Consider the following 60,948-nt stretch of genomic DNA (forward strand, 5'->3'; position numbering starts at 1 on the left):
AAACATGTTCATATTATCACATTAATAGAAATAAACTGGTCCTTCCACTAGAGACATGTAAGGAAGTTTTAATCTCTCTCGCTCTCGGTCGGGAGAAGGGGGGGGGGGACATGAGTGTGTCATTGTATACCATTTTTACTTGAACATTACCTCAAACAGTCCACCTTGAACAAGGGCAAAGAAAATCCCAGATGTCAAAGCATTGGGTACTGGATTTGGACCACCCATGCCACTAACTAGTGAAAACAGTGCTCCAGAACCAAAGGCAGCTGCCATACTGCAAAAAGTAATTATTAATCTCCAACAGCTACAGGAAGCAAAAAATGTAAACTCAAAGAGCTTGTGAAAGAGTGGATGGAAGAGAAAGTGGATTAATTAGGAAAAATGAAAGTTTAAGGTTAAAAAGGAAAACAGAATATCCAGTTGGGATATTTGTGATCATTGAGGTGATAATCCAGGACATCCGCTCTGCTAACTGTTTTTAAATGAAGAAGTTATAAAGATAAAGGTGTATGAGACAGCAAAGAACTTTGTAGGTTCCAGTGAAAGGCGTAAATTGAAACCTGGTTCGTTTTACCCAGTCTAGAAGGAAAGCTAAACATGCGACCGGAAATGGATGCAAGAGCTTTAACAAGTGTAAGGTTACTGTGATACTTAAGTGAGAGCCAAATAGGAAAAGCATGTCCTCTTTCTGGGGTGGCAAAGACAGTATCCCTATTCTTAACCATAGTTATACTACTATAGCAGTGTGAGTGGATTGGCTTCTGAATATCTTATCTATAGAGGATGCAAAAATGTGTAGTCAAGAATATGCCTCAATCCCAAACAAATTGGAAACGTCGATCTGTATAAACAAAAACTTAAACAAAATCAATGATTTCCCTGAGAAATCAACTTAAGATCGAAAGAGTCAACTAACTACTTAAGAGGTTTTACGTAGTAAATACGTCTGATTCTAAAACTGACTGGCAAATTTTGTCTACCAGGAATCCAGTAAAAACAGGACTACCTGGACTGCACATCCTCCTTGCCTCTAATTCTTTTCAAGACACAAGATATGCCAGCATTAGCACCAGTCATAACAGCAAAATTACGAGCCTGAACTAACGGACCTCCTGCAAGAGCCTGAAACCAAAATTTCAAATACGCTGCTTATCCATCATAAATTAGCTCTGTCAAATCTTAAGATTCCAACTTGGAGCACTAAATATTTGACTTTCAGGCTTAACAACATGCATTTACAAGTGAAAAAAAATAGATAAAAAGATGTAAGCTTTATGATCTATTCTGATAAGTGAATTACTTAACTTGGAAAACAACTAGTAGGTAAATAGCTCAGAAATTATATACATGACTGCAGAGAATGCTAGCGAATCTGAGACAAACACAATAAATGAGCATATGATATACTCCTAAATCCTAAATAAAAAAACTACTACAGCGAACATAGAGATCAAATCTCAAAAAATAATTTTGACCAATACGTTAGAATAGATAAAACTAATACTAATAAGAAAAGGACCTGAGCTTGTTGAAAAGAGGCCATAGCTTGGGGATTGAGATTAGCAGCAGGGGGAGGAGTAGGCATAGAGGAAGACACATCTTGTGTAAGCGTTCCCATAAATCCACCAATAGCAGCACCCTGTAGTCCACTGGTTGCTGTAACCACAGCAGCTTCAACTGGAAGTGACTGCTTCGACAACCACCCTTTGAAGCCAATCTCCAATTCCTTGAACTTGTTCTGCAATTGAGCTATTGGATTCTGATTGCTGCTATTCAACATTTCAACCACCATAGCTCCTTGTTTTCCTTCACCCATTGGAATTGAGAAATTTTTAGCCGCACGCAGCCCTTTTTCTCTCCGTTTCAACTGAAATTTTTGCTATGCAAATGGAGAAAAGGGGTTTTTCGGGGGGAGTTGGGTGGATAACGTAACAAGGTGGGCTTTCTCTTTTGTTCCTATTTTCTCCCTTAAACCCTTATCTTAGCAAAATGACAAAACTCTTCACTCTTCTATCCTCACTTCACCCCACGAATTTGTTTCTTTTTTACCTTTTTCTCCCAAGACAATTTTGCTTTCTCGTTTTTGCTCCATTAATACTTTCTCTTTCAACGCTCCAATAGTATTTATTTTAATACTAGATGGGCAACGTTTTATATTTTTAATGGTTGATCTTTACACTGTCATTTGGAGGCACAAGATAGGAGTTAAATTAAAAGAAAAATAGCCCATGAAAAAACATAAAGCTAATATTACATAATTTTGTATGATGCAGTTACAACAACACAATTATAATCCTCTAAAGATATATTGATGTACACATATGCCAAATAAATGCATAAAAGTTTGCCCTTAAGAATACATTCATTGGAACAAAATAACCCAAAAAATGAGTAATAAAATTGTCCATCCGACCTTGAAGGATCTCAGATGCAGCTTGTAAAATTATCCCCCCTTGCGGTTCATAGGCCAGCGATAGAGTTGAAATCAATCATTGTATAGGAGTCATGATACAATGTAAACTTACAAAACTGTTGTTTTAACAATTTGCAAAAAAGTAGATCAAATTTTCTGAAGTTTTAAAGACTCAACTTTCAACCTGTTGAAGCATAACACCCTGGAAAATGAAAAATTAAGAAGATTAAAAGAACGACTCCATTAACAAAATCTAAAAGTTCTCCTGCATGAAATATGGACAAATAGTCCTCAAGCACCACTGCTCAACAAAGGGCAACGATCACCTGTGGGAGGTCACCTGGGATTAAAAGTCCGGGGGCGTAAGAAGATTAGATACTATCCAAACAAAAAAATTGAATACTACCAAAAAGTAAACATAATTATGTGAAATCACGTCCACAAATTTTATAAAACCATCTTCACCAACTCTAATTCATCTACAAAATTACAAATTATCTTTCTTTGATCAAATAGCTGATTTGGCTCATTTACCTTTTGTTCTTTTCTATCCTCCTCCTACCAACAACACTTATAATTATACAACTCATGATCAAGATCAACAACTTGAGCAATACTTTTAGCCCGTGTTTACCCTATCGTTGACAGATTTACCGAGGAGGAGTTGATATCCTACCAGGACCAAGGGGTCAAAATTTGTAAAAGCAAATGTAAATAGTCAACTCAATGAATTTCTTGAGAAAACACACAAGGATGTCAACCTTGCATTGCTTTGTTGGCTTCAAGATATGTGGAATGCAACTGAATCCAACTTGTTCACCAGACCAACTGTCATTGTCCAAATCACAGAATTTGAGCGTGGTGACTTGGCTGTATCTATGAGCCATGCACACCCTGCAATGGATGGTTAATCAACTTTTAATATTGTTAACGAGTGGTCCAAAATGTGCAGAATGGAGATTCCTATAAAGAAGATTGATTTCATGAGCTTTAATTTGGCTCATGTTTTCCCATCAAGAGATTTATCGACACTTCTCTTGCCTCGTGTTCCTACGGAAGATCGTATGGATACTAAATTAGTAGCCAAAAGGCTACACATCAACGAAGATTCCATTTCAAGGCTTAAAGAAGAAGTTGGGGATTACTTATGCTTTAAGCCTCAAGAGTTGAAATGACCATAGCCCTCTTATGGAGGGCTCTGATCCGTGTTTCAGGAAAGAAATACGGACATCTAAGACGTTCCATAATGGGCGTCCCATTAAACTTGTGAACTAGGTTAATTTCTTTACCTCAAATAGAAAAATATCTTAGGAATCTTATAGATGACGCCCCTGTAAAATTTGTACTTGGGGATTACAACAAGATGCCATAGTTGCACGAATTTGTGACATTAATTTGCGACACGGTGAAGGAAACTATTATTGCTTGTGATAAGAGTTTACCAGAGGATGTAATGTCTGTCGTGGCAAATATATATAATGGAAGTTTCCTAGCACAAGAATGGGGAGGAAGTGATGAATTTGAAAAGTACACAAGTTCAAGTTTGTGTAAATTTCATATACAAGAAGCTAATTTTGGTTAGGGAAAACCATGTTTGATGCATTTTGGGTCAATACATGATCAGGTTTCCTGGTTGTATGATGCAGAATGTGGAAATGGGATTTGTGTGCAAATGGATTTGAAGGAAATTAATTTGCATTTATTTGAATGTGACACTAATATTAAGGATTTCTTTGAGTTTTAGGTCCTTAAGAGTTAGTCTTTTTGTGTTATTTTCATAATAAGCTTGTGGAGATTGAGGTTCCACAAGTGGTACTTTTCAGATACTATATTTGAGACCGTTATTTGAATTCCCTATGATATGCTCCTCGAGTATCCTTCTTGTTTTAATCAAATGACCTTCTCGTGATTTCTAACTAGATCAGCTACTCCTTCTGTTCATTTTTATTTGTCACATTTTGCTTTTTGTTAGCGGAAACGTGAAAATATAAAGAAAAAGAAAGGATAACAATATTTAACATGATTCAGATCAGAATAATCCTACGTCCACCAGAGAACAACTGTCTTTATATTAACAAAGAATGGGGAGAGATCCCAAATACAACTAAGAGAATTGCTCTATCAATTCGCTACTCTTCTAATGTGTTTTGCAAATGCCTTAGAATATGAGAAGATAAGAGAGAAATATTTTTGAGGTGTGTTTCAAATGAATCAAGAACTACCTATTTATAGGAATACATTCTTGCTCTTGATGTCATTCATGACATCACATTTTGTCAAGATGTCAAAGTTTCACCTACAAAGTTTACCAAACTTTCACCTACTAAGTTGCTACATTAAGACTATCTAGAATCTTGTCAATTTTAACAAATCTCCACATTGGCAAGATTCTCCATTTTCAACTTTCTTTCAATAACTTTTGATTGTGTCTTCAACCTCAACTCTTTTAATCTCCACCATGGTTTGCGTTCCGAGCATGCCTATGAACAACTCTGGCCAAAATTTCTAAGCTTACTGGGAAATCTCGTTGTAAGAAACAAGAAGAATCAAATCTTTGTTGAACACACTAGCTCCACCTAGCAGTTGTTCTCCCACAATTTGCATTAGTTGATGCATACTCCTGTCAAGTCCTTGTAGAGTACAAACTTGACAAGTGGGACTATCTTGATCAGCATGTCTGTAGCGTTATCGTCTTTGATAACCTTATCGACCTTGATAGCTCCCTCTTCAACGATATCTCGAATAAAATAGAATCTGACATCAATATCTTTGGTGCGCGCATGAAATCTTTGATTTTAAATCAAATAAATAGCACTTTAACTATCACATCTTAAAGTTGATTCCAGCTAAACCAAACTCAATTCTGCCACCAAACCTTCCAACTAGATAGCTTCTTTCACTGCCTCTATTGCTGCCATATATTCTGCCTCTGTTATTGACAAAGTGATAATCAATTTTAAAGTTTATTTTCAACTAATGGCACTGCCAACGAGAGGAAAGGTGTATCCAGTTGTGGACCTTTTTCTATCTAGATCCCCTACAAAGTTAGAATCCACATAACCGAGAACTAAAATACCTTTACTTTTTTGAAAGGTTAGGCCAACATCATAAATTCTTTTGAGATATCTCAATATCTATTTGACAGTTTCCCAATGTCTTTTTCTTGGATTGGCTGTGTACCTACTTATCACACTTACAGATTGAGCAATATCTGGATATGTGCACACCATAGCATACATAATGTTACCAACAGCGCTAACACAGGAAACTTTTGACATATGCTCCACCTCATCCCCAGACTGAGGCGTTTGTAACTCTGAAAGATTAAAATGAGAAGCTAAGGGTACACTTACAGGCTTGCTCATCTGCATATTGAATCTCTCAAAAAACTTTTTGATGTAACTCTTCTCATAAAGATGTACAACATCATCTTCTTTTGAAATCTCCTTTCCAAGAATTTTCTTTGCATCTCCCAAATCCGCTATGTCAAATTCCTTGCTCAGCAGTTTCTTCAAAATATTTATCTCTGTGATACTATTAGCAATAATAAGTATATCATCAACATATAACAGTAAATAAATCGTAGAGTTACTAGACATTTTCTTGTGATACACACAGCTATCAAATACACTCATCAAGAATCCATGTATAGTCATGAATGCATCAAACCTTTTGTACCACTATCTAGTGGACTGCTTCAAATCATACAAAGACTTCTTCACGTGATCTTTTTTTCCTTCTGCTAGAAAACCTTCAGACTGTTCCATATAGATTGTCTCTTCTAGATAAACGTGTAAGAAAATAGTTTTGACATTAAGTTATTGAAGATCCAAATCAAATTGTGCAACCAATGCTAGTAGCACGCGAATTAAGCTATGTTTCACGACTAGAGAAAAGATCTCATTATAGTCAATTCCCACCTTCTGACTGAAACCCTTTGCAACCAACCTCGCCTTGAACCTAGTATCTTCCATTTCTCGAATACCTTCTTTTTTTCTATGGATCTATTTGCATCCAACTGTAATCTTTTCCTTTGGCTTTTCAACTAAGACTCATATCTCATTTTTGTGAAGAGACTCCATCTCTTCTATCATGGCTAATCGCCATTGTAAAACATCTTTGCAAGAAGCTGCTTTAACATACGAAGAGGGATAGAGGACTTTAATCTCTTCTTCTGCAGCTATGAACACGTATGTAATTAGATTTGCTTGCTCTATAAGAAGTTTTGGTTTCTGTATCTACCTTTTGTCCCTTTCCTTCGCAATTGTGTATGATTCATTGACAGCATGTCATTCAGGATCTATATCATTTGACTCATTAACTTGAGTCTCTTGATCCTTTTCCTTGGTATGCTCAATCGGTAGCTCCACCTGCTCGTTGTTCTTGTTTCTTGATAACTCCACAGAAACTTTAGAAGGATCAAGTATAGTGGATTTATCAAATATAACATCTCTACTAACTACAAGTTTGAGTAAAAATAAACACCAAAGTTTGTACCATTTTACTCCATCTACATACCCTATAAATATAGCCTTTTTAGCACTTGGTTCAAGCTTTTCTTCATTAACATAATAATAAGTCGGACACCTAAATATTCACAAGTATAAATAGTTAGAGGGTTCACTTGATCATACCTCATTTAGAGTCTTAAAGTCAATCGCTGATGCTGGAGATCGATTGACAATATGAGAATCAGTGTGAACTGCTTCAGCCCAAAACACGTTGGAGATTTTAGCTCATAAAACATACAATGAGCCTTCTCAAGAAGAGTTATGTTCATTCTCTCGGCAACTCCATTCTGTTGTGGTGAGTGCCTGACCGTCTTATGTGTTACGATCCCATGAACCTTGCAGAAATTATTGAACTCTTCACTGCAAAACTCCAAGCCATTATCTGTAAGAAGATACTTAATTTTTCTCTCAATTTGATTCTCAACCAAAATCTTCCATTTTTTAAATGCTTCAAAAGCATCACTTTTTGCCTTCAAGAAACGCATACAAACCTTTTGTGAAAAATCATCAATAAATGTGAAAAAATACCTTTTTTCTCCCTTCGATGGAAATTAAGAGGGACCTCATAAATCTGAATGGATGTAGTCTAGCACTCCTCTCGTTTTGTGCTTACTAATGCTGAAACTGACCTTCTTTTGCTTCCCTAGAACGCAATGCTTAGAAAATTCAAGTGTGTTGATCTTCTCACTATTCAACAAGTTGTGTTTGCTCAACATCTCCAGTCCTCATGCGCTCATATGGCTAGTCTCATGTGCCATAATCTTGCCTTGTAATCATTAGATAACTGCTGCACTGTAAATGCATTAACATAGCCAACAATGTTACTTCCTGACTAGTGTGTAGAGGCTATCCTCCAGCTTGGCCTTCAACATGACCAAAGAATCTTTAGACACCTTCATTGTACCTCCCTCATTTATATACTTGTAGCCTCAATTATCTAAAGTATCTAGGAATATCAAATTCTTTTTCAGATCAGGAACATGATGGACTTCTGTAATAGTCCTCACGATTCCATCATGGCAGCGAACCCGAATTGAACCAATACCAACTATTTTACAAGTTGCATTATTTTCCATTACTACAGTTCCTCCACTTTTCGCATAGTTGCTAAACCAATCTCTTTGAAATGTCATATGCAGAGTACAACCAAAGTCTAACACCCATTTATTTTCATAGACTCAACTATTGCATGATATTGTTAGTACATATTCACCACCAGAATTATGTACCTGCTCAACAATGAATGCACTCTCCTTTTCTTTAGACTTTGACATAGGACAATCTCATTCAAAGTGTCCCTTCTTGTGACAACCCCAACACTCCGCATTCTTCTTGTTCACACGAGATTTTGATCTATGCTTTGATTTTCTCCTTTCTTGTTGGCTAGTACGACTTCTTACAAAGAGCCCACTAGCTTCATCATCTTTGTCTCCTTCAAAATGTCTCTGCACATCACAAGAGTTAAGTTTTTGCCGCACTTTCTCAAGAGTGATAGGCGCCTTGATATACATCATTGAATTCTCAATATCATGATATTTTAAAGTCAATGAAAATAGCAAAGCACATGCAAACGTCTCCTCTTCCTTCTTAATTCCAGTAATCCATAAGTCTAATATAAGTTTATTGAATGTATCTAGATGATCTTGCAACAAAGTACCTGACTCCATCTTAAATGTGTGAAGGAGTCGTTGTAATAACATCCTTGTTGTAATCGACCGGGTCTGGTAAAGCCCTTCCAACCTATCCCATAACTGTTTGGCCGTTCCTCATTGTACTCACTTCACATAGCATATTAGGTGCAAGGGATAGTTGGATTACACTCAATGCATCTCCTTCAATCTTTGCCTTTTCAGAAACTGATGTGTTATCGGGGTACTTTCTATCAATAGCGTGGATTGAACCTTCCCTCTGCAGTAATGCCATCATCTGAATTTTTTAGATATTAAAGTTGTTGCGCCCACTAAATCTATCAATTTCAAACTTCATGAAACTCATTTTTACTTGTTCTTTCTCTTGTACTACGAAGTATCTGGAAATACAGAAAATCAAAGTAATTCTTTTCTAATGTGGAAGTTTAGACTGTGCTGCAACCATAGAGCATACTCAGAAAGAACCTTGGCTATGATATCAATTGTTAGAGAAAGCATGAAAATATAAAGAACAAGGAAGGACAACAATATTTAACATGGTTCGGATCAGAATGATCTTATGTCCACCAGAGAACAACTGTCTTTATATTAACAAAGAAAGGTGAGATCTCAAATACAACTAAGAGAATTGTTCTATCAATTCTCTACTCTTCTATTGTATTTTGCAAATGTCTTAGAATATGAGAAGACAAGATAGAAATATTTTTGAGGTGTTTTTCAAATGAATCAATAGTTACCTATTTATAAGAAGAAAGGTAAAGCAAAGGCAATGGAAGGTTCGCCACTGCTACCGTGAAGGCAACGAAGTGGCAGATGTGCTAGTCAAGCATGCCTTCACTCTTCAAAGTCCCAAGACCTACTTTCGAGAAAGAGATCTTCCCAAGGATGCTCTCGGCCCCTTGAGAATGAATAGGTTACAACTGCCTTCTTTTCGTAGAAGGACAAAAAAATGCTCTGGATGTTGTTATGAGCCTCCATGAACTTATCATATTTAGGTTCTATGTAATAACTTAAAACTATTTTTTTGGTGTTCGGCCTAGGTAAATTCTCTCAACTGAAAGGTTTTGGCTTGATGTCCCCCTTCATATTTGTATTTCTCTCTTGATCAATGCACATGGTAGGGTTCATGCCAAATCCTCCACCACCTCAAGAAGTTACCTTAGGTGGTTGGATTATAATTTTTTTTAAAAAAAAAAAGTGAACAAAGAGAATACATAGTTACAGCAGGTGTGCAATTTTGTGGAATTGTATTTAGAAGTTGGTCGCTTTTTAAAATTTAGTCCCATGCTCTGAATTATAGTTTCGAAGTTCATATTTGAATTCATACTACTAATCTAAAATGTCGGGAAATTGGTACAAATTGGCTTTTTTTTAAAATTCAGTCTGTCTCTTATGGCAAAATGCTTGAGCATAATGTTTTTCTCTTTGGGAAAATTGGCTATATTATAGAAGAAAATTGGAGAAGCTTATGGTCAGTCGGTCATTTGACCGATTTGTCCTTCTCCTTTAATTTCTTTTATTTTTATATTTAATATTTTTTTATATTAATTTATTTATATTATATTATGTATTTAAAATTTACGAAAAAACCGTATTATAATATGTTATTTAAAAATTATGATAAGAGTAATATAAATAACAATAACTAACAACTTAAAATATTTAAAAATAAATTAAAAATTTGATTACCTCTCAAATTTTACATGTGTCACATAAATTGGGACATATGGAGTAATATATATTATTTTAAAAGTACATTTTGATTAACTTTCAGAATTTCACCTGTGCCACATAAATTGGGACAGGAAAAAAATATATATTATTTAAAAATTACGTTAAGAGTATTATAAATCATAATAATCAACAACTTTAAAAAATAAAAATAAAAAATTAGATTTGGTTAACTCTCAAATTTTTCAGATGTGCCACATAAATTGCACGCGCGAGAGAGATGAACATATATTATTTGAAAAATTATGTTTATTAAGAGTATTAAAGATGACATTAATTAACAACTTAAAATATTTAAAAAGCATATGAAAATTTGCTTGACTCTCAAAATTTTATGTGCCACATAAATTGGGACAAAGTGAGTAATATATATTATTTAAAAATTACATTAGAAGTATTGTAAATCACAATAATTAACAAATTAAAATATTTAAAAATTATATAAAAATTTGATTAACTCTCCTAATTATATTCGGGCCCATATAAAATAAGATAAATAAAATAATATATATTGGGAAGCACAGGCCCACGTAATTACATTAAATTTAACTATATTATAGAAGCGAATTTGAGGAGCTTAGAATGTCATGACCCTGACCTGCCGTGATTGACATTCACACTAACCCTCTGGTGGAAACCGATAGCACACCTCAAGTCAACAATCTCAATGAATAAAAGCATTCAAAGGCACAAAGCAGGTTTAAATATAGAAATGGTGTTGAGTTCCCATAAACTCAATCAATTCAATTAGAATATGCGAAAATTTAACACGTAGGACCTGAAGGTCATTGTACCAAAACTCTAAATAAAATATCAACTCTAAAGAAAAGGGGGTGCAACCGCAAAAAACATAAAACAACAATGTCTGAAAGTCTAAGTCCGGGAAGGATGGACTAAGATATAAAAAGAACTCATGGTAGCCTGAAAGACATGGCTCACCCTTAAATTCTATAAAGTAACGATCATCTACTCGAAGTCTCTCAACAGCCACCTGAAGATGCCTTGTACTTAACAAAGAAAGACCAAGTGAAATATCAATACACAAAACAACGGTGTACTGATAGAATTACGCAGCTAGCCAGTAAGTGAGATATGAACAAGAACTTACAATACCAGTAAACACGCATATGCATAGAATACACAAATTAACAATCTTAATTTCATAACACATTTAGGAATGGTCCTCTCATGGAACCCACACTTCACCTATTGGTGTGTCGGAACGCGACACTCGGTCCAAATATGTGTCGCAATGTGACACCCGATCCAAGTAAACAAAGCACAACCACAATACAGTGAATCAACAGTCATAATTACCAAGAACATGTTCATTTTAAGCCATAGACAATAAACAATCATTTCACACGTTTCATTTCAAATTTCCCTATTCATATACATATATGCATACAGATGAAGCAACTATCAAGCACATATAACACATACGGAAAGACAAAATCATCACCTATCTCGAAATCAAGTTTTGGGAAACTCTAAAATGCTGGAGCTTTTTCTTTCCGAGTTCGTTCGTCTTGTTCTTGGTCTAAAAACATTTACACATATGCAAATGATCAATAAAATGACCTAGTTTATCTGACTTATAACAAAATTCCAACCCTTAGCCAAACCCATGATCCTAATTGTTGACACCCAATTTTTACCCTCAACAATGTAATTTTTACAAAAAAATAAAAATAAAAATAATAATAATAATAAATAATAATAATACAATAATAATAAAATATATATATATAATTAAATAATAATAATAATAATAATAATAAAACGAAATATACATATATGGTATCTCTTAGTAATATTTAAATTTGACTTATAAAAACAAAATTATTATTTACCATAATTAATTATTTCGTAAATTAATAATTAGTTACAATGAGGTTAATCATTTTACTTTTGTTAAAATTAAGAAAATCGTAAATTAATTCGTCTAATTTGATAACCAATTTCACTAATTAATTTTACGTTTTCATTACTTCTCCTAAATAACAAATAATTAATATTGAATTAACAATTTTTTTTTTTTTTATTCTTCCATTAATGCTACAACACGCAAATAATATATATGTCATCTCCTCGTCAAAAAATAAAAATAAATAAATCAATAAATAAATAATAATAATAATAATAATAAATAAAGAAATTAAAAAATATATATATTATTTATTCATCCGAAAATAAAAATAATAAAAAATAAAATAATAATATTCTGCACACCTTTTTGTCCCTCTTTTAAAATAATAATAAATAAATAAATAATTAAATAATTTAATCTTTCGTAAAATAAAAAATAAATAAATAAAAATATATAATAATAATAAAAAATAATTTACTACCCACACTTTGTCCCCTCCCCGTTTCCCTATACTAATAAAAAACTAACGTGTGCCCCCGCCCATACCCCTTTGTCTCTAAACTATATATATATTTATATTCATCCGAAATAAATAAAATAAACAAATAATTTTGCCTGTCCAAATATATCTATATCTATATATATATTTATATTCATTCGAAGTAAATAAAATAAACAAATAATTTTGCCTATCCAAATATATATATATATATATATATATATATATTATATTCATCCAATTTTTACCCTCAATAATGTAATTTTTTCAAAAAATATACAAATAAAAAATAAAAATAAAATAAAAATAAATAAATAATAATAAAAACAATATATATATATATTATTATTTTTAAATAATTTCGGTATATATATATATTAAATAATTTTTGAATATAATATATTTTTATCATTTATTCGAATATTGTCTCAAAAAGATTTTTATCTTTTTTTAAATAAATATTTTTTTTTTCCAATTAGTTTGACTTAGTTAACAAACTCATATTTCAAGTTAATTTGTTTAAAATTTAAGCTAAATATTTTACTTGTCAAAAGCAAGAGCTTGTTAATTAATTGACATTTACCCATTTTATTTTAATTCTAGCCTTCTTCAAATAAATTGAAATAATTAGATTTTATAAAAAACTTGAAATATTTTTAGTTATTTTAAAATCATCTTTATTTGTTTTAAGATAATGTATATAGTTTGTATAATTATTACCATTTAAGAATATTCAAAATTGATCTAAAAGGGGGATTTTTATTTTGTAAATTATTCCATAAATTAGTAGCTTTTATTTTTGAATTAATCAGTTTATAATTAAGTTAACTATTTTATCTTATTTTTGTTAGAATCAATTTTTGTAGTCATTTCTTATAACCATTTTTTAATATATCTAACTACCCCTTAGATTATTATATTACCTATCCATACTACTAAATACATCCTCCCATACCCCTTTTGAGAATATATATATATACATACTAATCTCATTTCCTTTTTCAAAAAACTTCCTACACGCGTGGCCCCCTCACCCTATATAATAATAATAAAAAAATATATAATATATTAACATGCCATCTTTTTTGTCTCCTCCATATATATATATATATATATTAAAATGTCATCATTCCTTGTCCCCTTCATTTTCAAAATAACCGTGCCCCTTTTTCCCCATACCCTATATATATAATAAAATATATATATTCATCCTAATAAAAAATAAAAGCAAATAAATAATAATAAATAAATATATAAATAAATCCCTGCCCATACCTTATTAAAATAAAAAGTATAATAATAAAAAATATATAAATCCCATACCCTTTTTTTTCAGAAAACATATTTTTAATTAACTAACCACGCGTGCCCCCTCCCCATACCCTATATTAATACTATATATATATATATATATATATATATATATATATATATATATTTCTTTCAGCTATTTTATATTTCTATTCATCCCGCATTATTTTAATATTTTGCCCATTCCGCATTATTTTAATATTTTGCCACATTCCGTATTATTTTAATATTTTGCCACATTCCGCATTATTTTATTATTTTTTCACCGTTCCGTATTATTTTAATAATCCGCCCATTCCGCATTATTTAAATATTCCACCCATTTCGTATTAATTATTATTTTTCCACCATTCCGCATTATTTTATATTTTCGCCCACTCCACATTATTTTAATCATCCGTTATTATTTTTATTTTATATTTAATTTCTATCTCCCTATAAATAGAGGGATTAGACAGAACAAGGGGGGCGGACACGAACAAAGACAGAATAGGGAAGAATTTTTGAATTTTCTCTCAATTTGAACTCGATTTTACTTGAAAAACAAGGGTATATTCGTGACCAAAGCATTTCCGTTCACTGCCCAGCAACAGGTAATATTTATTCCGTTCTTCTTTTATTTCTCATTGTTATTATCATAAAAGGTTATCCTAAATTATTATCTTGCTAATTTCGTCATTATTTTCTTGTTTTGCATGAACACCCCTGGAGCAAAAATGGAGTCTTGATCTGAGACTCGATATAATCATCCTACCCTCACATGGAGTCGATGTCCTAGATCTTTTAAAAATAGTAAACGAATAAGATCGCCATATTCAGTGTCAATCCGGGCTGTTTATATTTTTAGCATTTATCATTATTGTTATTATTATTCTTATTATCAGTGTCTGTTTATTTGATGTCGTTATTATTGTTATTTTAATTATTATTGCTATTATTATTATTAGTATATTTTATTTTCTGTTATTACTATTATTATTATTATTTTCGCTGTCAATATTATTAATAGAAGTAGTAGTATGTTTTTTTTTTTCCGTTAGTATTACTATTATTATTATTATTATTATTACTATTTTCGTTATTCATATTAATATTATTATTTTCATTATTAATATTATTAAGAGAAGCAGTAGAATGTTTATTTTTCTGTTAGTATTACTATTATTATTATTATTATTATTATTATTATTATTGTTATTATTATTTTCGTTATTATTATTATTAGTAGTAGTATATATTTTTATTATTACCGTTTTTATTATTATTATTAGTAGTAGTAGTAGTATCTTATTTAGTGTTAGCATTATTATTATTATTATTATTATTATTAGTTTATTAATATTTTCGTAATTATTATTATCATTATTATTAGTACATTTTGTTTACTGCTATTATTATTAATGTTACCATTATTATTATTATGTTATTATATGTATTATTATTTTCGTTATTAATATTATTAGTAGTACTATTATTATTATTATTATCATTTTCGTTATTATTATTATTATTATTATTATTTGCATTATTATTATTATCATTTTCGTCATTATTATTAATAGCTATTTTTTTACTATTATTATTACTTCGTTAATATTACTATCATCATTTCATTACTATTATTATTATTATTATTTTCGTCATTATTATTATTAATAGTAGCAATGTTTTTTTATTCACTATTATTACTATCATTGTTAGTATTTTTGTTATTATTATTGTTATTACTATTATCATTACTAGTATAGTTATCATTATTAATATCATCATCATTATCATTATTATTATTATCATTATTTATTGTTATTATCATTATTATATTTATCGATATTTTATTTATGATTATTATTATTATTATTATTATTATTATTATACTATTATTGTTATTATTTTATTATTATTATATGTTATTGTTATTTGTTATTAACGTTATTATTTATTATGCTTATTGTTATTATTCTTATTATTATTATTGCTATTGTTATTATTATCTATTTATTATTATTCGTATTATTGCTATTATATTTACCGTTATCATATTATTATTATTATTATTGCAATTATTATTATTGTTGTTGTTATCACTATTTATCATTATTATTATTATTATTATTATTTACTTATTATTATTATTATTATTATCATTATTATACTAGTATAGTTTATTTACTATTATTATTACTACTATTATTGTTGTTGTTGCTGTTGTTATGAGTTGTAGTTATATTTTATTTTACTGTTAGTATTATTATTATTATTATTATTATTGTCATTAGTATTAGTAGTATTTCTATCTACTATTATTATTATTATTATTATTTTCTTCATCATTATTATTATTATCGTTACTATTATTATTCATAGTATTTTATTTTACTATTATTATTATTAATATTATTATCGTTATCTTTATTAGTATTATTAGTATTAAATTCGTTATCATTATTATCCTTAGTATTTTTTAGTGTTACTATCATTATTATTATTATTATTATTATTATTTACTGCCGTTATTAATATTATTATTTCTATTATTATTATTATTGTTATTATTATTATTTATCATATTATTATTATTATTATTGTCGTTGTGTTCTCACTAATGCAATAGCTAACATTATATGGATATTTAGATTTGTGAAACTTTAATTAAAATGGTTCATCATAATAAAAGAAATCAATATTTTTCTTTAAGGCTTAGTTATTAAAATACATATATATCGCATTTAAACACTCACTTAGTTACTAAGCTTTGTTTTCAAAACTTTTGAGCAACCTTTTTATAATTTTAATCATTTAACCTAAGTTTGGCCGGTAATCGTTTTTTAACGAATCTTGAAGGATGCCTAACCCCTTCCCTTTAGGATAACTAGAACCCTTATCTAGAATCTCATAAGCTAAGTAGACCACTAATCGGAGATCATTTTTTTAGCATTGAATAAGTTAATTATTTAGGTATCCTAATTTACCTTAGAAATAATTAGGTGGCGACTCCTTAGAATTAAATAATTTAGGAATCATCAATATGTTGTACACCGTTTGACATCGAGTTAAAATGGGGTATAACAGCTTGGCGACTCCGCTGGGGAAATAAAGGTTCTAAACCATAACAGACTTAGGTTAATAATTTGAATTTCTTTATATTTTTAGTTTTTCTTTTTTTTAATTGTTTGATGATTTATGTTATGATTATTTATTTGCTATTGCTTGATATTAATGTATGTTTGCAATTATTTTGTTGCTTTATATATTTGAATATTTGTTACTGTTTATATAAACTGTCATTCCGTTCATACTTCCTCCAATTCTGGAAAATTGACACTATCACACGTACACGTGAGGTGTGTTTTGCGCACCCACAAAGTTTTTTTCAAAAATCCCAAAATTTAGGAGAGTTGGCGTATGCGCGGGGTGTCCGGATCTTTTTCCGTGTGGCCGCGCAGCCTTTTCACTCGAGTTGTCCACTCGGGAACCTTTTGTCTAGTAAGCCAAATCTTAGAAAAAACATAAGATAGAGTTGTGCTTCCCTTCGAACTAATCATGCATGCATACGCCTTAGGTGGATTGACCCAAGGTGTCAATTCCACATTTAAGAAACCACCCATACGTCGACGGGTTTCATGACCCAACGACCAATAAGCATATTTTATGGAACGTGATAATGATAGACTGATCCAAGCCAATTTTGACATAATGAGTTTGGAAAATGTGTCCTCATTTTATTAATTTGTATTGTAGGATGGATTCAACTCCCCAAATACCCAAAATTAGGATGGTCGAGGGTGTCCCGTACAAATTGAAGAAATGGTGGGAAAATTTTAGCCTCATCGAGAAATCAGCAATTACGAAAAAATTGGGCTTCCTCCCTATGCTATTCAAGGTCTCCCCGGATAATCATGTGGTTAGCGCATTACTTCCATTTTGGGATCCAGATCGTGTTGTGTTCGCATTCAAAGACTTTGAGTTAACACCCACATTGGAGGAAATCTACTATTTCACTAGTTTGAAGTATCGAGGAAGAAGTCAAATTATCCCACACGGTCAATCAGGGAAGAAATTTCTTCGATACTTAGGATTGAAAAACACTAGGAAACTAGGGTGTTTCAAACACAATTGGGTTTTCTTGGATTACTTATATGGGCGGTATGGATGTTCGGACAGTTACAAATTATTCAGAAAAGAATTCTCTTGCACCTCTACCCATTGGCAAGCTAACCGTCCTATTGCATTTGCTGTGGCTTTACTAAGAACCTTGGTATTTCCACAAGAACATGGGAAGATTAGCACTTGTATATGTTATGTGGCTAAAGCACTTTTCAAAGGAGTCGACGGAAAAGAAATCACTTTGGTTCCTATGTTTTGGCTGAAATACTTCGAGCCCTTGGAAAGTGTAAAAGAGGAGAAACAAGTTTCTTTGAAGGTTGCAATCTTCTTTTGCAAATGTGGGCGATGGAACATTTTTACCAACGTGATGACATGGTAGACATATGTTTTAGTAATACAAGTCATATTAATAGTTTTTATGATAGGATGAAAAAGTTTGTGTCTCCAGTTGGTACTAATGATTGGTACAAATTCTTGATTTCTCGCACTAGTGACCAAATTCAATGGAAATACCCACTACTCTCATGTCCTATTGCATTCATAAGGTGTAGAGGATTTTACTACATCGAGCTCATTGGATTGGAAGGTCTCCAACCATATGCCCCAATATGCGTGCTTCAACAGTTCGGTCAAGCACAAATGATTCCTCTACAAGCAAATATGAAATCTTCTGAAATTTCCTTCGGATCAGACTTTAAAGTCCTTAGAGTTGATAAGATTCTTCATGAATGGGATAATATCATCACGTTTGAGATAGGAGATGGACCAGCAAGAAGAACTCCAGAATATCAGGCATGGCTTCGAGAAGATCGCAATAGCATAAGCCCGGAAGGTGAACAGGGCTTTGAGGATATTAGGACGACGATTTGGATACGACACTGTCATCTTGGAACCAAAATAGTTACACCAGAAATGTGGGCTCAAATGGTGAATATAATACAGATTCTGGATAATACGAGAGTAGGATCTAACAGTGTTGGAGCATCATCTTCGTCCACTTCACCATTTTGATTAAGAGCAAGAATTAGGCTAAGTCTTTGTTTCCATTTTTTCATCTTTCCATGTATTTTGTTGATTATTGCACCCTTTTATTGTTGTTTAATGAAAATTGGATTTTTTTTTGTCTTCCAAACTCAAATTATCTCAAGTTAATAGCTTGGATCAACCTATCATAAATCTCGTTATTTGGCATTTAGGCCCACCTTTGGCATAAAAGAGGTCCCGTGCATATTAGGTCGCATTTGTACTATTAATTTCTCTTCTTACTATGTAATTTATTTGCTATGTGGTACATGTTCCCTTATTTGCCAACATTATTTGCCTAATTGATTATTCGATTTATACTAATATATTTCTTTTCTTTTTGTTTTACAGAGGTTTCTTTTTCCTTTCTAATTTATTTCCCCAAAGGTTGATTCGTGTTGACTGCGAACTAGCGGATCATCCATACTTCACTAGATCAAAAGGCCGATCACCCGCTGATATGACTGGTTCAAGTGCATCCGATCAAGATGGTTTAGGACTTGTCACTATCCCAAGAGATGAACCTGAGGCTTCAGAAGGAAGGGATCCTATTTCTTATAATGAACATATTGCTAACCTGATGCAACAAATGGCCAATATGCAAAGAGAGATCGATCGACTTCGAAACCTTACCAATTTGTCCATTAGCCTAAATACACCACTTCCCGAACATGGGGCAGATGCAACTATTCCACCTGTTGACTCTCCCTCGCCTCAAGACTTCCTTCCAAATCCTTCCCCTTTCAAAACCAATATGACTGCTCCTAAACAACCCGTCAACCAACCACAAGTCAATTTCGCAAACATCAACTCACAACAAACCAATCCACTACTTTTCACTACCCCTTATGTTTCCCAAACTCCAGTCTTCCAAACTACACTTACCCAAGCTCCACTCACTAAAACTAACCCACTTACCCAAAAAGCCCCACTCACCCAAACCAACCCGCTCATCCAAAAATACCAAACGATCCAACATATACCTGTGACACATACTACAACTCCTAACATGCAATATATGCCACAAGTATACGTAACAGAAGCTTAACTTTTCGTTACTCCAATACCAACCATGCCAGAAGTCGATCCATATGAGGAGATAGAGAGAAAGGCCAGATCAAAAACAGATGAAAGTGTAGCTAGGAAGATTCGTAATTTGAAGGAAACGTTCAAAAGTATCCAACTTCACAAGGAGTGCGAAGGGTTTGAGTATGAGGATTTATGTGTTCATCCTGATATCGAGTTGCCTGTAGGATATAAAGTACCAAAATTTGATGTGTTTGATGGGAAAGGAAATCCACGAGCTCATTTAAGATCGTATTGTGACAAGCTAGTTGGAGTGGGGAAAGATGAGGCGATTAGAATGAAATTATTCATAAGGAGTTTGACAGGAGAAGCACTGGATTGGTATACAAGTCAAGATCCGAAGAAATGGCATAGTTGGAGTATCATGGCACAGGATTTCATGGATAGGTTCAAGTTCAACACTGAGGCCATACCAGATAGATTTTATTTGATGAAATTAGAAAAAAAGTCGACGGAGTCTTTTAGAGAATATGCCATGAGATGGAGAGCAGATGCTGCAAAGGTTCAACCTGCGATGACAGAAAGTGAGATGACCTCCCTTTTTATACAATCTCAAAAAGATGCAACGTATTATGAAAAGATGATAAGCGTGGTAGGACAAAAGTTCTTTGAAGTTGTAAGGATGGGAGAATTCATTGAAGAAGGTATTAAAACTGGGAGAATCACTAATTTGGCAGTCTTACAAGCAACAACTAAAGCAATTCAGTCAGATTCAATTGGAGGAGCCTTTAAGAAGAAGAAGGATGGAGTGTCCGCTGTCATGACCATCCAGGAACGTAGGCCAAACCAAATGTTAACATACCAAAACCCTTTACCCCAACCTTCATACCATAGTCAGTATACCCAAGTCCCTCAACCATATTACCAGCCTTCTGTCGCCCCTTATCCAGTTTACACTACTCAGCCAATATATTATCCATCCAGAGCGCCCACTTATCCAAATCCCTCACAATACCGACCTACATACCCACCTCAATCCCATTATCAAACACAAATTTGCCTATCAAATCCACCAAGGCCCCGCCCAAACTTTGAAAGAAGACCACCCAAAACCTATACACCTTTAGCCGAACCTTTATCCCAACTATATGAAAGGTTGAGAACCGCAGGGATACTCCAACCAATCCAAGCACGAATTCCCAACCCCCTTCCTGGATGGTATGATGACACTAAGCATTGTGTCTATCACTCTGGAGCTGCTGGACATGACACCGAAAACTGTCTTACTCTCAAGGACAAGATTGAGGCATTAATCAAAGAAGGAGTTATTCAACTCAGAGGTGCTGCCCCCAATGTAAATAACAATCCTCTTCCAAATCATGAGAATGTGAACATGATCACCATTGATGAAGAATGCAATTTGGAAGGGACTATTTTGCCAATCAAAGAAGAGAAGAATGTTATGTCATCTGCCTTTATTGCTCCCATTATCACAATCCAGGCGCGAGCGCCATTTGAAGTGGAAGTTTTGGTTCCTAAACCTAAAATTACGGTTTTAGTTGCTCAATCAACTCATTTTGATACTAAAGCAGTTCCCTGGAGTTACTCAACTGACACAAAGGACAAAGGGAAAGGAAAGGTAGTTGTAGAAGTTGCTGCTGCCGGAATGATAAGATCGGGGCGATGTTATGCCCCTGAAGGTGTTGCACGAATCGTACCGAATAAGGAAGTTAACCAAAAGAAAGTTGTGACAGAAGCTGAAATAGAGGATTTTTGGAGGAAAATGCCAATAAAAGAATATTCTGTTGTTGAACAGTTGAAGAAGACTCCCGCCCAAATTTCCTTGATGTCATTATTGATGAGTTCTGAAACTCACAGGAGCGCTTTGGTGAAAGTTCTAAGTGAAGCTTATGTTCCGGCCAATATCACAAGTGAGAATCTTTCAGCCATGGTAGGGCAGGTTTTGGAAGCAAACAAAGTCTGTTTTCACGAAGAGGAATTACCATATGAAGGTTTGGGACATAACAAAGCATTGAACATCACTGTCAGGTGTAGGGACAAGTTTGTTTCTAGAGTTCTGATTGACAATGGTTCAGCTGTTAACATATGTCCTTTCAATACCCTTCGAGCTTTGGGAATTAATATTGGGAAAATTCGTGAAAGTCATGTGAGGGTTAGAGGTTTTGATGGAACACAAAGGGGAGTCATTGGCGAAATTGATTTGCCACTGCAAATTGGACCCGAGGAGTTCGTGGTAGAATTCCAAGTATTGGACATACCTGCTAGTTACAATTTATTGCTTGGGAGGCCTTGGATCCATATGGCTGGTGCGGTCCCTTCTACCCTGCACCAAAATTTGAAATTTGTTTGGAACCACCACGAGATTATTGTTCATGGAGAAGGTAGTAATTCCATGTATCCTGAGAATTCAATCCCTGTTGTTGAAAGTATGGAAGAACTGGATGGGTCTGTGTTCCATACTAAAGAGATTGTGTGTGTCCATCAAACCGAAAGGGTAAAGTTACCACGTGTGCTTGTGATGGTGGCTTGGGAAATGTTGAAGAATGGTTTCATGCCTGGTCGATGTCTTGGAGTGAACTTAGGTGGAATAGTGGAATCAATTCAATTGTCGGGCCAGAAATACACCTTTGGTTTGGGATACAAGCCTACTCCTGAAGAAGTCTCATTGGCCGATCTCAAAAGGAAAAGTGACATTTCATTGCCCCATCCCATTCCGCACTTGAATCAGTCATTTTCCAAGGCATATATTATAAAGGAATCAGAGGAAGACGCTGAAAACACCCTCGTGGAAGGACTCAAAAACTTATTTATAGAAGAAGTGGAATGCAACATGATCTTGGAGGATTGTACCGAGATTCCGACCATATGGGATGTGGAGCCTGGAGATGCTTTGAACAATTGGACTTATAACCCATCCCCGTTTCCTCAAAAATCTTGGTAGATGTTTGTACTAGAATTAATGAAATAACATGATTCAAAATTGAGGCCTGAATCATGTTTAAGAATCTTTAAATGTTTTGCCTCCACTTTTGAAATCTTAAATGCCACATCTAAGCCATATTTTCTGCTTTAAAATTCAAAATTTTGTACTTAATTATAAATTTTATTTATTTTTTTACTCCCTTTCAACGAGCAAATTAATGAATCTTCCAATACCGAGAATGTGACATGTAATGAAATGAGCAAACAAATCTCAAATACCGAGCAATCTTTTGCGGAATATGAAGAAGAGGTGCAACCTGAAAAGTTGACTGAAGATTTTGAACATTTTGAGAATAAAATAAAGCCAAATTTGGATGAAACTGAGATGGTAAATTTGGGAGATTCAGAACTAATGAAAGAAACAAGAATTAGCATCCATTTGACTCCGTCTCAAATAAAGGAACTTATTGATCTTTTGGGATAATATATGGATGTATTTGCATGGTCTTATGATGATATGCCGGGTCTAAGCACAAACATTGTTTCACATAAGTTGCCAACTAATCCATCTTGTCCCCCAGTGAAGCAAAAGCCAAGGAAGATCAAGCCTGATCTGAGTTTAAAAGTTAAGGAAGAAGTTTCTAAGTAAATCGACGCCAACGTCATCCGAGTCACAAAGTATCCTACATGGTTAGCTAATATAGTGCCAGTGCCAAAGAAAGATGGAAAAATCAGAGTATGTGTAGACTATCGAGACCTCAACAAGGCCAGTCCGAAAGATGATTTTCCACTTCCAAACATTCACATACTTATTGATAATTGTGCAAAGCATGAGTTGCAGTCATTTGTTGATTGCTTTGCAGGCTACCATCAGATTCTAATGGATGAAGAAGACGCTGATAAAACGGCATTCATCACACCTTGGGGAGTGTATTGTTATCGAGTAATGCCTTTCGGACTCAAGAATGCAGGAGCAACATACATGAGAGCTATGACTACCATTTTTCATGACATGATCCATAAGGAGATTGAAGTCTATGTAGATGATGTCATTATCAAGTCACAAAAGAGCTCCAATCACCTCACAGATTTAAAGAAGTTCTTTGATAGGTTGAGGCGGTATAATCTGAAATTAAATCCTGCAAAGTGTGCATTTGGTGTCCCTGCTGGAAAGTTGTTGGGTTTCATTATGAGTAGGAAGGGCATAGAATTGGATCCTTCAAAAATAAAGGCTATTCAAGACTTGCCCCCTCCAAAGAGTCGAAAGGATGTAATGAGTTTTCTTGGTCGACTAAATTACATTAGTCGATTCATTGCACAGTCGACTATAATTTGTGAACCAATCTTCAAGTTGTTAAGGAAAGACGCTGCCATTAAATGGACTGAAGATTGTCAACAAGCTTTTGACAGAATCAAGGAGTACTTGTCTAGTCCGCCCGTCTTGGTGCCTCCAAAATCGGGGAGACCATTGCTACTATATATGTCAGTATCGGACAATGCATTTGGATGTGTGTTAGGACAACATGATGAAACTGGGAGGAAAGAACAGGCTATATACTACTTGAGCAAGAAATTCACGCCTTATGAAGCCCGGTATACTTTATTGGAACGCACTTGTTGTGCCTTGACTTGGGTTGCACAAAAGTTAAGACATTACTTATGCGCGTATACCACTTTTCTCATCTCAAGGATGGATCCACTCAAATACATATTTCAGAAGCCTATGCCAACGGGGAAGTTGGCAAAATGGCAAATTTTACTAAGTGAATTCGATATTATTTATGTCACTCAGAAGGCCATCAAGGGACAGGCGCTTGCTGATCATCTTGCTGAAAACCCTGTGGATGAAGAGTACGAACCTCTTAAAACTTATTTCCCTGATGAAGAGGTGTTATTTATTGGAGAGGATATTTTAGAAGAATATCATGGGTGGAGGATGTTCTTTGATGGTGCTGCAAATTCTAAAGGAGTCGGTGCTGGGGCAGAGCTTGTCTCAGAATCAGGTCAACATTATCCAGTCTCAGCGAAATTCAAGTTTCTATGCACTAACAATATGGCGGAGTATGAAGCTTGTATTCTTGGACTTAGAATGGCTGTTGATATGAATATACAAGAATTGTTGGTTATAGGTGACTCAGACTTATTGATTCACCAGGTACAAGGCGAATGGAGCACCAAGAATGTGAAGATACTCCCCTATTTGCAATGTGTGAAGGAAATATGCAAGAAATTTATCAAGATAGAGTTCAGGCATATTCCTAGAGCTCAAAATGAATTCGCAGATGCCTTGGCAACCATGTCTTCTATGATTCAACATCCAGACAAGAATTACATAGATCCAATCAAAATCAATGTGCAGGATCAACCGGCCTATTATTTCCATGTGGATGAAGAAATGGATGGAGAACCATGGTACTATGATATTGTGAGGTATCTCAAAGAAGGAGATTATCCAGAAGGCATAAGCAATATTCAAAAGAGAACACTGCGGAGGCTTGCAAATCACTTTTTCTTAAGTGGAGAAATCCTTTATAGGAGGACTCCAGATTTAGGTTTATTAAGGTGTGTTGACTCCCAAGAGGCGAACAAGTTGATTGAAGAAATACATGGGGGTACTTGCGGGCCACACATGAATGGTTTTACTTTGGCAAAGAAGATTGTGCGGGCCGGATATTTCTGGATGACTATGGAAACAGACTGCATTCACTTTGTGAGGAAATGTCATCAATGTCAGATTCATGGTGATTTGATCCGAGTTCCACCGAATGAACTCAATGTGACGAGTTCTCCTTGGCCGTTCGTAGCCTGGGGCATGGATGTCATCGGTCCTATTGAGCCAGCCGCATCAAATAGACACAGGTTCATTTTGGTAGCTATCGATTACTTCACAAAATGGGTAGAAGCATCCTCACATAAGTCTGTGACAAAGAAGGTGGTGACAGATTTTGTTCGCAATAACATAGTTTGTAGATTTGGCATCCCCCATTCGATTATAACAGATAATGGAGCTAACCTCAATAGCGGTTTGATGCATGAGATATGTGATAAGTTCAAAATCATTCACCGCAATTCTACTCCTTATCGACCACAGATGAATGGAGCAGTTGAGGCTGCCAACAAGAATATCAAAAGAATATTGCGAAAGATGATTGATAATTATAAGCATTGGCATGAAAATTTACCGTTTGCCCTCCTTGGCTATCGCACCACGATTAGGACTTCGACTGGGGCAACACCTTATCTTTTGGTTTATGGAACAGAAGCAGTATTACCAATGGAAGTTGAGATACCATCCCTGAGGATAATCCAAGAAGCTGAGTTGAGTGATGCCAAATGGATACAAAGCCGATATGAACAATTGATGCTCATTGATGAAAAAAGAATGAATGCAGTTTGTCACGGACAACTTTATCAACATAGGATGGCCAAAGCTTTCAATAAAAAGGTAAGACTGAGACAGTTCAGGCCTGGACAATTGGTGTTAAAACGGATATTCCCGCACCAAGAAGAAGCTAAGGGGAAGTTTGCGCCTAATTGGCATGGGCCTTATGTGGTTCACAGAGTGTTGACTGGAGGAGCGGTGATTCTAGCAGAAATGGACGGAAAGATATGGCCGAAAGCCATCAATTCAGATGCGATTAAAAAATACTATGTCTAAGAGCCTTTATATTGTTTTCATGTAATATTTCATGTAATATTGAAGAACTACGTTCCGACCTGATTCCCTTGGCGGGATACGTAGGAAACTTATATCGGGTCTGGTCACTTAGAAGAAATTATAAAGAAGATCCCATTGTTATGTACTATGAACTACGCCTGGCCTGATTCCCTTGGTGGGATACGTAGGCGGCCTGTATCGGCTTCGGTCACATTATGAGAAAATTTTCATTTCCCTCCTTCTTATTATTATTTTGTATATGATAATTACGTATAGTCTAGTTCATGTTGGATACCTAGGCAACCAGTAAAGGACTCGGCCCCTTTGTTTCAATTCTCAAGGAATGTATTCACGAATTACGTATGGTTTGGTCTTTTCGTTATCATGATGAAATATCATTATCTCTCTTTACCAAAACTGGGACAGTTTTGCGGGCAACATTAGAAGAAGACGTCAAGAAAATTGAAGAGTATGTGGGAAATAGAATAATCAGGTTGAAGAAAGAAAAGGACGTTTGCTTCGTTTCACGACACGTCGCAATCTAAAATTTTGCAGAAATTCTTTACTATTATATATATATATATAATTTATCTTATTACTTTTAATATGGACCTTTACACCAAATATTTTCCTGTTATTTATTAGCCAAGATTTAGAATAGACGGGGATTGCAAGTCCAAACTAAGTTGAAGAAAGAAGGAGTATGAAGAACCAAGGCTTCAAAGTCAATGCGAATCAACCTCCCCCCAAAACTCATAATTTTTCTTTGAATGCAGGCTTGCCAGAATTATCGGCCAATAAAGAGGTCAACATATTTACAGCCTCGGAAGGATCATATGCTGAATGGTTTGAATTACTTATAAATTTATGTTTTAAATCAAGCTTCTCGAAAATTCCAAATATCTTGATTTCACAAATATTTTCAGTTGTACTACCTATGATATTAAATGCCCCGCATAAATATTCTCAAATGCACTCCACGAATACTTTCAAATAATTTTAAGTGCAATACGCTATACAAATGCTTTCAGATATCTTCGAACACATCGCACAGATGTCTTGAAATCTTTTCAAATGCACTGCATAAATGCTTTTAATTATTATCAAATGCACTGCACAAATGCTTTCAATTATTATCAAATGCACTGCACAAATACTTTCAATTATTATCAAATGCACTGCACAAATGCTTTCAATTATTATCAAAAGCACTGCACAAATGCTTTCAAATATTATCAAATGCACTGCACAAATGCTTTCAAATATTTTCAAATGCACTGCACAAATGCTTTCGATATATTCAAATATTTTATTGCGCTCCACATGGCTTTCAATTGCTTTCTACTGCTTTGCACAAATGCTTTAAATACAATTGTATAAAACGCTTGCAAAGTTGCAATATTTGCAAAGACATTATTTTCATTAATCATTGACTTGAGGAGTTGTAATCTTCATTAAAGTCGCATTCTTCATAAATCATCTGGGTTAAAGCCTCATTTCATTAATCATTGCTGAAAGACACCACTATCATGAATCATCGGCTTTAAAAGTCTATTTTTCATACGCTTCGATTTTATTTAATCATTACGGCTTGCAAGGCCGCATTTTCATATATACTCGCACCCTAAATGTGTCATTCCCATAAGCTTATTGCACATTGCTCTATATTTAATATTTACTAATTGTCTTATCAAGTTTAAGTTTTGCAGAAATCGCAGCATAACGTGGAATTATTTCTAAGCAGTGAACGGGGATGTTTATTGGAAAGTCAAACTCACCAACAATGGTCATGAATCTACTCTCGAACTCTACTCAACCTACTTCCATAATTCAGGTTTTAAAATCCAATCTCGCCATTATTCGTTATTGGGACGATTTCTTTGGAGTTAGGCTTTACTTCGTTCTTCCCAATATTCTCGCCCCTTGTCGAGTCCAGGTTTTTAATTCCACTTTATCTCTTTATATTGTCAATACGCTCCCTTTTGCTTCGCTTCATTTTTCATAAACTTCATTTTAACATTGATGTCCGGGACAAAATTGGCTATTATATCAACTTCTTTGCCCAAAAACTCTTTCATCGTCTTCGGTCAAAGAGGGACAGCTGTTGACACCCAATTTTTACCCTCAACAATGTAATTTTTACAAAAAAATAAAAATAAAAATAATAATAATAATAAATAATAATAATACAATAATAATAAAATAATAATAAAATATATATATAAAATTAAATAATAATAATAATAATAATAATAATAATAATAATAAAACGAAATATACATATATGGTATCTCTTAGTAATATTTAAATTTGACTTATAAAAAGAAAATTATTATTTACCATAATTAATTATTTCGTAAATTAATAATTAGTTACAATGAGGTTAATCATTTTACTTTTGTTAAAATTAAGAAAATCGTAAATTAATTCGTCTAATTTGATAACCAATTTCACTAATTAATTTTACGTTTTCACTACTTCTCCTAAATAACAAATAATTAATATTGAATTAACAATTTTTTTTTTATTCTTCCATTAATGCTACAACACGCAAATAATATATATGTCATCTCCTCGTCAAAAAAATAAAAATAAATAAATCAATCAATAAATAAATAATAATAATAATAAATAAAGAAATTAAAAAATATATATATTATTTATTCATCCGAAAATAAAAATAATAAAAAATAAAATAATAATATTCTGCATACTAATAAAAAACTAACGCGTGCCCCCGCCCATACCCCTTTGTCTCTAAAATATATATATATTTATATTCATCCGAAATAAATAAAATAAACAAATAATTTTGCCTATCCAAATATATCTATATCTATATATATATTTATATTCATCCGAAATAAATAAAATAAACAAATAATTTTGCCTATCCAAATATATATATATATATATTATATTCATCCAATTTTTACCCTCAATAATGTAATTTTTTCAAAAAATATACAAATAAAAAATAAAAATAAAATAAAAATAAATAAATAATAATAAAAACAATATATATATATATATTATTATTTTTAAATAATTTCGGTATATATATATATTAAATAATTTTTTAATATAATATATTTTTATCATTTATTCGAATATTGTCTCAAAAAGATTTTTATCTTTTTTTAAATAAATATTTTTTTTTTCCAATTAGTTTGACTTAGTTAACAAACTCATATTTCAAGTTAATTTGTTTAAAATTTAAGCTAAATATTTTACTTGTCAAAAGCAAGAGCTTGTTAATTAATTGACATTTACCCATTTTATTTTAATTCTAGCCTTCTTCAAATAAATTGAAATAATTAGATTTTATAAAAAACTTGAAATATTTTTAGTTATTTTAAAATCATCTTTATTTGTTTTAAGATAATGTATATAGTTTGTATAATTATTACCATTTAAGAATATTCCAAATTGATCTAAAAGGGGGATTTTTATTTTGTAAATTATTCCATAAATTAGTAGCTTTTATTTTTGAATTAATCAGTTTATAATTAAGTTAACTATTTTATCTTATTTTTGTTAGAATCAATTTTTGTAGTCATTTCTTATAACCATTTTTTAATATATCTAATCACCCCTTAGATTATTATATTACCTATCCATACTACTAAATACATCCTCCCATACCCCTTTAGAGAATATATATATACATACTAATCTCATTTCCTTTTTCAAAAAACTTCCTACACGCGTGGCCCCCTCACCCTATATAATAATAATAATAAAATATATAATATATTAACATGCCATCTTTTTTGTCTCCTCCATATATATATATATATATATTAAAATGTCATCATTCCTTGTCCCCTTCATTTTCAAAATAACCGTGCCCCTTTTTCCCCATACCCTATATATATAATAAAATATATATATTCATCCTAATAAAAAATAAAAGCAAATAAATAATAATAAATAAATATATAAATAAATCCCTGCCCATACCTTATTAAAATAAAAAGTATAATAATAAAAAATATATAAATCCCATACCCTTTTTTTTCAGAAAACATATTTTTAATTAACTAACCACGCGTGCCCCCTCCCCATACCCTATATTAATACTATATATATATATATATATATATATATATATATTTCTTTCAGCTATTTTATATTTCTATTCATCCCGCATTATTTTAATATTTTGCCCATTCCGCATTATTTTAATATTTTGCCACATTCCGTATTATTTTAATATTTTGCCACATTCCGCATTATTTTATTATTTTTTCACCGTTCCGTATTATTTTAATAATCCGCCCATTCCGCATTATTTAAATATTCCACCCATTTCGTATTAATTATTATTTTTCCACCATTCCGCATTATTTTATATTTTCGCCCACTCCACATTATTTTAATCATCCGTTATTATTTTTATTTTATATTTAATTTCTATCTCCCTATAAATAGAGGGATTAGACAGAACAAGGGGGGCGGACACGAACAAAGACAGAATAGGGAAGAATTTTTGAATTTTCTCTCAATTTGAACTCGATTTTACTTGAAAAACAAGGGTATATTCGTGACCAAAGCATTTCCGTTCACTGCCCAGCAACAGGTAATATTTATTCCGTTCTTCTTTTATTTCTCATTGTTATTATCATAAAAGGTTATCCTAAATTATTATCTTGCTAATTTCGTCATTATTTTCTTGTTTTGCATGAACACCCCTGGAGCAAAAATGGAGTCTTGATCTGAGACTCGATATAATCATCCTACCCTCACATGGAGTCGATGTCCTAGATCTTTTAAAAATAGTAAACGAATAAGATCGCCATATTCAGTGTCAATCCGGGCTGTTTATATTTTTAGCATTTATCATTATTGTTATTATTATTCTTATTATCAGTGTCTGTTTATTTGATGTCGTTATTATTGTTATTTTAATTATTATTGCTATTATTATTATTAGTATATTTTATTTTCTGTTATTACTATTATTATTATTATTTTCGCTGTCAATATTATTAATAGAAGTAGTAGTATGTTTTTTTTTCCGTTTGTATTACTATTATTATTATTATTATTATTACTATTTTCGTTATTCATATTAATATTATTATTTTCATTATTAATATTATTAAGAGAAGCAGTAGAATGTTTATTTTTCTGTTAGTATTACTATTATTATTATTATTATTATTATTATTATTATTATTATTATTATTATTGTTATTATTATTTTCGTTATTATTATTATTAGTAGTAGTATATATTTTTATTATTACCATTTTTATTATTATTATTATTATTAGTAGTAGTATCTTATTTACTGTTAGCATTATTATTATTATTATTATTATTAGTTTATTAATATTTTCGTAATTATTATTATCATTATTATTAGTACATTTTGTTTACTGCTATTATTATTAATGTTACCATTATTATTATTATGTTATTATATGTATTATTATTTTCGTTATTAATATTATTAGTAGTACTATTATTATTATTATTATCATTTTCGTTATTATTATTATTATTATTATTTGCATTATTATTATTATCATTTTCGTCATTATTATTAATAGCTATTTTTTTACTATTATTATTACTTCGTTAATATTACTATCATCATTTCATTACTATTATTATTATTATTATTTTCGTCATTATTATTATTAATAGTAGCAATGTTTTTTTATTCACTATTATTACTATCATTGTTAGTATTTTTGTTATTATTATTGTTATTACTATTATCATTACTAGTATAGTTATCATTATTAATATCATCATCATTATCATTATTATTATTATCATTATTTATTGTTATTATCATTATTATATTTATCGATATTTTATTTATGATTATTATTATTATTATTATACTATTATTGTTATTATTTTATTATTATTATATGTTATTGTTATTTGTTATTAACGTTATTATTTATTATGCTTATTGTTATTATTCTTATTATTATTATTGCTATTGTTATTATTATCTATTTATTATTATTCGTATTATTGCTATTATATTTACCGTTATCATATTATTATTATTATTATTATTATTGCAATTATTATTATTGTTGTTGTTATCACTATTTATCATTATTATTATTATTATTATTATTTACTTATTATTATTATTATCATTATTATACTAGTATAGTTTATTTACTATTATTATTACTACTATTATTGTTGTTGTTGTTGTTGTTATGAGTTGTAGTTATATTTTATTTTACTGTTAGTATTATTATTATTATTATTATTATTGTCATTAGTATTAGTAGTATTTCTATCTACTATTATTATTATTATTATTATTTTCTTCATCATTATTATTATTAGTAGTAGTACTAATAGTAGTAGTAGTATTTTCATTTACTGTTATTATTATTATTATCGTTACTATTATTATTCGTAGTATTTTATTTTACTATTGTTATTATTAATATTATTATCGTTATCTTTATTAGTATTATTAGTATTAAATTCGTTATCATTATTATCCTTAGTATTTTTTAGTGTTACTATCATCATTATTATTATTATCATTATTATTATTATTATTATTTACTGCCGTTATTAATATTATTATTTCTATTATTATTATTATTGTTATTATTATTATTTATCATATTATTATTATTATTATTGTCGTTGTGTTCTCACTAATGCAATAGCTAACATTATATGGATATTTAGATTTGTGAAACTTTAATTAAAATGGTTCATCATAATACAAGAAATCAATATTTTTCTTTAAGGCTTAGTTATTAAAATACATATATATCGCATTTAAACACTCACTTAGTTACTAAGCTTTGTTTTCAAAACTTTTGAGCAACCTTTTTATAATTTTAATCATTTAACCTAAGTTTGGCCGGTAATCGTTTTTAACGAATCTTGAAGGATGCCTAACCCCTTCCCTTTAGGATAACTAGAACCCTTATCTAGAATCTCATAAGCTAAGTAGACCACTAATCGGAGATCATTTTTTTAGCATTGAATAAGTTAATTATTTAGGTATCCTAATTTACCTTAGAAATAATTAGGTGGCGACTCCTTAGAATTAAATAATTTAGGAATCATCAATATGTTGTACACCGTTTGATCTCGAGTTAAAATGGGGTATAACACTAATGCCCAACTAGGGATTTTTCACTATAAATTTCATGTCAAACCCCCTCTCCCCCTCCCCCAAATGATAATCAACTATAATTCTAAGTTTTAAGAATCAAATTACGAAGTACGGGAGTAATTAACTTACCTTTGGCGCGAGAATTCGTGGAAAAGTGGTGAGGAACTGTCTTAGGTCGCCTCTTAGCTCTTAAGAATGAAGATTTGCAGAAAAGTGACATTTTTTAGACTTTTCCAGATTTTACAACACACCGTCATCTCATGACCTTTTAACTTCTATACTTCACGCTAGATTTAATTTCGGGAGTTTTACTCGCTCGAATATTATTCTGTAAGCTGTATAAGCTTGTATCGTCTTGGATATCAACTCAATCAATCAAACTGAAAATTCAATCCCCCATCCATTATCAGATTATCCTAGATCTCACTTGACTCAGATTTCGTGCAAGTTTGGCCTAAGCTCCATATTTCGAAGTCACTACCTGAAAGTTTTCTGGCACGATTTTCTTCCATATTGGCTTATCCATAACGACGGGAATAGATCGTTAGATAGGGTAAGTCAGTCATTTGACCGATTTGCCTTTCTCCTTTAATTCCTTCTATTTATATACTTAATATTTCTTTTATTTTAATTTATTTATCTTACTTTTCTTTATATTATGTTATGTATTTAAAAATTATGAAAAAATAGTACTATAATATGTCATTTAAAAATTACGTAATTACGTTAAGAGTACTATATATCACAATTACTAACAACTTAAAATATTTGGAAAACATATTAAAAATGTGATTAACTCTCAAATTTCACATGTGCCACATAAATTGGGACAGAGTAAGTAATATATATTATTTGAAAATTATGTTTTGATTAACTTTCAAAATTTTAACTGTGCCACATAAATTGGGACAGAGGAATAACATATATTATTTGAAATGTTAAGAATATTATAAATCACAATAATTAATTAACAACTTAAAAATATTTCAAAAAAACATATTAAATTTGATTAACTCTCAAATTTTCACATGTGCCACGTGTGCAAGAGAGGGGAACATATATTATTTGAAAATTACGTTAATTAAGATCATAATAAATGACAATAATCAACAACTTAAAATATTTAAAAAAGTATATGAAAATTTGGTTTACTCTCAAAGTTTCACATTTGCCATATAAATTGCGGCAAAGTGAGTAACATTTATTATTTAAAAATTATGTTAGAAATACTGTAATATTTAAAAATTATATGAAAATTTGATTAACTCTCCTAATTCTATTTGTGTCCACATAAAATGATATAAATAAAATAATATATATTGGGTATGAAATTATTAATTAGTGATATAAAAAAAATATGTATCTAAGTGTATCTGACTTGAAATCTGGTATGAAATTATTAATTAGTGATATAAAATATAATTATTTCAAATTATAGGGAGCATTAGTAAATATGGTAGGAATGTTTGTATAATTAGGTAGTTTCTCCTTAAAAAAAACTGTTTTGTACTTTTTTGGAAATCACTTTTGAGCAAAAATACATTTTCTTTCTTTTTTTAAACAAAAATATACACTTAAAACACTTTTATTTTATAAAGTTGGTCAAGCACTAATTGATGCTCAAAAGTGTTTTTAAAATGTATTAGTCAAACAAAAAATGTTTCTCACCAAAAATATTTTTTGTGAATACACATTTACTTGAGTTGAGGTGTATACACTATTTTTCACAAAGCTCACGTATAAAATTATACTGAATATATTATTATTGTACTTTTCAAAATAAATTAATTTTAGAAAATTAAAGAAACTGTCTATTAAGAAACCTAAACATTTTGTTTACTTTATTATATATTGACCAAATTTGGGGTGTATATATATGTGTGTGAGAGGCACGTATGAAAAAATTTCGTATTATACTTCTGTTTCTGACCAAGTTCTCCTTTTCCCAATTTTCATATTTTTGGTTATTGGGTCATAAGGTTTGAAATCCCTTCCATTTTTGCGTTGATTCTCGAGTCCAAATAGGAACATGCATTTTCTTTTAGACATATCAAAAATAAATTGTCACAAAAACAAGTTAGAGAGAAAGAAACAAAACTTTTAAAACTTACCATTCTAAATACGTTAGCATAATATTTACGTCCATGTTAGAGGTGAGATGTGTGGTCTTATTAGGAGTGATAAAATTAAAAAATGAGGATATTTATAATAAGGTGAGAGTGACCTCCGTAGTGGACAAGATAAGGGAAGCGAAACTGAGATGGTTTTGACATGTGCAAACTGAAAAGGAGATGCGTAGACGCACCAGTGAAGAAGTACGAGATATTGGTTATACACGATACGGGGAGAGACAGAAGTAGGCCAAAGATGGAGAGGTGATAAGACAAGAAATGACCTAACTTTAGGTTATCGAGAACATGACCTTAGATTGGAGGGGGTAGAAGATTAATAGGTAGTGCCGTGTTGTCTTGCTTATGGTAGTTGGTGTTTGTCATTGTACTAGTTGTATTATTGTAGTTCTTATTTTTTTAATTTATATTTCTCTGTGTTTATTATTGTTTACAATAATCTATCCTAGTATGTTATTTAGTGTGTTTTGATTATCACAGTGTTTTATTATTACTTGCTGTATTTTTTGCATGGTCTCCTTCTTATATCTGAATTTGCTGCACTTGAGCCAAATTTTTTTTGGAAACTTCTCTACTTCCATGAGGTAGAATAAGGTTTACATACATTTTACTCTCCTTGACCCCAATTGTGGGATTTCAATGAGTATGTTATTGTTGTTATATAACATTTGTGTGATTATAAGAGTTTTGAAACTCGAGATTTCAAACTGTTATAATATTTATAACTATAAAACTAGGATAAAAACAAAAAAAATTAATCAGATTATTTAAATTTTAGAATTATAAAAGTTAGGATAAAAAATAAAAAAATTAAATTAAATTATTTGAAATTTTAGAAAGGACAATTTTTTAAATGTATTAATGTATATATTCATAAATGAAAATGAAAGGAGTTTAAACTTTTATATTACTTTATGATATTGATTTACATCATCATAATTCATAGTCCAGCTCAAAATGAGGAAATGATTACATATAATGATTTTCAGATTGCACAAAAGAAAATAATTTTTTTTTAAAATCTCTTATAAAAATTATAAAATAAAGAATAAATTTATGAAGACTACAAGTCTACAACCCTCACAACTCACAAGCATCTACTACTTACAAGCCTTTTCCTATGTAAATCTGAAATCAAATGGAGGGAAAAAAATTTCCAGTATCCGGCCTTTAAAGATATACGTATATTACATCAATACTCATATTTTTCACTTTAACTTCTCACTGTTTTTTCTCTCGCAGGCAAGGGTTATAGTAACCACTGAAATTATTCTCTCAAAACTCAGAAAAATGAGTGATTCTAGAGAAGAATCTCCAGATTGGCTCCGCACTTTTCAGGTATACCTGTTTTGTTTTCATCCGAATTCATACATTTGCTCGCAATGCACTTCTCAAAATCGATTTTATGCACTGAATCTATGTTTAATTAATTGAACAATCATGTGATTGAGTTTAAACTTCAGTGTGATTGGTCTTTCAGCTGCATGATTTTAAATTGTGTTCACTCTTGCCTTTGCTCATGTAAAGCTGTCAGTATTGTTCGTAGTGCTTCTTGGCGGAGGTAGATTCAAGTACATGGATGTAGTTCTAGAATACATTTGTGTTAGGGTATGCGAATTTGGGGGTTGATATTTTAAGGTCATTATTAAAGTATAAGTTCTGCTGTTTTGATATTAATTGGTTCTCCACACACTTTAGTTGAAAGAGTGGGCATTGTTTAGTTATTATTTGTTCTGTTGTTGTTCCATGTTCCTGTTAATGACCAAGACAATCTGATGTTAAAATGATGCAGGCACCTGCTGCGATAACCTTGTCATCCGGATCTGAATCTCCCCTAAATAACAACCATCTATATGATGATGAGGATAGCGTCAATCTGAGTAAGCTGTTTCAGAAGGATAAAATATCACTTTCAGAAGCCATTAGTAGTCAGGATGGGCATGGATCTCAACTCCCAAATATGTCTGAAATAAATTCTCCAATTAAAAATGAAAAAGTAGACCGCACACCTACTAGGAAGAGAAAGAAGGAAAATCAGAGTGAAAAAAAAGGTATTAGCTAATCCATTCTACCGAGTGAATCAATTGCATTAGCTTGAAAGTGTGAAGTTAAAGAAGTGCCCTGTAACGATCTTCTCTTTGCAATGATACAGGAAAAGGCACTGACAAGGCTTTCACGAAGAGAAGAGCGTTGGAGAAGCCTTTTACAGATAAAGTAAGTTGCTTCCTATTATCTGTCTTTATTTTTTAATTTACTGAACTATCATCAGTCATGGAAGTTCAGCTTTTATCATTGATAGAGAATTTATAGAGAGTGGGTTAAATACTTGAGTACTCAAAGAATGTCAAAGAAGCCACTACTTGTATGGTACCGTATGTTTTTTCTCCTATGCAACTTAAATGAGACCCTTGATCTTTGCTTTTATATTTATTTTGCCCCTATCTCTAGCGAGCTCTATACCAATCATACTTTGGAGATGGCGCAGTCAATGATTGCTCCATTGATAATCTTCAATGCACAATGATCAAAGAAGCAATACCAAATATGCCCCTAGAAAGATCAAACCTACGACATGAGCTGATGAAAACCATGCACCACCTATGTTCGCGCTCTCGAAGGCACCACTCTCATTCAAGAGGATTCGAGGCAATGAAGCGCAAGAAAATCATGACTTCAAAAGTCGATCAGTCAACTCTTCAGTCATTTTTTTGGTAAATGAAGAGTAAATGGGTGTCCATTTTCGAGAACCAGTTCGGATTTATGCTAATGCGATCTACTACAAAAGTCATCCATCCTATGAGGAGATCGGTGGAGATATATAAGGAAAGGAAGAGGGACTTATATATGGTGTTCATTGACTTGGAAAGACCTATGATAAAGTCTCAAGGGAAATCCTCTAGAGAAGCCTGGAGATTAGAGGTGTGTTGGTGACTTGCATTGTGACGATGAAAGACATGTATGATAGATCCAGGATTCGGGTTATAACGGTGAAAGAAGACTTGGAGCATTTTCCAGTTGAGATGGGGTTGCACCAAAGATCAACACTTAGCACGTTTCTATTTGCCTTGGTGATGGATGAATTGACACGGTATATTTAAGATGAAGTGCCATGGTGTATGTTATTTGCAGACAAAATAGTACTGTTTGATGAGACATGCAGTGGAGTTAATACTAGGTTGGAGGTGTGAAGGCAAACTCTAAACTCTAAAGGGTTTAGGTTGAGCAGAACCAAAACGAAATATTTGGAGTGCAATGCATGAGGCGGGCGTGGGAGTGAGTCTTGACACACATGCTATTCCCAAGAGAGATAATTTCAAGTATCTTAGGTCTTTAGGAAATGGGATATTGACAATGTCACATATCGTATTGGTGCAGCGTGGATGAAGTGGAGGCTTGCCTCCTAAGTCTTGTGTGGCAAAAATATACCACCTAAACTTAAAGATAAGTTTTACGGTGTGGTGGTTAGACCAACTTTGTTGTATAGGGCGGATTGTTGGCCAGTCAAACCCCCCTATGTTTAGAAGATGCAAGTTGCGGAAATGTGGATGCTGAGATAGATGTGCAGGCATACTAAGAGTGATAAAATTAGAAATGAGGATATTCGAGCCAATGTGGGAATGGCCTTCGTGGTGGACAAGATGAGAGAAGCGAGATGAGATCGCTTGGGCATGTGATAAGGAGATGCTCCGTGAAGAGGTGCAAAAGGTTGGATGTAGTTGGTACGACGAGAGGTAGAGGTAGGCCGAAAAAGTATTGAGGAGAAGTGATTAGACATGACATAATGCAATTTCAGCTTACCAAGTAGATAGGAGGGTGTGGAGGTTGCAGATTAGGGTAGAAGATTAGTAGGTAGTGGACTGCTGTCTTGCTTTTCGACGGTTTTAGGCTTGATGGTAGTTGTCGTAGTATTAGCCTTATTCTCTTAGTGTCTTGCTTTTTATTTCTATCCTCATATGTTGTTTATGGTGTTTCGGTTATTACACTATTTTGTTGTTTCTTATTGTTTCCTTGTTGCTATGTTTTTTAAACTGACGTTTCCCTTTTTCATACCTACTTTGATTTGTTGTACTCTAACCGAGGGTCCTCCGAAAATAGCTTATCTACCTCCACGAGGTAGGGGTTAGGTCTCTGCACGCTCTACCCTCCTTAGACCCCACTTGTGGGATTTCACTGGGTATGTTGTTGTTGAAGAGTAAATAGATAAAAGAGCCTAGACATATCAGTACGATGATAGTTTTCTGATAGAACAGTTATTCTTCTAATTAGTTTCTTATAAGCATTCACTGTGGAATATGTCTGCAAAATTGCCACTGCACTTCTAACTTATCGTAATCAGTTTCTTGATTGTATTCTCTTCTTATGAAGCAAAAGATGTTCACTAGCTAGCAATTTAGTTTGGCTGGAAATACTGTTCTTGGCTTCAGGAACAGCCGAGGTAGTTCAAAACTCTTGGTATGCTAGAATGATGCAATTGCTTAATGCGACAGTTTATTATATTTTGAAATAGCTACTCTACCCAGAATCTGTTCTTGGACAATTGATTTTTCATACTTTGATTAACTCGTCCAGAATCGTGCAGATTCAAACCTTTTGACATATCTTTATCCTTACCCAATGTAATCTGTTAAGAGTCACATAAACACTTTTCTCATTCTAGGTATCAGTAATGGTACTCCCACTTGTTATCATTAGTTTTGGCAATTGCTATAAGTGGTGATTTTACTTTGGCCATCCTTATGAAAATTATCACAATATGGTGTAGGCATCTTGTTTTCTCCTTTGATCAGATGCCCGGAGTTCACAGACATGTAGGCTTAATCCTCACAGTCAGGATCCCCCATACACTTTATTATTAACTACTATGCAAACATTGTCGACCGTAGTGATCTTAGTTTGATCTCAATCATATTTTTGGTTCATACAGGAACCCAGTCATTCAGTCTGTACGTTGTCATCGGATTCTGAGTCTCCTCATGATGGCAGTTCCATAAAAGTGGAGGAAGTCCTTGACAAAGAGTTGCTTATCCACGATGCTGAAGCTACAAAGAAAGAAGAAAATGATGTACTGTCTAAGCAAAAATCTCCTAAGAAAAAAATGAAGAAAGAGGAACAGGAAAAGAATATAAAACTAGAGAATCAGCTGAATGAAGGTAAGCCGTCTGTTTCTAGCTTCTGAATTCTAACCATATGACATATTAGCTTGTTTGGCCAAGCTTCTAAAATTTGCTTATTTTGAAAAGTGCTTTTCAAAAAACTACTTTTTGGTGAGAAGCAGTTTGTGTTTGGCTAATCAATTTGAAAAACATTTTGAGCTGTAACTAATGTTTGGCCAAGCTCTTAATAAGTGCTCCTAATTGTATTTTCTCAAAAGTGCTTTTTAGAAAAGTACTTTTGGAGAAAATCTAATTTTTTTAGTGTCGGGAAAATAGCTTCTGCTACTCCCCAATTACACTTATTTTCCTAAAAGCTTCGCCAAACACCTAACTTTTTTTTAAAAAAATAAGCGCATTTTGAATGAAAAAAAAGTACATTTGGCCTCCAAAAAGCTTGGTCAAATAGGCTATTAATATATTAGAGGTGAATGGATCTCAAAACATATGTAGCAAGTGTTTGTTTAAGCTTAAAATATGGCTCTGCGCTCTTTATCTTGTGGAATTGTTGTTTTTCAAGGCATTTTATTATTTTTCTTTGTAATGTATTGTTTGAAATTGATATAGAGAAGGAAGACATGGAAGCCGTGGAGGAAAATATTCCAGAGAAACAAAGCGGAACAAATGTGAGAAACTTTAGTAATCCTTGATGGATCTTTGGATATGTTGACTGTTCACTGATTCACTTTTATGATTATTGTGTATAGTTGGCATCTTCAAGGCTGCCTTTGGTGCTTCCCGAGAAAGTACAGAGGACAAAGGTAAAGTAAGCAGAGTGTAGTGACTCTCTTGGCGTGGAGGTGATTACTATGGTTTGTCTGTTTGTCTTATTATTCTTTTCCTTCCAGCAAATTTCCTTCTCAAATCAGCCAATTAGTTCAGAGATTCCTAGTTTGCACCCCCTTTTTTTTTCTTCTTTTTTCAAACTGAAAGGTATCGTTCTAAATGTCAGAGAAAGAGGATATGGTGGCTTATGCCAATTTGGCATCTAAAAATTCACCATACTATGTTTTTCCAAAAAATGTCATGTAGGTGACACTAGTTGAATTTTCCCATCTGCTTAAGTTTTTAGTGGGCAGTGTTACCTTATTTGTGCTGGTAAGAGTTGAGGTGTCCGCCAATTAGCAACACGACGTCAAAAATAAATAAAAAAATCGTGTTTAGGCATTAACAAGTTGGCACTTCCATGGATTTTTGATCAAAATCGATGCCTTCTTTGTTTCTCACCTGGTGTCCAGTAACCACATTTGGGCCCCTGACTAATCCGGATACACATTGCATAAGGCTCATTTAAAAGGAAAGTGCTCCCTAACAAGATCAAGTTAGATGTTGTTGCTACAACTAATGGATTGTTAATTTTGTACTTGTATTTGTTTTTGTTTCTTTTTTCCCCAATCTGTTCTGTTATTTTCTGCTAAACTTTGTCAAGCTTTGCATCACTTTGATATAGGCACTTGTGGAGTGTGAAGGTGATTCCGTAGATCTGAGTGGTGATGTGGGTGCTGTCGGGAGGATAATTGTTTCGGATGGTCCATCAGGAAACCATGAAATGCTTCTTGATTTGAAAGGTTCATACATGTTTCTCAAACGTTTGTTTACCAAATTCTTTCAAGTCCTGACCGTGGCTGCTTTTTAATATGTTTCAAACAATGTCATAGCTCATCATTATCATTCTGGCATGACAAGAATTTGTTAACTTGAAAGAATATGCTATCATAATTACTTTAGCCCAATGTTTACAGAACATAAAAACAAGCATATTTTGCTTTAGGTTTGAGAGTTGAGACTAGCAATTTCCAAAAAAAGAAAATCTTGCAATCTTATATACTATGGTTAATATGAAATTTTATATGAACACTTTAGTTCTTTTATATCTCAGGAACCATATATAAAACGACAATATTGCCTTCCAGGACGTTTTGTGTGGTATGACACTCTTGTCTCAAGCAATTATTCGCTGTCTTTACCTATCCTTCCTCCTGCTCACACACCCACCCACCTTCTCATATGTAGATCTAACATAAATTTTCTTTTTTCTAGGTAAGCTTTGGACCATCAGAAGCAAAGGTTTGTTTCTGTCTTGCTTACTGATTTATCTGCTCTGTCCATAGTGAAGAAATTGGCGAGATGATGTTTAGCATTAGATTTGCTATTCTGACGCTGGTTTACTGTCTGTCTCTCATTTTACTATCCAATTTATCGGAGTGTTCTCTACAATTTTTTTAGAAATAAGTTAAGATTTTTGCTGTTAATTGATGATTATGCGCTCTGATCAGGTGGAGGCCATCATGAATGACTTCATACAGCTGAAGTCACAATCAAATGTTTATGATGCTGAAACCATGGTTGAAGGTAGTGGTTCCATCGATATATATATATATTTTAATTATTATTTTTTTTAATTATTTTTTGTAGCATGTAGTTTCAACTGTCTTCTTTGTGTTTCACTTTGGAAATGAAGCCATTTACAGTCCAATTTGAATTAACTACATTTTAATCAATCCTTTGATATTAATAGGGACTCTTGATGGTTTCACATTTGATTCGGATGAGGAGGCTGAAAATTTGCCTCGACCAGCTTCCCAAGGTGACCATAATGAGAATGTTGATCATCAGCCCAATGGGAATGTCAAAGCAAAAGCTAAGAGAGCATCGGTATGCTCTGTTCTTTTTGTTTACCACTAACAATTGCTCCACTTTCTAGATCATAAATTGAGATTCAAGCTTGCTGTGCAGGCTATGGAACAAAAGAAGGGCAAGAAGGGAGCAAAGATACCAAAGAAAGTAAAAAAGAAACCTCAAGTGCAGAAGAAAAGCAAGAGCAAAAAATAAGCTAATACTGTACATATTTCTTTTCATTCGCTATGTATTCTCATTATTTTCTTTTCCCATTTTCTTTCATTTTCTTCTGTGCTTTGTATACTTATACTGATCGTAAATTTTTTAAAGCTAACGAAAGTAGTCTTGGGAAACTAGATAATTGGTTGAGGCCACACAATATGTATTATTTGCAAGATTTTAGTATGATTATCCTCCATATTACCATAAAAAATTCTAATGTCAATGAGCTTCCATCTCTGAATGTGATTTGCTCTTTCCTTGTATTTGTCCTGTTAGAGGTGAATTTAGAGGTTCGTTGGTTTGATTGAACAAATCATCTGATTTTCTATATTTTTGTTTAGTGCGCAGAATATGATAATCAAATAAAGAGGCATAATGTTGTGGTACAAGATACTGTCGATATTGTAAATAAGTTGTCATATTTATTGGTTTTGCTATAAGTTTCCTCAGGAATGCCCTGCTATTTCTTGAGATAACATTCCTAAACTTTGTCATATGTCCAGTCACCTCTAATGTTGTAGTACAACATACTGTCCCGTTCTCTTGTTATGCCAAAACATATCCTGATTTATGCAATTTTGTTTTAATTATAGAGATATTAACTGAAGTAGCAGTGCACTCAGCATGGGGAAGGGAAGGAGAATGTTTGACAGTGAGATCATCCCTGGGAACTTCTCCATTTTACTTTCTTCAATAGGTGGAATTGTTTCTCCACCGTTGGGTTTCTTCACCCTGTTTCGCAATCCAATAGTGGTAGATTAAGGGAAAATAGAAAACATAAGATCTAGTGTTTGGATAATGAGATATAGTTATATACATTACCCATTCATGGGACAGAAGGTGATTGTGTAGTCGGAAGCCTTGCAGGTAAAAGTGCTGGTGCCATCATCATATGCATAGCTATAAGCCCTTGGACAAGCTCTTTTAAAGATGCTGGAATAGAATGATGGACGACAAGTTGTTGGATTGGCAAACTCTCCGGCACAACAATACTGGTCTAAACCAAAGGCCTCACATGCACTCTTACATGCTACTACATTCCCTTCTCCATCTCCACCCACCACTTGAAGTTCTTTTGGACAACCTGTTAGATATTTGGAAAAAAAATTGTCAGTCTTTTCTGCTTTATTTGCATCTAAGGGTATGGTCTACCAACCAATGAGCTGGGTTTGAGGGTTCAAATTCTAGTAGAGGCAAAGAAGCTAGGTGATTTATTCTCATCTGCCTCAGCTGTAGTGGGCGTAGTTACCGGCACTTTTGCTTGCTGGAAGGAAACAACTAGATATGGAGCTTACCCATGTTAAGATTGGAAACACAACCAGTGGCATTGCATCCACCATGAACTCCCTCTGGGATTGCAACCATTGGCAGATTATAACCGTCAACAATGCTGACATCGTAGAAATCTTTGGTGTCTCCCGTCCCTAGAGTTATCTCGAAGAGAGAGGCAGGTGGTGTGGCACCAAGACCATCACATTCAAGCTTACCACCACAGTCACCTGTTTGACAAGAGCCAACACCAGACGCATCAAAAGTGCACCCAGTCCTTGCCCAAATGCGACCTGACCATCCCGTGACACTTGGAATGCTGACGCTTTGGCCAGCATTCAATTGAAAGCCCGTCGTGGAAAGTCGAGGTGATGAGGAACCAGACAATGTACCAGGCCATATTGTATACGGACAGTTGTTAGTAATGGTGAAAGTGGAGGCAAAAGAATGAGAAATCAACGCGCAGAAAAGCAACGAAGTTGAAAGCTCTTTCCAGGATGTTATGCTGAGCATATTATTATGGTCCTTTAGTTTATGGCTGATGTCTTTGTCCTATACTTTTGGAAAAAATAAAGTTAAGGGGTAGAAGGGGAACCACCCTACATATTTGTAAGTGGAAAGGAATTTCACATATTTGATACAAAATCCATATTGTGAAGTTGCTTAAGCTAATTCATCAGCTGCAACACCACACCTCTGGATTTAGCATTTCTTTGTATCTTGGATGGCTCCAAATCCCAATAAGAAGCAATTCCTTTCTTTAGCAACTTCGAGGATGCATGTCTATAGAAACCATACAGTATCATAAGATTGTCCCCACGACCTAGTTTTTTTGTTTGTTTGTTTAAATTTATCTTTGGAAATGAATCAATTTTGTTTGTAGTGCATAAAAAGGTTAGACTATATGAAAGGGTATCTAGATTCCTATAAATTTATAAACAAATAGAAAAACTGTTACCAACAACAGTAAAGGGGCATGTTGTTACGCAAACGTAGTTTAAATCGATATTGAATTTTAGCGAAAAGAATAAAGAATTTTGAAATTGTTGTCTAACACTAAAGGAGCATGTTGTATTTGTGTGATTTGAAACTTGTGACTTTAAATATGTCATAAAATTTATGTGTTCATAAAAGCTTCTTATTAAGAGAGAAAAAAATATCAAGTATGAATCAATTGTTTCTAAATTTAAAAATGAGTCGTATAGACTGAGACATAGACTGAGACGTGAATGTAAAGTAAGTGTTTGAGAAACTGACCTAACCAACATTCTTTCTGAAATGAGTTTAAAAAAAGTGTATATAAACTGGAACAGGTAGAATAATAGATATCCAGTCTTCGTTACTAGGTCTGGAACAACTACAAAGTGTCAAGCCTAAGAATAGATAAGAGTGAGTTGCTCAGATGGTAAACATCCATCACTTCGAAACAGGAGAGGAGAAAAAAAAAACACATAAGGACTATTTATTGAGACATTGGGCAGTCTTATGCAATATTAGAAGTAAGTTTTTGAAATAGAAGAAAGAAAAAGAAAGACTAGGCAGCTTATTCAGTACGTTTATTTGTAAGTTATTGAAATAGAAAAAAGAAAAAGAAAGATTAGGCAGCTTATTCCTTACGTTTATTTGATTAATTTGACTAGGCAGCTTATTCCATACGTTTATTTGATTAATTTCTTTACCTTTTATTTAATGAAAAAAAAAAACTAGTAGCTTTCATGGAGCTAAGCAGGTGTGTTGGGTTTTGCAGGAATGACTTTTCCCATATTTTTTTCGGTTGAGAATTAAATGGAAATGAATAAATGGCCTCTCTTTTTGTTTCCACTGTAACTTAGTGGATGTCGTCAGATCCAACCAACTCCAATAGCCAATTATAATGGAGGTAGTTTTGGACGACTCCCACCATAATCAATTTCACCATCTCTATATTAAAAGATTTATATGTACTCTCTATAGTCTTATTCACTATCAACAGAAATAAAAATATACATATTGCTAATTTACTGAAAGAGGGGAGAAATTTACCACAAATGATCAAAACCAGCAAACTTAACAAAACATCTTGACCAGCCTGACTTTGTCAATTCTGTACATAAAAAGAGCTATCGAACAAATAACGATTATAGTGGGATGAACTCCTACTATTCTTCTGTCAAGTCTTTTATTTTTTATAACTATGAAAAAACAGCAAATTAGAACAAACCCACAGAAACAAATAATCCAAGGAGTAACCGCATATGTTTAAAAATGAGAGCAGCATAAGATCACCAGCTGATCAAGAAAGTAGCTAAAATATCGATAAAGATGTATTCCCTTTGGAGAAATTTACTATAAATGGCAAACTTGCAGTGACCCAGTCTTATAAAGGATATAAGTACAGACTGCAAATCCCCAATCCCGAATGGAGACTTATAAGGGGTATGATATTATTCCACAACAAGTCTTCACGGATTTTTTGCCAAGTCCCTCTCTTTTCCAGTAAAGCAGCAGCTCGCAAGTGGATTTCACGCTGTCCAATTTGCCAAGTATTGCAGAAAATTTCTGCAAAGCTGAAAACCCACCTTTTGTAGATGGCATGCCTCCTTACTCACTAACCAAGCGAAAAGGGAAGCCTTAAAGGGAGCTCTGTTGCAATGAATCTTCCATTGCCAAATACACAATTGACAAAGATGTCTTCTCCGAGTGGGTCAATGTTGGATTTGAGCATTGATCATTCTCCTAGAAGACATTTCAGTAGGAAATGATATTCTTGAGTATTATGACTCCTACCACTCACCAAAGCCAATCCCACAAACATTGCTAAATCGAAGCTGTCAAACGCCACAGTGAGAAAGCCAAAATTGTATGGTCATTGTCATTTGTCATCCTGAAAAGTAGTAAGATAGTAGTAGCATATAAACAAATACTGCATTGAGCGCCAATTAAGAATTCAAAGCACAAAGAAATGGGGAACATACAGCAAAGTGTAGCTTTTCTGGTGAAGTCCAAATGAGCAGCTGCAAGGGCACAAATGACAAGAGCCACTAATTTTCAGACGCAGAGAGTCTCGAAACCTCTGACATCAAGCACTTAAAACAAAAAAAATCCTTTCTTTTGCAATGACAGAGGAGCAAATTGAACAACAGGTTAATAACTTTAATGTGGATTGCAGCACCCTTTGGTTTGGCTGCTAAAGATTCCCCTTCAGGTAACACTATCAGAAAAAGCAGATACATGTAGGTGGAAGTAAACACCGGATCTCTGACTCCAAGCCATTTCAACCAAATAGGACCTTGCTTTCAAAAGATCAGACATGATATTAGACTATATTACTCAGGATGATACAGCAGGGTAGTCACACTTCGGCGTGGTTACAAGACCAATTGATTTGGCAGCATTAGATTCTTCCACAAACCTATCCCTGTTCAAGAGTTCAAGGCTTATATAGCTGATTCTGTTCAAAGTCAAGACCTCGTGGAAGAACACAGATTTGCTGAATAAGAAAAGAACAGAGTTAGTTAGTAACTCATGATTCTGCTGCTAATGAATAAGATAGATAATAAAACATCAACAAAATAAGCTATATCTCAACTCTCCTGACTGTAAATCTTTTTGAGTTCCTGCAAAAGTAAAACCATTTTAGGATGCCTTAGAGGAACTTATTCAAAAAGCACATAAAAACTGAATTAAGAGGAGACTATGCAACAGTATGAAATAAAACAGAGCTTTCCTCCAAAACCTGCCAAAATAATAGGGAGTTAAAAGTCATAAAAGTAGGTGAGCTTTAATGAGCTCACTGAAAAGAGTGTGCTTCATCTGATGGGGCAAGTTCCTGTAGGAAAGGAAACAAAGTATATAGTTCCACGGACTGGATTCCAATAAACCTCCCAAAGTTAGTCACAGTGATTAGTGGGCGATTAAATAAGTCCAACAATCCAATATAGATGTTTGACAACCCAAAGAAGGGATAATTGTAACCACTTAGGTATAAAGAGACTAGACAGTAAAACCAAATACTGCACTATATATAGTTAAAGACTTCACGTGACATCAACTCAGGCGCATATCAGCGTTTGCAGACATAATATTGTTACTCCTAAACAGTTATAAAAGAGCTACAGTCCATAGGAATGTAGAATATAAGTCCTACAAAGTGGCAAGACAATCTAGTCTGCCATGGAAATTATGAAATTGTTCCTAATCCAGTCCGAAAAGACAGTAAAATTAAACAGACGAAAGGATGGAAATTTATTATATCTAGTTCAAGTCCATGCCCTCTCCAACTTGACTGCAAATGGGACTAACAGCAGTGAAAGATCTTTCAAATGGTGATGGATGGAAATGTGCATCCCTTCTGCGCTTAAAGGCGCAGCTATCAGAAGGGGAACTATCAGCATCAAACTTCCTCCGTACACCTTTCACAGCCTGCATTTCAACTTGTGTTAAAGGGAAAATCTGTCTGCTAACTCTGCAAAGAGAGTTATGGTTATCATATAATATTCGCTGGTTACAGTTTTTGTCACAAATGTGTGTCAGCCCAGTTAGACGGCAGCGGTACATGTTCCCACAGACATTTTCATTTCCACATTTCCAATCACACTTGTGAACAGGGTTTGGGCCATCTTGGCCAAGAATAGTTGACAGATATATAACATTTGTAGGCACTGCTACCATAGATTTTCCAAGTACCTCCATTGTTCAGTTAATCAAAAAACTTGAGTTTGAGTATCCACACCCCACTCGCCTTGCCCCAGATGCTCTGCAGACTAGACAAACAAGATCCGTCAAGATTGGTGGGTGGGATCATGATATATAATTGTTTGTTTCAAAGGACTATAACCATCGTAAATCTTTCCCTATGGAAACTGAAAAGCAATATTCAGGTGACTAAGCAGACCTAAGTAAAGAAACATAATATCAAAAAGCTTAGCTTAAAATATTCGAGTAATTGCTGATGGGGATTCACAGGGCGTTAGAACTTCATAGGGAAATGAAAAGGAGCGTATGAATAGTCATCAGCAGCAAGAAATTGACTATTAACTGTTCACAATAAGGCCTTTGATTCAAAAGATAACATCTTAGCTCTGTTAATTTACACATGTAGAAGTAAATCTAATTACATTTTTGTTTTTATCAAAAGTGTAATATTGTTTGTTTACAAGCATTGTATGAAAGTATTTCTTTATTAGGTTAGCTGTATTCTTTCTTTTCCACCTAAAAAAATAAATTCAACGGTAAATCTCTAAAATTACACCTAAAACAAAGATCTTGATCATGACTGACCAAACTAGGGCAAAATGAACAGTTAAAAATTCCAATTGCAGCTCAAACGTACAAATTTTCCTCTCCCACAACCATTTATGAGAGCATTACAACCAAATCTGAACAAGTACAACAGAATTATCGAAAAAAAGAGATAAATATCACAACTACCTAATTCTCAAGCAAAATCATACAAAAATACAACAAAAAATCAGGGAAAAAAAGAAACTAAAAAATACGGAAAAAAAAAACTTACGATGAAACCGAAATGAAGAACACCTAACAAGCTCTTCCTCCTCCTTATCCTCTCTCTCACGCACTTCTCACTCACTTTCTCTCTCTGAGACTTTTTCAGCGCTATGCCTATAGTGAAGCAAAGAAATGGGAAGAGTATGAAAGAGTATTTATAGAGAAAGTGGGACACGGATAAGGTGTTTTGATCCGATTCTCATGTATGGGACGTTGGACGTAAATGTAAATGCACACGAAATTGATCTAATGTGAAATTTAATTTTGTCATTTTCTGTAATTTAATGAAGTTTGTTACCGTTTAGTGGACGCAATACGAAGTCGTATTAGTGCTGTCACAATTACGACTCTAACGGGAGTTGCATCTTCCGTCACGTGCCCCACGCTTTTTTGGTTTTTTTTTATTTTCCTTTGTTCGTGGGAGCTTTTTTGTCAAGGTCGTCGGTTTCTAACGTTAAAGTATACTTCTGGGGAAAAAAAAAGGAGACTTGAAGGACCTACCGGACTTTGACACGTGTTGGGAGTCCTCTTAACTTGTTCAACCATAACCCGTTTTTATCGGTGGATTTAGTATTGGGCTTCTACTCATCATTTTATGGGCCAAGTCTAACTCTAAATGGGCTTTTTATCTTTGTATTTACTTAGATATTTAGGTCAAATATCATAAATCTCACTAATTTAGCACTTAATTACATATTTTTTTTCGTGAGTTGTCAAAATTATGATTCGTGCCAAATTCTGGTCCCTTGATTCATGTATCTCGAATGCATGAGGTCAAAATTAGGTGTAATTAATTCGAGATACAGTGTATCCAAGTAGTTTTGTCTGACTCTCTCACTCGTCTTTCTTCCTATGTATCTGTATTTTAGAATGTATATCATATCCTAGATATATATATATATATAGTGTGATTCGATGTATTTTGAATAAATAGACTCTCTCACTCGCCTCCTCCTATCTCGCTTACATCTCTCCCTATGTATCTGTATTTTTATCTGATAGCAAAAATACATATATCTTGGTATATATGGATTGAAATTTGATATAAAATTATTAATTAGTAAAATAATATATAATTATTAAAAACAGTTGGGAGAATTAGTAAATCTGATATGAATAATTAGAACTCAAAATAAAGGAGAATGACGTATTTTTATTTCTCTCATAACTTGTGAATGTTTTAGACGACGATCTATAGAATTTTTTGAGCAAATTGAAAGCTTTAAAAAGAAAATATTATAATGAAAATCTTAGTAACTCATTTGATTCGCTCCTTGATTTTTTACCTTATTAATGATAATTTAATTCTCCACCTTATAATTCCTTCTCACATTATTTGCATGGCCCCAAATTTTAAAAAGAAAAACATCAGACTTCGTACTAATATTTTGTGAGTTATACAAATATTAGACTCTCTATAAGATTAAACAATAGATCAACAAATATTGATGTTGACCCTAATGTTAGTTAGAAGGATAATCTCTCAAAAGATATATTTACATAACTTTTAAATATATCTTTAAATTGACTTTTTGCCTTTTTTCATACCTTTTTAGCCTTAAAAAGATGTTTTTTTTGTCAAATATTTTCAAAACTAAAAAAAAAATTAAAAGTCACTTAAAATAAGTCAATTCAAACACTATTTTATCTATATTAATTGATAGAGTTTTAAACATATTTAATCACTATATTTTTTAAAGACATTAACTCAATATTAATAAATTGAAGGTATAATAGGAAGAAAAAAATTTGTCATCTCTTAATTTGTCAAAATTGACAAATAAAAAGAAAAATTAAATTAGAAAATATTTGACAAGTAAATAGAGATGGAGGGAGTAAGTTATAGTATTTTCTATTTTTAAAAGTTGTTTAGCTCGTATCCGATTTGACATATTATGTATAAAAGTTTGTTTGCTACTTCTCCGTAAGAATATGATTTTCCCTTAAATCAAAAGTTTTATGATAAAATTTCAATTTTGCTTCAGTCATTATCAATTTATTAAATTATTTAAACTTCAATTTTTTTCCAAAAAATATGAGCTATTTCTTGCAGCTATACTAGCCTACTAGGATATTATGAAACGTTAGTATTTTAATTATTTAATTTCCATTACAGTTCGTGGGGTATTTTGGAGAAATTACAAGATATTTTCCGCAGCCTGAAACCCTACATTTCCGCCGCAAGTCCCAGTCCCCATTTCCCATTTCCATTTTCCAACTTGCCAAAATGGCGAGTTTGAATACTGATCCTGAAATTCGAACAATTATTCCTTTCACGATCTGGTAGTTTTATGTTATTTTTTCTGTTTATGTTTCCGTTTCCGATAACTCCTCGTTGATTTGATATTGTCAATAGGAACAACTACTTGAACGCCATATTTCTTCTTTTTTTTCCTCCTGGGTTTTTGCTTGTGCAATCATATTTCTTTACTAAAATAAATATGCGGAACTGATATTGCTAATTGATTTTATTGTTCAGGTAGTACTATGTTTGGCGTCTAACAGATATGCATTTACCTTCTTCGTCTTTGATAATATATATTTTTTTGTTCTTCTTTGGAGTTTGTTATATTAGTCTAAAATGATTCACTCTTGGTTCTAGATTAATTTGTTATTTCAGAATCTTAGGTTTCTTTATTTCCGTTTACCAAACTGCTTTGAAATGTTTTTCCTGGAGCTGAGGGTCTCTTGCAAATAACAACTCTACCTCAAGGTAGCGTATACTCTACACTTCACTTTGTGTGATTACACCAGCTATGTTGTTGTTGTTGTTGTAGTTTAGGTTATTTTGGTAGTTAACAGCACGAGCTATGTTGTTGTTGTTGTTGTTTAGGTTACTTTGGTAACCTAAACACAGATGAGTGAAAATGCTTTGATAAGCTTGACAGTGTCAGTTTCCGCAAGCTCAAGTGGAAAGCACCCTTCACCTCCAAGCTTGAGGTTGTGGGTTTGAGTCACCAAGAGAGCAAAGTGGGGGAGATCCTATGGAGGGGGAAAAAGGTCTCCACAAAGGGGAAGTAAATGGTAAACTAGAGTTATCAAATTTGTTTTATTTTGGTTGGTAGTGCATTTTGTTAAGTTCATTGTTTCGTGTAATGATGCTGTATTGTAGTTGAACAGTTCTCACAACACTGTAACTAACAGAAGTATGAAATCTTTCACTTGCGCATGTATATGTTTGTTACTGCTATATTGTGGTGCAGAATGCCATTTTGCAAGTGTCGGTGATGATTCTTTTAGTTACTAGTTTGAATCTGTTGGACATTTACAATTTTAGTGGTTGGTTGATTCCACCTGAACAGTGCAGTTGTACTTATTCAGAATCCAATGATGAATGCTCATATTGCAAGTGCCGAATGACACTCCAACCAATGTTGGGTGTTTGATTTGAAAAAGGTTTCTGAGGATTCTTTTTCCCCCTTTTTCCAAATCATCAACTACACCTAAATCCGTAATTACTTGCTGTCGGGATTCATTCCACTGTTTCAAAGCCCATTCAGTATAGCTTCACCATGTTTATACTGTTTTACATGGGTCGTCAATACACCCTCCTGCTTTATCTGGGTGTTGAACATGCAAAAAAAAATCATGCTTGTTTACTTAAAATGCATGATTCAACTGTGAAGACATTGATGTCTAGCATAAATTATATTTCATTTCAAAGAAACAAACATAGTCCCCTCTTTCTTTTTCTGATTAGTTACATAGCCCCGTAATTTGTAATCCCTCTACTTTTTAATTCCAATGAGGAGTGCCTATATTGCAAGTGCCAAATACATAGTTCAACTTGCCAAACATTTGATCCTAGAATAGAGGACAGATGATTTTACAAGTACATAGTCCCTTGATTCCTTTTTTCCTGGTTGCATTTTTTTACCCTTGGCTGGTCAGTTACTTAGTAATTTCATTTCACTCCATAAAAATAGAAAAAGAAAGAGTCTTTATATTTCCTGCTCTCTACTTTTTAGTTCCACTTGGCGTCTGATTTTCTGCAACTGATGCTATTTGATTTTGAAGACATTTATCCTTCCCCCCTTTCTTGTGATTGAGGGCTAGGGGAATGAGGTCACTCTAATAGGAGACCTAGATGCTTGAGGAGATCTAAGATTTTTGAGGTCATTGCTGTCATTACCTTCTTGTACTGATCTGCCAGCTCTAGCACTACTTTTCTGTAACAGGTTTGGTGACTGATGGATTATAATCAATGTACTTTTCTTTCAAGAACATGTCATCCATCATGTATCGACCCATTGATTTGAGAGTCTGTTACTCAAGTTCTGAGGATTCTTTTCCGTTGTTTTCTATGTTTACTAGGACTCTTCATAAATGTTGTTGGGTACCTGTTGGAACCTCCAAACTAGAGCATCTTGGTGGATCCGACATGGGTGTTGCAATAGGTTGTTTTTCATGCATTTGCTTTTACACTCAAAAGCAACAAATGCATACACTCTGTGTAAGGCTCAATGCAGTGTTAGTGTGCTATTTGAAAGGAATGTCATTTTATGCCACTTTTCTTAACTGCGAGCTCGGCCTGGACTGGTGATTCGATTTTGTCTCCACATCCTCTCATTATTTGGAAGAATTACTTGTGGTTCTATTTTTGGGTGGAAATCCTAGTGTTTTGATTTAGTGTTGTAAGAATTAGTTATATGGTTGCATACTTCTGCTGCAGTGGCTATACTCTTTCATACTAGCAATCGTAGTATTATCTATGAGTTTCTTGTTATTCTATTTGTTACTATTTATTGTTTCTTACACTTCGATTATCGTACTATTTTGTGGTAGTGATTGTTCCGTTTTATGTAATGCTTTTTCATGTTTTATTTAACATTTTTTATTGGCTTCTACACTCTTGCTATTTTCTTTTTTCAAACTGCTTTGTACTGCTTTTACCTTGTAGGGTAACGTCTGTGTACACTATCCATTCCCGACCCTATTTGTGAGATTATACCGGGAATGTTGTACTTTATTTTCTATGGTGGTTGAATGTTTTCCTAACTGCAAAATGTGCTGCTGTTTCGCCACTAGTTTAATTTGTAATTGTAGACCGAAGCATGCTTCTTTCTTTATTTATTACATACCCAACTTGTTTAGGACTTGGAGAGAGGGTTTTACCAAGTCATTGAATTTGCTTCACTAATGACTCATGCTTCTTGATTGTTACGGACTAGTACTAAGATCGAATCCTACACAATCTGATATAATTTTAACTGCTGGAACAGTAACAATGAGAATGACCCTTTAGTGAATATGAGCAAATGTATGAACCAAAATATGTTGTTGCTATTAGAAGCTGAATAATTACAGGTGGCAGTATCAACTCTTATAGTACTGTTTAGGAAGTTGATAAACTCATTTTTGTTGATGTATATTTGCTATGCCACTAATGGGGGTTTGAAATGGTCAGTATGTATTTAATTAGGTGTTTGTCTCCCCAACTTGATCTTTGGTATTTCAAAAAGTCAATTAATAATTAATTACTCAAGGAACAGAGAACAAATTAGTCAAATATCTTTATGATTAATGTTACTTCTTGTAATTTTAAATGGCCAGAGGGAATCATAATGCGTAGTCTTCAAGGATTGAACTTTGCGTCAAAAACCTGCTTTTCTTAATGTTTTAATAGCGCTAAAGTGGGTAATTTATCAATGGGTGACAGCCAATTTATGTGACCATCAATAATTCCACTAAATGCAAAATGAAGAAGAGCACAATACTTATATTTAATTAGTAAAATTGTTCGTAATTTGCACGAATATTTGAAATAATAGTAATTTTCATGAAATAAACTACTTGCAAAAATCTTGAGGTAGAAGAGATTTTGTTAATAGAAAAGATAAACTAAATCTTTTATATATGTATATAATTTTTTTTTTATAAATTTGATTAAATTTAAAATAGGAAAAAGGCTTAAATATGCGATTGAATTTTGAGAAAAGATTCATTTATGTCATTCGTTAAAAGTTTGATTCATCTATGCCATTGCCGTTTGAGAAAAAAACCATTTATGTCATTATTTTATAACCCTGATTTTGTTTTCCTAGTTTTGCAAAATTACCTAAACAACTTTTAACACTTTTCTATTGGATTTTGAATCAAGTGTACTTTTTTTTTTCTTCTTCAAGAATACCAAGAACACATGAAGAACACCAAAAATTTAAATTTTTAACCTTTTCAATTTTTCACGAAATCAACTCAAATTTCAATAGTAGCATCCATCTGAATTACATATCAAAATTCAATATCTTTTAAGCTCGAATTCAACTTAGCCCAACAAGACATACTTAAAATTTCTTCGAAGTTTTAAAACTTTAACCCCTTTTAATGATAAAATTTTCTTTACAACTCCAAATCACTTAAAATTTTGAACACAAACATAGTGAACTTTAAATAGTATTTTTGGCTCTACGTTCAAAATTTCAAGTAATTTGGAATTGTGGTGAAAATTCCACCATTAAAGGGGGTTAAAGTTTTGAAACTTTGAAAAAAATTTAAGTGTGTCTTTAAAGATATTGAGTTTTTATAACTACCTCGGAGGGATGCTATTATTAAAATTTGAGGTGATTTCGTGAAAAATTGAAGAAGTTGGAAATTTGAATTTTTGGTGTTCTTCATGTGTTCTTAAAGAAGAAGAAGCAAAAAAAGTACGTTTGATTCAAAACTCCAATAGAAAAGTGTTAAAAATTGTTTAGGTGGTTTTGCAAAATCGGAGTTAAAAAATAATAGTATAGATGAGCCTTTTCTCAAACGACAATGGCATAAATGAACCAAACTTTTAACAGATGACATAAATGAGTCTTTTCTCAAAGTTTGATAACATATTTGAGTCTTTTTCCTTTAAAATAATACAAATATTTTCGATGATATTCGTGAGCGTAATCTTAGTACTTCAAAAAATCATTATAAGTCTAATGAATAAGCAAATCTTATCATGTAAAATAAATATTTCTTAACCAATTAGCTCGCTCTTCTCTAAAAAAAAAGAAAATAATATTATTATTTTTACTTTTTAGAAATCATAATGTCATTGACTAATATATACTTATAACCTGCATATTGAAACTTAATTAGCTCACTTTTTTTTTTCATTTTTTTCTTTCCATTTCCCTTCCTTTAAGTATTTGTAGCACTATAGTACTCCTTTTATCTTTTTCCTTGTTTCGCAAGTTTTCTTTAGTTCCTTTTTTTCTTAAGTTACTTGAAAGTAAACGATGTAACTTGCACACAAACATTCTTATTTTGGAAATCAAATGATCTTATTATTGTAAAAAATTGTATGGACATAATTAAAACAAATATTAGAAATTTTTTAGTGCATTTATAACCTTAAATTATTTATTATTACGAATTAAATTATAAAAAGTAATCACTTCTTTGCAAAGAAAGAACAAAGTGTGATAAGAGTAGGGGTGTGCAAAAATCGAACCGATCGATAAACCAAATCGAAAAAGTGATGTTGGTTTATTGCAATTGGGTTAACGATTATTTAATGTTTTATAAAAAATAATTGGAAAAACTAAGTCCATGCCCCATAAAAGTAAAATAATTACAAACAAATACCTTTTTAAAATTCATACCCCCAAAGCATGAGATTCGCGAGCAAGATACCGTCGCAGTATCAATATACTGACATGGTATCATTGAGCCTGCTTCAGTCCTTAATGATACCACCACAGTATATTTATATACTGTCATGGTATCATTGATGTTTACTTCAATCCTTCAGCTACATCTCCATGAAACCATCATATATTCACATGATATCATTCAGGATCGTTTCATATAATCATTACAGATTGTTTCATACAAATGTTGAATATATACTATGATGGTATCATAAAAGTTTTCCTAAGTCAGTCGATATTACATGAATAATACTATCACAATATTCATGTATACTATCACAATATATTCGTATATTATTATGACATTGAAAATTCTTAATGAGATACTTTTAAAATTCTCAATGATACCATAACAATATATTGTATCGATATCATATAGGATTGAACTCTTTTAAAAAAAATAAAAAAATAACTAAGAGAAAATTATTAAAATCACAATCTTATTTATTAAACTAATTAGTAAATATATTCTTTGTGATACTCCGTCGGTATGTTGATACCATATCGGTATCATATAAGACTGAACTAAATTCTCCATGATACTCCATCGGTATATGATATCCTATCGATATTATGTATGGTGGACGCTGATGTCAGCATGACGTCAGAGCGCGAATTTAAAAATAATTAAAGGGGTACATGAGTAATTAATTTGGCCAAAGGGGTATATAAAGAAATTATTTAGGAAAGGGGTATGGGGTGGTAAATAATTTGTTTAAAGGGTCCATTTTGTGTAGTTTTCCCATAATAATTATTGGGTTATCGATTCAGTATTGATTTTTAAATATTGAATTATTGGGTAAATCAATAACCCATTAAGACTATAATAGTTTACTATTTTAATTTTACTGATACATAAATATCAAAGTATCAAACAAAAGATATTAATATAATCATTATATCAGATTATCAAGTACCGCACACAATTCACATTTCACACTATATTTACCCTTTAGGTCTTAGCATTACTTTAGGTCCACAATGTCAAATCTAAAGAAATAAGAACGGCAGGTGGCTACAGTTAGCAACAACAACGACAAGGGTAATTAGGTGATGGCTAGAGTTGTGAATTGTGAATATTCACAACAAGAATGTTTGATTTGCTTGTTTCGTTGTATGTCTGTATCACATTGTTAGAGAAGTCATATATTTGTTTTGAAAATATTTTTTTATTGTTTAAATCGAAAATTGAACTGTTACAGATCAAAAATTGATAAATCAAAAATCAATAACAAATATCTTATTGATTTAATTATCGATTTAACATATTTAAAAAGTGAAAATCAATAAACTAAATTGATAATACTTAAAACTGAGCCAAACCAATCGATACACGCCCCTAGATAAGAGAGAGAAGACTTTGTCCGAGGCTCAGTACATACTCTTATACACACCCTGTGTGATTTATGGTTCAGTTTCCTACACGAAACTTCCTTTACTAATTTTGCAGATATTATTATCAATATGTAATATTTTTTTGATCTCAAATTATCTGTTTCGATTATTAGAGTAATCTTTAAAATGAAAGAGATATTTATAAAGTAGTCAAATATCTCTTCTAATAATTTTTTCTTATGAGGCTTGCAAGATGTAAAATAAAAAGTGACAGATAATTTTAGACGAAGGAAATATTAGATATTCATAACATTACGTACTACATATACCTTTCCTAACTGTTACAGATTAGTTGTTGTTTTAGAGCCCTCTGCTACTATATTTGTTAAACATTTAATAAATATGATTGACCTAATTCTGTATCATTTTTCGAAATCGTATCAAAGTGAATGATTGTTAATCAGAACGGTTATAAACTCTTTTAGAGGTGAGTATGTTATGATATAGGGTGATACTAAAAAATTGATTTCGGTAATTTAATTTTTATATTTAAAAATATTATATCGTGATCATATTAAATTAATTTGGCATGATTTTAATATTTTAAAAATTAATATTTTGCTATATGATAAATTGGTCATCATTATTTGTTTGAATTTGACTTACATATAGAGAATTATGATTTTTTTAAAGAATTTTCTCAATCATATCATACGAACATTTTACATATATGAATATTTAAAAAAAGTACAAACAATTTCTTTCGTTTATCAAATACACAAAATCGATAGTTCAATCAAGATAGAGCAGTCAAGATTCCAATATCTGAATAATTAATTATGTACTAATACTAATTTATATATTTGTTAATATTTTAATATATATAAAAATTATAATTGTAATTATATATTTTGATACGATATTCGAGATTTTGATAATTCTTTTATAAAAATCAAATATAATATTGAATATTAATATTTTAAAAATACATACTAAATACCATAATATCAAAATTGTGATATCAAAATTTTTAATTCAATTTAATAATTCCAACAACTATGGTATAATGTCCACCCCTAAACACTTTACTCTTAACAAGGTAATACAATTGAGATTAACCCCACCCACTCACTCCAAAAAAAAAAAAAAAACAAGGAAATGATATTTTCCTTTTGTTGGTACTTATTTTCTCGTTTTAAATGTAATGTTTTCTTTTCTTTTTTTAAGTTTCCACCCGATGATCGATATTTA

The 60,948-nt window shown here is 32.5% G+C and overlaps 4 protein-coding genes, 1 long non-coding RNA gene and 2 pseudogenes across 6 annotated transcripts in view; 4 read left to right on the forward strand and 3 right to left on the reverse strand.

The window, feature by feature from the left end:
• LOC129896114 (chloroplastic import inner membrane translocase subunit HP30-2) overlaps nucleotides 1-1,970 on the reverse strand; it is a 3,870-nt gene extending 1,900 nt beyond the window's left edge. The window contains exons 1-3 of the mRNA XM_055971940.1: nucleotides 1,523-1,970; nucleotides 1,010-1,125; nucleotides 151-277 (exon numbers count right to left, since the gene is read on the reverse strand). Coding sequence (XP_055827915.1) covers nucleotides 151-277; nucleotides 1,010-1,125; nucleotides 1,523-1,819 — 540 coding nt within the window. The 5' untranslated portion in view covers nucleotides 1,820-1,970. The remainder of the gene's footprint in view (nucleotides 1-150; nucleotides 278-1,009; nucleotides 1,126-1,522) is intronic.
• Nucleotides 1,971-2,841: 871 nt separating this feature from the next.
• Nucleotides 2,842-4,160, forward strand: LOC129894538 (acyltransferase Pun1-like; annotated as a pseudogene).
• A 16,026-nt stretch (nucleotides 4,161-20,186) lies between these two features.
• LOC129894541 (uncharacterized) lies at nucleotides 20,187-26,741 on the forward strand (annotated as a pseudogene).
• A 10,315-nt stretch (nucleotides 26,742-37,056) lies between these two features.
• Nucleotides 37,057-44,164, forward strand: LOC129895344 (DNA-binding protein BIN4). The gene is made up of 12 exons (XM_055971057.1): nucleotides 37,057-37,328; nucleotides 37,783-38,041; nucleotides 38,143-38,204; nucleotides 40,915-41,140; nucleotides 41,708-41,766; nucleotides 41,848-41,901; nucleotides 42,591-42,708; nucleotides 43,020-43,066; nucleotides 43,181-43,207; nucleotides 43,417-43,492; nucleotides 43,659-43,795; nucleotides 43,877-44,164. Exons 1-12 carry the CDS (start codon nucleotides 37,281-37,283, stop codon nucleotides 43,970-43,972), a joined length of 1,209 nt encoding a protein of 402 aa, XP_055827032.1. The 5' UTR covers nucleotides 37,057-37,280; the 3' UTR covers nucleotides 43,973-44,164.
• A 105-nt stretch (nucleotides 44,165-44,269) lies between these two features.
• Nucleotides 44,270-49,992, reverse strand: LOC129895345 (pathogenesis-related thaumatin-like protein 3.5). Of its 2 annotated transcripts, none has more exons than XM_055971059.1 (5): nucleotides 49,916-49,992; nucleotides 48,205-48,719; nucleotides 45,277-48,113; nucleotides 44,804-45,065; nucleotides 44,270-44,713 (listed from the first exon to the last, which is right to left on the reverse strand). In XM_055971059.1, the coding sequence occupies exons 3-5, from the start codon at nucleotides 45,761-45,763 to the stop codon at nucleotides 44,569-44,571; spliced, it is 894 nt and encodes a 297-aa protein (XP_055827034.1). In that variant the 5' UTR covers nucleotides 45,764-48,113; nucleotides 48,205-48,719; nucleotides 49,916-49,992; the 3' UTR covers nucleotides 44,270-44,568. The 2 variants fall into 2 exon arrangements, with proteins under 2 accessions (XP_055827034.1, XP_055827033.1); XM_055971058.1 differs by having other exon boundaries at nucleotides 48,205-48,846.
• Nucleotides 49,235-49,922, reverse strand: LOC129895346 (uncharacterized). Its single transcript, XM_055971060.1, has one exon. It carries the CDS (start codon nucleotides 49,919-49,921, stop codon nucleotides 49,484-49,486), a length of 438 nt encoding a protein of 145 aa, XP_055827035.1. The 5' UTR covers nucleotide 49,922; the 3' UTR covers nucleotides 49,235-49,483.
• A 2,841-nt stretch (nucleotides 49,993-52,833) lies between the features above and the next one.
• LOC129896358 (uncharacterized) lies at nucleotides 52,834-55,521 on the forward strand. The gene is made up of 2 exons (XR_008767955.1): nucleotides 52,834-53,020; nucleotides 55,052-55,521. It is a non-coding gene; the product is annotated as an uncharacterized LOC129896358 (long non-coding RNA).
• The last annotated feature ends 5,427 nt before the right edge of the window (nucleotides 55,522-60,948 follow it).

This window comes from Solanum dulcamara, chromosome 7, assembly GCF_947179165.1.
Source record: "Solanum dulcamara chromosome 7, daSolDulc1.2, whole genome shotgun sequence".
NCBI lineage: Eukaryota > Viridiplantae > Streptophyta > Magnoliopsida > Solanales > Solanaceae > Solanum > Solanum dulcamara.

Excerpts from the sequence above, each read along its gene's own strand:
- LOC129895344 (XM_055971057.1), top strand. The coding sequence starts at position 37,281 with ATGAGTGATTCTAGAGAAGAATCTCCAGATTGGCTCCGCACTTTTCAG. Across the intron at positions 42,709-43,019 it reads AATGCTTCTTGATTTGAAAG|GAACCATATATAAAACGACA; the intron begins GTTCATACATGT and ends TTTATATCTCAG. Across the intron at positions 43,796-43,876 it reads CAAAAGCTAAGAGAGCATCG|GCTATGGAACAAAAGAAGGG; the intron begins GTATGCTCTGTT and ends CTTGCTGTGCAG.
- LOC129895345 (XM_055971059.1), bottom strand. The coding sequence starts at position 45,763 with ATGCTCAGCATAACATCCTGGAAAGAGCTTTCAACTTCGTTGCTTTTC. Across the intron at positions 45,066-45,276 it reads TGTTTCCAATCTTAACATGG|GTTGTCCAAAAGAACTTCAA; the intron begins GTAAGCTCCATA and ends AATATCTAACAG. Across the intron at positions 44,714-44,803 it reads ACCTTCTGTCCCATGAATGG|GGTGAAGAAACCCAACGGTG; the intron begins GTAATGTATATA and ends ATTGCGAAACAG.
- LOC129895346 (XM_055971060.1), bottom strand. The coding sequence starts at position 49,921 with ATGGAGGTACTTGGAAAATCTATGGTAGCAGTGCCTACAAATGTTATA.